General features: G+C 46.2%; 1 protein-coding gene across 3 annotated transcripts; it reads right to left on the bottom strand.

Annotated features, from left to right (window-relative positions):
* Positions 1–22,373: 22,373 nt before the first annotated feature.
* CD82 (CD82 molecule) lies at positions 22,374–63,709 on the bottom strand. 3 transcript variants are annotated; one of them, XM_055797006.1, is made up of 9 exons: positions 63,688–63,709; positions 43,241–43,322; positions 37,577–37,649; positions 34,074–34,198; positions 32,815–32,889; positions 27,843–27,950; positions 25,364–25,555; positions 24,987–25,070; positions 22,374–24,501 (listed from the first exon to the last, which is right to left on the bottom strand). In XM_055797006.1, the coding sequence occupies exons 2-9, from the start codon at positions 43,301–43,303 to the stop codon at positions 24,424–24,426; spliced, it is 798 nt and encodes a 265-aa protein (XP_055652981.1). In that variant the 5' UTR covers positions 43,304–43,322; positions 63,688–63,709; the 3' UTR covers positions 22,374–24,423. The 3 variants fall into 3 exon arrangements, with proteins under 3 accessions (XP_055652981.1, XP_055652967.1, XP_055652974.1); XM_055796992.1 differs by lacking the exon at positions 63,688–63,709 and adding an exon at positions 63,343–63,473; XM_055796999.1 differs by lacking the exon at positions 63,688–63,709 and adding an exon at positions 63,339–63,405.
* Between the last annotated feature and the right edge of the window lie 8,087 nt (positions 63,710–71,796).

Below are 71,796 nucleotides of genomic sequence, written 5' to 3'. Positions count from 1 at the left end.
AAACCGTGTTTTTGAAATGTGACCAGGAACAAAGGAACTAGATAAGAAAAGTAGTGGAGCAATTTACACCATATTATAGGACGGGCCATTGCTGATAGGTGGATATGTAGACCATATTAGAGTACAGCTATGTTTGAATCAGGAGCTGCTGTGCTACCCCCATGTCCAAATGAAGTTTGACTGAATGAACTAGACTGCTGAGCATTGGCTGAGTGTAGGTAATTTACAGGAGCAGGATGAATCTGAGCTGCTTTGATCCCAGATCATTAGACTTGAAGACAAAAGAGCCTGGTGTGATTGCCCTGTAGATGGGGATCAGAACATGGCATAGTAAAATTATTTTAATGATATGAGTTCTCTCTTAAGACGCGTGGAATACTGTCCCACAGACAGATGACCCCACTCTTAAGCAGTCCCAACAGCTACGAGGGAGATTATCAGAAAACAAGTTAGAATATAGCTATGTACCTACTGCAGGCATTGCACAAAGTTCAATGGGTGCCATCTTTTCAAGAGGAACAAAGAAAAAGCAAGGAAATCCTGAAGGCCTTTGATATGAGGCTTATATTACAAGGCCAGGACAAATTACAAGGCCAGGGCAAGGAGGCACCAAGTAGGGAACATACATGTTCATGCTCTGCTAACTAATGCTACTGCCCTGGGGAACAGCTGAGGTTCTGTAGCAGTGCAGATGTAGTAAGACAAGCAGGTTTGGTGAACTGGGAGGTATCTCAAGTGCCTGGATATCTTACTATGGCTCTGTTGACAATGTTGCACAAGTGCAATACTCACTACATAATGAATTTTCTTCTTCAGTGATGCACTTCTAACTGTTTCTTGAGTTGCTAGTCCTACAGCTTCTGTAGGGAATTTAAAACTTCTAAGTTCACGTTCTTGGTACTTAGGCCTACTTTGTAGACACAAGCATGGACCTTCTAATTGCAGTCACCTGGAACAATTCACCCAGCTTCTGCTGCATGAGGGGGGATGGGGCAAAGAGGCAGACAAAATGCTGTGTCTTTCCCCAAGCATTAGCAAGATTTATTAGGCTGTACCTTTGAAATCCCATCAGTACTTTTCCCCAGTCCTGTTTTAATCTAGAGGATAATCTCCCAATGACCAAAGGGGAATGGATGAAATAGCGTACAGAAACGGAAGACGCGGATGTCATACACAGCACATTACATCTATGCCTAAAAGCAACAGGCCACTCAAGGGACATTGTGCTAATTAAATATACAGGCTGATTGTTGTCTCATTTAGTTCCTGTCTGTTCTGCCTTGGAAGAGGACACAAAGAATGGATTGTGGAGACTTCAAGAAGCGTGGATGAGTTTTTCCCATAGTTTAGGATACTTACATGTTGGGAAGTCTGGGGTCCATCTGGTTGGTTGTACTCTGCCTTCCTTACTGTCTTCATCTTAGAAGTCAGGACCTGTTACTGTGAGCAAAGTCCATTCAGTCAGTGCGGTGGGAACTCTTTGCAGCCAAGAGAATCTCTAGGCAATGAGTCAGTCATCCCCAGCCAGCAAGCTGCTCCATTTGCTGATTGGAAAAGGACCCACAGACTGCCCCAGCAGTGCTAGCATCTGAATCTGGGCAATTGGGTGGAATGCAGAATGTGGCAAGGGCTTTAGAAGCAAGAAATAGAATCACAGCCAGAAAATCCTTCCTCACATAGCCTCCCTGTATCTCCTCCAGTGGTCTGTAAGATGTTTTTATTTCACCCTGTTTTCAGTCTCTTTGGTCAGAAAACAAAGGAGCAGCTGGAAAACACTCGCCTAAAGGCTATGGTAAAATAAGCTTAGCCCAGCACACATGGAATATGACCAGAGCAATTCCTATTGCTTGCTGGAATGTGGTAAAGGCTTCTCTCAGATGAACTGCAAGATCTCTGAAGTGCTGTCAGCACCTTTGATTAGACTGGAAACAAAAAATATAAAGATGTCCTATTTGAAAACTGTGTGTGGTGCAGAACCCCATGATACATGTCCAGGGCGGTGTGAGACACTGTACCTATTGTATAGTTTGGACCTGTATAAATGTAGTCTGTAGTTCATTAATCCGTTGAGGCTGGGACTGCTGTTAACTAACTTTCCATAAACCTAATATATTTCAAGATCCCACAAAAGGCACAGATGATGTTTCAAAATACATTAGCACACTGAACTATTTTGGAATAAATCATGTGCTACTAGTGCTAGCTAGTGGACTCTGAAGTTGTGATATTATGTATGTAAAGCCTATCTTGTCTTTAAAAGTTTCCTCTCATCTATTATGTAGGCTTTTCCTTCTCCTTCAACCTTGAACAGCTAAATTGATAGTACCAAAATATCTTGCCTTTATAGAAAGGAGGTGATTACTATTCCAAATCAAGCATTTAACGACTCTGATGCATTCCAAAAATGCTTTGTGGTATGTGATGTTGTAAAGGTTTTAGTAGTACAAGCCAGGGATGCCCTGCATATCTCACTTGTAGCTTTGCCAGATGCAGGGTGTCAGAGCAGCAAGGGAGGACTGCTCTGCAAGGGGATGAGGGTGACAGCAGGGCAGGCAGGGCAGTGCCCTCACCCACAAGACTGCAGGCCTACAGTACATGAGCAAGGAAGCGGAGCAGGTCCAGTGACTCTAACCAGGGTCAGCCTCAGTCCAGCAGTTACCAGACAAGTCCACAAAAGCAAGTTGGGTGTGAAGTCAAGCTGTCAGTTCAAGCCACTGGGCCAGGGACCATGGAGTATGGTCAGGCACAGCTGTATTGGTAGTGTAGCTCAAGTAAGGACGAGGAGCATGAGTTTAAAAGTGGCTCCCAAACACTCTTCCAGGTCTCTCCAGATGGGAGACCCCTGACAAGGCTCCGCACAGATCTCACACTGCTGGTTTCACAGCAGCCTAACCCCAGTTTACAGCTGCACATACCAGAGCTAGCCAGGGGCACAGGCAGCCAAAGCTCTTGCTGGGAAGGGGGGGAAGGTTGCAGACCCTGTTGGTGCACTCTGTCATAGGGGAGGCCCCTAGATCTAGTTTATGCCAATGACTTTTCTGTATCACCCCAAAACTATCATTTATGTTATTAGTACTGATACCACATTCTTTCTTCCTTTTCCAGCTCTTCCTAATCTCAAGAGGTGGTAAATCTCAAAACAGTGGATGCTACGCCTCCATCAAGCAGTGTCCAGTGATCCAGGATAAGCTATTTTATTGTGGTCTGGAAAACAATACATGGATTACTATTTACTGGCTCAGCAGAATAATGGAATGAAATGGCCAGAACAAACAAGGAAACAAAAAAAAATATCTGTAGAACATTATGGAGATACACTCTGAAGCAGAGACACTCACATCCATGCCCATTCACACAACACATCACATGTTATTACAGAATTATATTCGTTTCTGCAAAAGAGAAAGAAAAACTGTTTGAAATTTCCTTCTCACTGCATGTCTAGAACTTCTGATTAAATTTCTCCCCGCTCTCCATTTGGTTTAACTCAATGAAGTATACCTTTCTCCTATGTCAACCATTTAAATAGTGTAACAGTCTCTGCCGCTTTAACCCAGTCATCCATTGCACCTAATAGCTACTGAGAAGGCTCCTGTAGCATACCTGAAATCAGATAAGGCTGCCTTGGAAACCTCAGTGACAGCCTCCTGATACTGGACAGCACAAAATACAAGAGATACTGGATATACAGGTGTGTGCAGCAGGCCCTGGAAACTGAACTTGGGAAAAATTATAAATGAAACACAGGCTGTATGCTGAGGAGTATCTTCTTTGTTGCAGGAAGAAAATAAAACACAGCCCTTACAGAGTAAATCCAGTCAGCAACAAGCAAAACAAACAAACAAAAAAATCTGGCTGAATTTTTGTCATTGCTCAGCCAAAACTTCAGGAGCACGCATCATCACTGGTGTCCAGACCCAAACTATTTGTCACTCCTACTATGCCACGCAAGCAACATTACTCAGATGATGACAATCATAGACAGTCAGAAGATGATGAAGCTAACTGATGACACCAACAAATGGTGTGTTTTGTCACAGCCTGTTTAAAGACTCAGATTCAGATACCCAACAAACCCATAGTCAAGTGAGACTTGGAGATTATCATCTGCCTGTTTGTTATCTAGAAGCTATTGTTGACGTGTTTCACGTTCAAAACAATAAAAACTGAAACACTCAGCAGTCCAGCCAGGTAGCAGATTCTCACTCTAGACTGAAAAAAAAACACCTAAGCAAAAAGAACCCCTGGTCAGAAATGAGAAATGTTAGCAGTTTTGTCAATGGGAAAAGCCCACCTAATGCCTGCTGTAACAGGCATTTGGCTCTAGCTTGCTGCTTCTGCTTTAGAATTGTATTGAGATCATCCTGAAACAAAGCAAAAAAAAAAGGAAAAAAGGAAAAAAAGAAAAATAAAAAGAAAAGGCATCAAGAAATTGAAAGAAAGAGAAGTGGGAAGCAGAGCAGTGCTAAGAATGTAAGAATGTAATCTTTCAGTGAATAATAGCTCTGTGCAAACTCTAATTCCATGGCTGGTGAACTAACACATTATGGCAAGAGGAAAAGGGACTAGAAAAACAAGAGAAAGAAAACAAATAGTCCTATCTCACTCAACACCACCGGAGACTATAAAAGAAGGGAAGAGGGTTCCTCTGAGCTTGGTAGATCCCTCTACAGTGGGAAGGTCACAGGACAGCTTTTGAAAGTTACTGACCTGGAGACCTTCCTGCTCTTTCAGGGGCACTCTTTCCACATTGTCTTATTCCAGAAAAGAGATCATGCCTCATCGTTGACTTCAACCACCAAGTCAAGGTCAAGGTAGTAGGAAAGCAGTTAACATTTACTAGAAAAAAAATGCTTAGTATTTTCAGAAGCTTCCTTGACTTGGGAGGGGAAAGGTTAAAATAGTAGGTTCACTAATGAAGAACTACTACTGTCAAACATAGCCTAAAGGATTATTTTACTGTTAATCAGTGGATTTTATTGTAATCAGAATTAAAAACACACTGCTGGATTTCAAAGCACACAGGCTTTATTGCTGAGTGAGACTATCTGTAGTAGGGACCACAGGAACTGGAAGACAAGACTTTGAATGTAAAGCTAATTCTATTCAATTAATTCAGCTTACAGAAGGGAAGTTTTAGAGGTGACATAATTGCTGAATATAGAGATTTACACACAGAAGAGCGTTTAACAGGAGGGAGGAGGCAAGCAGGCAGGCGAAGCAGGCAGGCATTTCAGTCTTTCTGACAAAGACATAATGTGAGCAATAGTTGGAAGTTCAACAAGACAAATTCCATCCTATTTAAATAAGATGTAATTTCTGGGCAGCTAGAAGTACAACAGCATAATGGTGGAGGTCACCATCTTTTGGAGTCTTTATGATAAGACTGTATATCTTTTAAAAGCACACTTACCATCTAGATTCAGGGTATCTGTCTATCTATCTATCTATCTAGATTGCAGAGGGTATGTTCAAGCTGGCTACTTCCCTCATGAAGTCGAGATATCTCTGTGGTACATTCATCCTTCAGGACAGGCAGTGAAGTTTGAATGGGGCTGATCGCCTGGCAGCCTACAAGAACACCTTTGGTCTGAGTGTCAGAGAGTGGTCCAGGCAGTGTGTAAGCAGCTAGGGTCCACTGCCCCACAATTACCCTTGCACATGTGAGACAGCAGAGCAACAGCTTCATGCCACAAAGGTCTAGAAGGAAATTATGATCAGTCAAGAATAACTTGCCCACCACAGGGATAATACGTCTTCGTCTGAAGTATTTGGCAGTGGCTAGAGATCGCATACTGAAAGAGACAGCCTACTGGGCAGACAGTGTCTGGCAGTTGCTATACCATTGGCATGGGCCGATCAGCACACAGGGTGTCCTTGGAGATCTCCTATGCATGCATCGACCAGAGCTGACCCTACTTAATTTATGAGCACTTCTGAGATCACAGCCTCATGTATTATGGCTCCAGGCTCTATTGAAATGAACTTTATTAAAATAAATTCCAGCTGCTTGGAAGGAGTTAGAGAAATGACAAAAAGAAGGCAAACTCCTCCATTCCCTAACTCACTGAGACCAGAAAAAAGAAGTAGTTACAGGAGACCTAGCAAAATTCAGCTGGCTCAATTGAAGGAGCATAAGAAAAAGATTCAGTCAAAGAACAAGCAATTTGGATAAAATGGGATGGTGGTGGTTACAAACGCTAAGGCAGCACTCACAGCTGGGCAGCATACAGGGCAAACAGGCTCAAAGCACAGAGGCAGAGGGACAAAGGGTCAGGAGGGCACTTGATAAAGCTTCTGACTGAAGGTGGGATGCATTTTAATAAATCAGGTTCATTTGCAAGGGGTCTTGAGTGCTTGTCCCTTTCCTGTTTTGTCTGTTCCCCGGCCTTTGGTCTGCTGTATTTCCTTCCACAGGATGCCTGTGGGCTGTTAATGGGGAATATTAGGGAGCAGCACCAGGATGTACCTCATTCTGCATGTTGTTGCCAGAAGCCTACATGTTGATTATTGACTCTGGTAGATACTGGTTTTATCCTTGCTTGGCTCCTGGGGAATTTTGAAAGGATGAAATCTCTAATGAAGTCTGGCATTATTGTCCAGCCACAACTGATCAGAATTGTGGTCTGCTAATGATCTCAGAAGCAAAGCTTGACTCTTCTGCCCTTTCATGGGCCAGCAGCTAGGAAAAGAGATCTAGACCCTACCAGAGCAGCAGAATTGCTCACCTTTGTCCCAGGGTTGCTGGGAAAAGTGCAGTTTCCAGAAATCAGATGCTCAGAAAGCTACTGTAATGCACAGTGGGGAAGGAGCTGAACAAATGTGTTTAGTTGTTGATTTAGGTGGGAACTAACTATGTGTTTATGAAGTAATCATGAACTAGTTACATTTATAGAACGTACAGTAGCTGTAACATTCATCCCTCTTTCACCATCGCATGCTGACACTGTGCTCACCTTAGTGATGTGGAGAGCAGTGGCATGGCAGAGCCACCTACCACTCCCACCTTATGTATTATCACTGAAACTGCCTCTTGGATTTCTACTATGAGTGCCCAGGCTTTCAAGAGTCTGGAAACTGAGACATTAGTGGTGCTTATGTGAACTTGTTCCCACCCCTATCTTTCTGCTTCACAGCAATGAATTCTCATGGCTTTCTAACACACTTATCTGATTTTAACCAACATGGCCAACGGCCTGCTGTCAGCAAGGAATTCTGGAGTCTCCTCACAATTGTTACTTGATAGTGCTTGAAATAGCCTTGCCTGTCTGGTGTCACAGACAACATGATTGATATTTTACCTGAATTTCCTACATCCAAGCCAACCACAATGCAAAATAAAACAAAAAAAAAACCCTAGTAGTCTGGGATCTGCTGGTTTCAGTGAAGTGGAAACAGCACATCTCTAGTATAGTCAGCAAAGCAAAATCATTTGCCAGATAATCCTGTAAATAGGGAAGATCTGCAGATCTTCAACCCTTTCATGGCATGTGTTGCCACTGTGGGAAGGATGTGACACCTCAGTAAGAGCAGGTTCTACCGAATGAGATGAGAACATCCCAGTTCAGCCATCATTACACTGAATGTCAGCTCCATAGCAGGCATTTAATGTGAATACTGTAGCTGAAAGCCATTAGACTTTTCCCTCATGCTAGCATCAACCACTTTTGGCAAGGCCTGTTAAATGGAATAACTTGCAGAGTGAGCCAGAAATAGGGCCTGGGGAACAGATTCTTCAGCTCACAAATGTTAAACCATGGAGATGGATCAGTGACAAAGAGGGTGGAGTGGAGAGAGAAGTTTCCACATACCATTTTTTTCCCCCCATCCCCACCACAGATGTGGTCTACACCCCAACATGTGTTTGCAATAAGCATAGCCCAAGAGACATTCCAGATCTTACTCAAGAGTTGAAGCTTGAAAGAATCAGTTAACTTTGAGATTAATCAAAGGGCAGGGTAACTGTGCATGCTAAGTATAAAAGAGTTGCCCATGTTCGGGTTCCACAGGCAATGGATGGAGAGATATGAATAGCCCTGTAGTAGTGCCCCTAATCTATAACCTGAGCCTCTCTTCAGCAGCTACTGAAGGGCTCAGCTCTCAGTTTAGACCGGTTTTTCAGCTGTGACTAGGCTATTAATTTAGGCACCTAAGATACGTTCCTAAAGCTAGAGAGATGAAGTTTACTTTGGGGAACTCTTGGCTCTTGAAAGAAAGTTCTTAAATGGTTCTTTAAATTTTATGGCTCCTTCCCTTCTTGCCACTACCTCTGTCTCTCTCCCCACTACCACCAAAGTCAGACCTCAAGGGAGCCATTTTGGATACCAGTTTTCACAGAAGCTCCCTGACCATAAAAGAAAATGCATCCTTATTTAGCTAAATCCAAAGTATGCCAGGATAAACGGTTGCTGAAGAGTGAATACCACATTAGATCAGAAGTAAGGAAGCTAAATGTTATTAGCAAAAAAGTAATTAAATAAACCAAGCGGCTTACTGTGGGTCACAGATTGTTCATACCATATCTCTAAAAATTGAACTTATATTTATGTGTTTAACGAAGATATTTTGGAAAAATAATTTTGGAAGTTTGATAGACATAGAGACTTACAATTTCTTCAAAATTCCTGAAAGGCTATTACAGAAAAGCAGGAATACAAATACACGTACTAACACTAACACATGCAATATAAGTTAATTTAGGGAGCACGTATTAGGAGAATGAGATAGTTTATATAAATATGTTGGTTTATTTATCACAAGTGTTTGAGTACTAGATTTAAAAGACAGCTAAATATTTACTGGGTCCCAGGATATAGGCTGGGGATTTTTATAGAGCTGTAAATGATGAGGAAGCAGAAAGATAGGAGAAACACTTCAAATGGTGAGACGTGAACTAAATACAGAGCAACAGAATAATGCTCCCAAACAGCCACAGCTCTGTCACACAGGGATCTGGTAGGTAACAACTCTGATATCACTATGAAAATGTTAGTTGGGAAATGACCCACCAGTTTTTGGCTTAAATAGAATTTTTTCCCAATGGAGTAAGTGCAGTAACTAAACAAAAATTTTTGGAATGGGCTGAATGCTGCAGTCCGTATCTTATCAGAGTTTGTGCCTATGTTCAAATGATTAATTAGTTTTGGCAACTGAAAAGCCTTAGTACTGTGAATTTATTTATTTCTGGTTTTATTTTTCTTCAATGGAGGAAAGGCTAGCAGCCAGGAAGGCAGTCTATAAATCTTAACATTAGAGAGGGGAAAGGATAAGGCATTCTACATACACAGAGATGCTAGACAAGAAATCAGGTTTTTTGGAGATGAGGGGCAACATGTGACATACTACTTTTGATGATTTTCAGTTACTGAAAATTTAAAAAATCTGCAGTGCACACCCCCTTCATTCTTTTAATTCCAGATTTTATTAATTTTCACAAAAACATTGTAGACATTTCAATAAGAAACAAAAAAATTGTTTCTTTTAAACAAAAAAAGTGATTGCAGCTTATTGCAAGAAAGAAGAAATGACAAAAGAAAGCAAGTTTGTTTGTCTCTCTGAAAGATGATATAACCTTTGAATTTTTCTGGGATGATGAGAGTTTGGGAATCACATCACCTTTAGATGAGGTATCTGACCAAAACAACAGTTTGGCACTCTCCACTATGTGGGAAATCCACAGTCCCCATGGGAAAACAGCAAAGTAGAACAGTATGAGGCACAAGGCTGCTGAAGGGGTGATGGAAGCAGCACTTGTAAATGATAAAAAAGCCTGGCATCAGTTGAAAGTAGTCTGAAGAGCTTCAACCTGTGTGGGAAAGCACAAGAAGTGACAGAAGATATTTAACTGTTCTCATAAAACCTTCCATTGGCTATTTGCAGTGATTCCTCTTATCCCTGGGTGAGACAAACAAAATTGCCTAATTAAGTCCACATCTTTGGATATCCCAATTAGACCAGCTTCTCATCTTCTCTTGCTGAGAGGCACCCTGCATTCCCTGATTGAAGCGGGTGGCAGAATTTAATGTAGTATGCTGAGAGTTTATGACTAGAGTAAAGTTTGGAGCTCTGAGAATCCCTCCCATGCCTTTACGTTTGGGATGGAGCCGGTAAGCAGCAGGCTCTAGAAGGAACATGGACACTTTAGTGTGAAATGAGCCATTGAAAAAGTTCATAAACTCTCTGGTAATAGCAGGTGATGACAAGAAGCACCCAAGGGTAATAGAGGCTGGCCATAGCTTCAGAAGAGGCTTGCCTTTTACCTTGGCAAGTGCAAGGGAAACTCCCTCCTCCTCCTTCTCTTTCTCTTAAACTGAAACAACCCCCCTTGGAGCATTTTGGAAAGGAGTGTTAGTGCACTAAGACAACAAGGTTATCTGCCACATGGGTCTGAGGAACTGATTCCAAGAAAGAAATCCTCATACACACAGATCAGAGGAACTTGAGCCCCTTCCATATCAAAGCAACTTCCACAAAGGCCTTCAAAATTCGTTCTTCTTTCCAAGACCTAATGAAGTTGGAGAACTTTAGGGGATGAGAAAAGATAGATTCCTGCCAAAGCACCCCACTCCCTGGATTTTTAAGAGATCGGAACATTTGACGCTGGTAGTTCTGCAACTAAATATGGGATAAAATGGGATATTTTATCCCACATAAAAACACTGCCTTCACATTCATTTTTCTTCAGGTCCCTAGTTTGAGAAGGATTAGGGCTGGGAGAGGTGAGGAAGGCAAAAAAAAAAAAATCTGAAAGGGAAACAACTGCTAAAAGACAATGCAATGACATTTGAAAAAACGGAAAACTGATTTATCCCAAAATATCATTGTGTCTTTGGAATGACACAAGAACAAATACATTTATGAGTTATTACCTAGCATGATTCTGGATTTCCAAGGAGTAGAATCAGCACTTTAATACGTTGTATGACTCACGAAAGAACAGTTCCAGGTCCCAACTGCAGAACAATGGTGACAACAAGATCAGCAGCTGATGGCTCTGGCACTCCATCTAAGCTGTTCTGGTGCAAATTCCACACAAAGATCAGATCAGATCGGCCTGTGGCTGAGGGTAAACCTTAGATCATGACAAGCTCTTCTCTGTTGAGTATTTAATGGGAATCATGTAGGAACAAGTAGGAAGGGCTCTTTAGTGGCTAAAGAAATGCATGGGATTCTAGGATGAGATGTTAAGAGTGCAGTATTCAGTTGTGATCTTGGTCTATCTGGAGCTGAATACTATGAAGTTTATGGCAAGAGAATTTTCCAGTCATTCAGGCTCATGTTGGCACAAAGAATATACTGAAGGTCTCGTGAGGACTCTAGATTGCCTGCTGTCTCTTCTCTCAAGGGTAGCTACTGGTACAAGTCTTCATCTGAACACTGCATATCCTACAGAGCTCACTGTTAAGTCAATCCTTAATAATCATTCTTTCCTCATCTTAGTTTTAAACCTAGTCCAGCAACCACTTCCCACATTAAGTCTCATGCATTTGCCGAAACCTTCATCAGCCTTTCTCTTAATATTACAAACCCTGAATAGATCACCAAAACCCCTTTTAGGCCCCAGCTGTCCTGAATGCTGCCCAATGCTAGCCTCACCTCAAGTTGTCCTGACTGAAACATAAACATCCATTGGCCCTTCTTGGAACCAGCCCTTATTCTTGCCCTGTAGGCAAGGCAAAGCAGAACAATAAATCTTAATCCCAGCCCAAATCCTGTGCTTGGCTCTGGTGGCAAGACACCAAGCAGCTCTGTTTAGGGTCCCCTTGCCTGTGCCAAGCTTCAAAGCAGCCTTATGACTCTGCTCTCACTAAAAGGTAAGAATTAGGAATAAAATTACTCAACAAGATGCATTCACAGACACATCCCAAAGGGTATACAGTCACATCCTATGAACTACCACCATTTTGAGACCATCGGGCTTTAGCAGACCACAGTTTAGACTAGCATTAGGAGGTAGTAATAAACAGCTTCTACTGCAATTACCAGAAGGCTTGCAGACATAATGAGGCTGTTGTGGCAAAGACCCAGTGGCTCCTGCTGAGCTTGCAGGGAGGCCTATTTCAGTGTTAAGTGAACTCCAGGGTTCAGATTGGATTTATACTTCTTTTTCCAAAATATAAGCATCAAAGTTTCAGTCAGTCTCCTGCATGTAGGTTTCCAAAAGTCAGCTGTGACTGCATGCCAGAAGGCTCCTCCAAGCCGTGATTACTTTCAGGGACACAGTATCTCAGCAGCCTTCGATTAAAGCTAGGATTATAGATAGGAAGTAACTGGGAGATCCTTTTGATGATGAATCCCAGAAATTTGCACAAGTGGACAACAACTGTTGCAGCTAGGGCTCCTGGGCTTGTGCTTTATTTGCTGCTGAGCCTGCAACAGCAAACTATCTCGAACACTGGAGGTATAGCTTGGGTTAGGTTTTGCTTTTGGAAAAGTAGTATGGGCCATGACCAGTTCTTATTGTGCCCTCAAGGTCTGCCCAAGTAGACCAAGAAAACAGCAGCATTCAAGGGTGTTATTTAGAAAACACAGGGTCTCAGCAGTTATAATGTGGTGTCAGGGTTTGCAAGAAAAATGAGGAGAACGTGAGTTGCTCTAATATACGAAAAGACTTCCATGGGTAATATAAAGAACTACATTCAGCAGGATCCTACAGCTTGCTGTAACTTCACTGACACCATGCTATGACAGAGCCTAGGCCTAGGAAAGCATCGGACAACTTTTGTCTCCCCTGACCAAGTAACAAAGTACTGGCAGTAGGTTGACCATAGCTGCTGGTTGTTCTGTGCACAGTTCTGAAGCATTGCTGTACCAGGGTGCTGAGATCGCAGTCAAAGGTTTTTCTAGTACCTTGTACCCAGCTGGCACCAGAATGTTTTATATTTACTGTCTAAACTTAAGCCAATCAATAGCTTGGCCTTCTCAACCCATTTCACCCTAAATGAAAACATTGTTTCTTTTTCCGGTGTTACATTTTTCTTAGAATTCAGGGGTAAGAAGTGTCCTTAAATCTATCCCATCCCAAAGGTAACCTAAATTTAGCCATATATTAAGAATTTCCACTGGCAGTTTTCCTAAACTAGAACCTCCTTGCGCAGCTACTTACCCTTCATTCTTGTGTCTCATTTCATTCCCATGAACAAGATGATACTGAAGCTAATCCTGTCAACACCAGCCTTCATCCATTCCTGAGGACTGGGCAAACTTCAGCCTCAGCATTTCTTGCCCCAACCCTCACTGTACTTGTAAGTAACTCTACAACAACAACAAAAGGTAGTGCATCCACACTTTCCATTCATTACTGTATACTATGCTCTTCAAACACTTCCTGCCTAAATTCTGGATAACCCTAAAGCTGACGTAGCATGCTGGGCTGTTCCCCTCAGCTTGTCTCACAGCAGCACTGTTATCTTGGCAGGCTTAGAGTCAATGATACAAATAAAGGGGCTTATAAGAAGGATGGGGACAGACTTTTTAGTAGGGCCTGTTGCAATAAGACAGGTGGTAATGGTTTTAAAACCTCATAAAAAGAGGATAGATTTAGACTAGATATAAAGAAATTTTTGTGAGAGTAGTGAAACACTGGACCAGGTTGCCCAGAGTGGTGGTAGATGCCCCATCCCTGGAAACATTCAAGGCAAGGTTGTACGGGGCTCTGAGCAACCTCATCGCATTGAAGATGTTCCTGCTCATTGCAGGGGAGTTGGACTAGATGACTTTTAAGGGTTTCTTCCAAACTATTCTATGATGATTATATGAAATATACTCCCTCTTGCCATCTAACCAGACAATCAAGGCATTCTCTGCTTCTGCCACCAGTTAGTCCATTATAAACAGGTGATCTTTACAGTTTTAACAAGCTTTTATTTGTCCTTGCATCGATCCTGACCATAATCTTTTATTTCCAGTGAGGCAGGCTTTGCTTTACTGATGGAGTCTGATAACAGCAGCCATACGCACTGCAAGCCTTCCAGGATCCTGAAACATGCCATACTCTCCACCCTTCTGGTCCTGGGCTCTTATCCTTATGTGAAATATCTCTGCATATCAGAAACCAATTACATCCCCGACTGTAGTTCTGCCCCTGTAAGCAACTGTTAGTGTTAATGCTGAATTCTAGCACGACCACACACAGAAGAGGACGGGCAGGTAGAGACTAACACATTAAGGATAGAGTTAGGATTGTGTTTACATGGCACAGAAATGCTAGCAGTACTGTGAAGTTCTTACAAGGTCCTGACGTTACAAACAGGAGCATGTGACAGAAGTTCTCTTAGTTCAAGAGAATGAAGGGTTGAGTAGGAAACAGTTATCCTAGAGACTTCACTATTAAGGCAGGAGCTAGCAGAATACCCTTTCCTACCAAGCTCATTCCAGGGTAGAGATGGAGACTGCTTCCTCCCCTACTTCTGTGTTACCCTCCCTCTTTGCTATCGGAGCATAGAAGTCCTCAGCATGGCCTGCAATGAATTTAAAAGGAGAGAAGATCTCATTACCATTTTGCTGCCTGTTAAAAGAGTGAGATAATCTAGCCGTGGTGAAAAATAAATAGCTGTATGCAATTATAAGAATGGCCAGACATCTCATTTTATGTCAGGCAAGACTATTGCCTAATAGGAAGACAATGCAATCCTGCTGTTGCCTTGCTCAGATGAGAGACAGCCTTGAGCTAATTAGCTTCCATTATAGCTAGGCATGAAATTGCCAGCTTCAAGATAGCTGTCTGATCAGTGATGTGCTCTCTGCTTCTTCTCATCACATAAAAGCTAGTGTAACCAGCTTCTTCACTACTCAAACAAAGTGCAAGCTGCTCACTAATGACCACCAGCATACCAAGGGAAATCTAAGAGAAAACAAGAGAGGGCTCCCAAATCTCAGACACGCCTGTGCTCTGAAGCTTTGGTTCCTGTTAGGACATCTTCCTACTTCTGCTTACAGCTCACCGGTGTGAGAGGATTCTTTGAAACCAAGAGCCTGCAACCCACAGCATTCTGCAGCCAAACTTTCTCATCAGGCTCTGGTACTTTACTAGCCAAAGCAGGCATTGCTGGGGACTTCAGGAAGAGCCAGCAAGCGTGAGAAAGAACGTGCAACCCGGGGTGTTACAGGAGACAGAATGTTTTCATAACATCTGTGGTGAGATTGTATAAAGCAATAGACAAACTGCCAATACCTGGAAGCACTCAAAAGGCAACTCTGGCAACCTAGTTGATTGTTTTATAAACAATTGGTTTCAAACTGATCCTGAAATTAATGGGAATGGCAGCAGAGTCTCTTAAGGATAAAGGTGCTGTGGTTTCTGTATGAAACCTGCTGACTACTTGCACAACAGCAGCTGTACACCACAGTGCTCCTGCTCAGCCGTGGGAGTCAGGCCTGCTCCTCTCCCACCACCACCGAGAGCTGGAATACAGCTGCCTGCTGCCTTGCCTGTCTCATGGTCCCTGTTTCCTGAAAGCAACTCTTCCAGAAAAATCCACCTCCTATGTCCCCCTCCAAGGCTGGCTGCAGCTTGTCCCACTGCCCTTCACGGCCAGACCGCAGCTTGGATTTTCCTCAGCACGCCAACCTACCTGGCCACGACACCCAGCTCCTTGGGGCAGGGGCTGACTCCTGGTGCTGCCCTGTGGGGGTCCGTTCCTGAGGCTCCTCCGGGCACATATCCCTCACAGGTGGGACCTGCCCCTGCACCCTGCTCCCGCCACATCCACGGTGCCTTGCAGAACAGGCAAGCGGGGCCTTGGCACTGCCACGCTCGTTCTTCACTGCCTTGAGGAGGCAAGTGGCTCCCAAACACGCCGACTCCGTCGCCAGACAGCTCCTGCTTGCCTTACAGCTGATGATGGACCCAGGGTGGTGGTCTCGCCGTTACCTTACGCGCTGGCTAAACTAGGTTTCCAGTAAGAACACAAGTTACAGCTAAACCCCTTTCTAAACAGTTGTTCAGACTCACTGGGGCAAACGGCTGCAGCTAAACATCTGGGTGTGTATCCTTACCACCTTCCCACCCTGCTCATTGTGGGGCCTGCCCTCCATGCCAGCTCCCCCTTGTCAGGGCAAACCCCCTGCCACCTCCCTCTCCCTCGCCTCCAGGCCAGGGGCCACGGGTCCCTCTTCCTCCCCCAGCCACCCCCCACCTTCCGGAAGCTTCCACACTGCCCCAGCCCGGCTTCCGCACCACCTCGCTTCTACAGGCTCATACGGACCTGATGCTGGTGCATTTCCACTTAAAACCAAAACAAGACAAAAAAACCCAAAACCAAACACCTCAAACAAAAACCCCAAACCCCGTAAGTCTGTATCAATGAAATACTGTTGTTGGCATGTTCAGCCGTACAAGTTGCTGGGATGTCGCTTTTCAGAGTCACTGAAGTACAGTCGCACTATTGGCTTACAAGACAGTTGCGCCACTCATTAATTTCACACACGCTTGGAGAAGTAGGGCAATTAAAAATAAAACACCACCAAAAACCCAAACAGCATCAGGCCACAATTTTTGTGCATTTACATTTCTGCCATGATATTGAAGTATCTCCTCTTTTAGGCTTGATTTCACCATGGAGTTCACTTTCCTCTCCCCTTCCCCAGCTGAGCAAACATCCCATTAATCATTTGCAGCAGGAACAATGTGTGGTAGTCAGATAAACAGTGCCACAGGCAGCTGGGATTGCCTCAGGTGGGATTTCACATCAGGCTGGCGTTTTCCAGCTATTTTTTCCATGGTTTTAACATCTTAACACCTCATTCTTCCAAACTCCATGCATCAGCTACACAGTGTACAGTTTTAAATATAACTTCCCCAAGCAGAAGTTGCATCTGCCCTTGTTTATTTAATAGCCTTTGACAGACTTCTTTCCCCCCCATCATCTTACCTAAACCCTCTTTGAATATATATGTTAGCAGCAGCGGCAGCATTTCAGTGTCTCCACTGGTCTCTCCCTGGCCTCACAGGACACAAAGGGGAACATTAACTTTCCACTTGGCAGCAACGTGAAAGCAGTGACACACCTGCTTCAATGCAGGCTCTGAAGTCGAAGGTCCTTCGGAATTGTACTCTGTTCCCAGCTGACAAAGAGTGCATTAGTTTTGAGGAAAGGGCACCCACTGATTTCTGCTTATGCCTGGCTGAGTTCTGCAGCTCTGAGGAACTGCCCAGACATCTAAAGAAGCCACTCCAAAATATGAAGTGCTCAGGTGTTGGTCTCTTTTGTCAAGTGACAGGACAAGAGGAAACAGCCTCATGTTGCACTAGGGGAGGTTTAGATTGGATATTAGGGAAAATTTCTTCACTGAAAGGGTGGGCGAGCATTGGAACAGGCTGCCCAGGGAGGTGGTGGAATCATCATCCCTGGAGGTGTTTAAAAAGACACATAGATGTGGCACTTAGGGACAGAGCTCAGTGATGGATTTGGAAGTACTAGGTTTACAGTTGGACTCAATGAGCTTAAAGGACTTCTCTAACCTAAATAATTTTAAGATTCTAAGTGGTGCGCCAAAGTGGACCTGGTTTGCACATTTGTTACAGACACCTTTGCTTGAAAGGGAAGTAGCAGGGACCCCCTAATCTAATTTCACCCAGCCCAGGGGTAACAGTGTTATCTTGGACAGTTTATTATTTTTTATTTTCCCTTCAACCCCCAGATCTTAAGAAATGCAGAGATTCCCTCAGATACAGCCAACACTTTTGACTATTCACATGGAAAAATAAAAATAAAAATTTACCCATCTCTCCAGTCTATCCCACCTCAGAAAACCAATACACGTTGTTGTTAGATCGCATATTTAGAATATGGTTTTATAATCCTGTTTTGTCCAATTCCAGGTCTTTTACGTAATGTTTACAACCACTAAGAAAGCAGAAGAAACCACTCCATCAAAAGTTATCCAACTATTTTCAGTCCCATTTAAGCAGGAAGAAAAAAAGCCCATAAACAAAACACACTTTGTTTTATATGAACCTACACCCTCTAGGGAAAAATTGTTTTGTGAAAAGAATTCCCAACCAGTGCTAACCGGAGTTAGTTACAACATAGTATTCAAAGGACAACTTCTTTACAAATACTTAAGAACATCGTGAAACAACCTCTGCCAAAATTAAAGGTCTGCTCTCTGATGTGTTGCTGTTCCAGACTGTCTGCAGACATCACTGTATGAGTTACACTATTCTGACATCATTTTGCAAGTTCAGTGCCCACAGCACATGCCTGTACTATAACATGGTCTTGACAGGACCTCACATTTCCACCCTAGTAAATCCTAAATGGTTTCCAGAAGTGCTATGTAGAAAATACCCAGGAAGCATGCTGGGTAAGCAATTCAGATGATCACATGCTCTGGGATTCTTGCTGTCTCTGAAGAACTTCCATATGTCCAGTCTGTAACTCTAAGCAGAGCAAAAAGAAGAAAAATTTAGTCTGACACACTTTCCTCTGATCTCCAGCACTGTCACAACCATTGTTTCAGAGTTAGTTACCTGATGCCAGGGCAGCCAGATCCAGAAAGAACTGCAGACCAAGAACTTCCAAGGAAACTGCTTGGAAAAGAAGAGACAACATGTAGAAGGTTTAAGGTTATGAACAGCAAGTAATACTGGCAAGAGTCAGATGATAGACAAGGTCTGCCATGATGGTGACATACTGAGAATCTGGGATCCTGGGCGAAGTCTAGATCTGATACAGGTCTGGAGCAGCAGCATGATGGCCTCACATAGGTGTAAACCAATAGTTCCTAACCTGGTCAACACTCCCAGAACAAACAGCAGTATCAAGATAACTCCTGAGCTGCTGCTGTAGCTCAAAGCAACATAGCAAAGGAATGGGAGTTACCAACATCTGGAACCTACAGGAGGGAAGGGAAATGCCCTCTAGCTTCCTAGAGATGGGGCCTGTTGTGGTTACAGAAGTAGGTTTCTATATTTTCTGCTTAAGTCTGGATTGTGGCGGACAGACTGGCCACCTCATGATGCTATTTGTCAGTGAGAGAAGGACAGGAAAGAAGACACCAGAGAGAAATTTAATTCAAGTGTGTGCAAATACCATCCTTGGGGGCTAAAGCAGGATTTTCCCTCTCAGATTCCACATCTTAGAGCATCCACATACTTATTGGAGCCTTATCCTTCTTAAAGATATATATTTTATATATTTATTATTTTATCCATGATATATTCAATATATAATAAATATATAATATAATAATAAATAATATTATATTTATATAAAAATATAATCCAGGGATAATATTTTTGCCTGGAGAACTGAGAATATATTTTCTCCAGATACAGAGCATCCAATATTCTCTTAATCCCTCCCCACAAAAGCCAAACAGCACAAGTACACCCCAGCCAATTGTATTATTAAGAGCTTAGAAGACAGAAACCAGAAAGTTAATACCTGAGAAGAATGTATGGCTAGGGTTACACTGCCTACATAGAAAGTAACTCCCCATGTTTGGCAGAAGAAATTCTTGCCACAAGGCAAAAAATGGTGTGTGCTCTACCAACGCATGCCTGCTAGAAACTGTTTATAAATGGCTAAAGCATACTTAGTAGCTTTACTAGCAACGTTTTACTAATAGCTTTTGTTCACTAATAGCACCGTTTTTGCTAAGGACCTTTTGCCAGCTTACAAGTATCTGAAGACTTCCACGGCAGTAGATTTTATGCTGGCAAGTTTTCAGTATCAACCTGGTTTAAAATGTCATTCAGAAATCCTGGCTGCTAACCGAGGTTTATTCTTTGTAATAAAAGGCCAAGGCTAGAGCCAAGAGTCTCAGAGGCTAACGGGTTAGAGCCAGACCATGAATAATTGAGGGTATTTTCTCCATTTATGGCATTGAGTGGCAGCAACTGGCTGTGAAAAAGCATTTGTGGGAATCCCAGGGTCATCTGGCTTTTCACCAATGAGCCCCTGTGGCTGTTGTTCCTCACCTTCCCCAACCAAGTCACACAGTCTGATGACACCATTTGCAGCCTGCCTTGCAGACAGAAATCAGATGTTTTCTGAAGTCGACCAAATTCAGCCTCAATTCGTAAGCAAAGCCAGCAGGGACCAGCCACACCACCACATGTGGGAGAGTTACAGAGGAAAGAACAACTCTCACACATTACATTTGAGTATGCGCCATGCAGAAACCATCACAAGAAAACAAGATGCACTGCAACCTACAGGCTTGCCCCTACCCACTCTAATGCAATTCCTCTTACCTTTGCAGAAGGAAAAAACAGCTCGTGGAAAGGATCGTGGCAGCTTTGACTTCCCTGTGATCACACGGAATGAGGAACATCACCAGTTCATTACTAGGGGCCTTGCTTAAGGCCACAGGGAGGTCACAGCTATGTTCTTGCAATATTAATTATTGGCCTGGGACAGCTATGTAACAGCTTATTGGTTATGCACAAAATGCTTCCATGTGCTGAGCTACTGCAGAGGCTGGCGCCGTGGGTTATGCTAGACAAACACTGAAGCTCCCAAGATGTCTGAGTGCTATTCTGATTTCTAGTTCCAGCGGCAAACTTTTACTCTGGAGATGATCTGGGATCCTGGCCCAAGAAGCAGCAGCAGGTTCCTTGTTCTCAGAACATCCGAGTACTTTCTTCCTGGAATCCTTTCTAGATCAGGTTTATAAGCACCAAATGCCCCTTGCTTCCTCCCAAGCTGACCACACAAAGGAAAGGAGGATGGAGGAAAACAGGAAAAAGATGGGGATGAGGAAAGGAGCAGAAGGAGAGGCTCCTCATACTGTTTTGAACTTCCAGAGCTACTTAGGGCAGAAACCCAACAAACAGGCAAACCCCAGATACAGCGGTGGAAGACATGCAACAAAATAACAGTGCGCTGCTCCCAAGAAATGGAAGGGAAAATTATCCCTAAAAATGCCAAGCACGCAGCACAAATCATTTACGAGGAGAATACATTTGTAATTACAAGTTATTGTAGCTACCCTGCTGCCAGGAGTAACAAGGAACAGAAGGAAGCGATCAATGTCATCATCTCATTCCCCAGGGACTAGCCGATAATGCGGCACCCGGGCTGGGTTTTCTTGGAGGAACACCTCCCTCCAGTGGCCAAATGCAAGTGGTTTCCACGGAGCTCAGCCAGCTGGGGACAAGCAGCAGTCCTCACCTTTCCTCCTTTCTCCTTCCACCTCCACATCAGGCTGAAGGAGAACCAGCAGTGCCCGTCCCCACCCAGCAGCCATCTGGGTTTGGCAGCTTTGCCATGAAGTGCAGCGCTCTAAATCGTGAGGCCCTGGGAAAGCATCGCCACCCGATTAAAGCAGGTTTATCTGGGAAACCAGCCAGAGAGAGGGGAGAACCCGTATGACCAAGAACCAGGCTCTCCTCAAGCGCAGCCCAGGACAGCCTAAAGGCACACGTTGTACTCACCGATCAGGACCATCATTGCACGCTGCTGTGGGTCCAGTCCAGGATCCATTTAAGCACCTCTCGCTCTGCACTCAGCTGGTCAGGGTAACCGAAGTCTTGATTTCGGACTGGTTGCTACCAGTATCTGCTGGCAGCACCTTCTCTATCTCTTCAAGCATGTATGAGGACAGGTCATGCTTATTACTTCCTAAAGCAACAGCTCCTGACTCCATCAGCACACTAACGTAGGTCCTTCTAAGGACAGCCATTTTAAATGGCCAGGAACACCACCACGGAGCAGGATCTGAAGGGATTTTCAGATCCAGCTCCTATTTGCTTCTCAATTGCTTAGCTGAGGGAAGTAAGATGATTCATACAGTTGCTCTATGTGCTTCTCAGGAGCTTTTCAAACAGTCAAGCCTAGTGTGTGGCTGCATAGCCTACAAAAATGGCAGCTTTCTTCCTCCTCACAGTGACTGGGCAGGGGCTAAGATTTTTTTGGTTTTTTTTAAATAGCAGCCTGGAGACAGGTATATAATGAAGGTGAGTTGGAAGAGGAAAAAGTGATCCAGCTAAGCTAGCAAGAGCTGCATGTACTGTGGGCATCGCAGCAAGCTTCTGTTTTGTCAGTCAAGTCCCTGTGGTTTATGACTTCAGATAGTGCAGACTGTACAGATTTGAAGTGACATCTTCAAACACAGAGATCATTTAGCTTAGGAAACAGCAGGTAATTCAAAAGACCTCCCACTCAGTCAGCTCACCCTACGACAGGTATATTTCACAAAACGAGGCAAAGTTTACTCTAGAATATAGCCTAGTAAAATTGCCACCTCCATCTACTGGTCAGTATCTCCACAGTCCACACTGACCTCACACATGGGCCTCAGAACAGCTTTTGACAGGCCCTTCACTACCTTGAACAAACAAGGTGTCAGTGATTTGTATGTAAAGTAGAAGGGGGTGGAGAGGAAGCAAGGAGAAACCACTGCAATGCACAAGTAATAGGCATATATATCTTTTTTTAGCAAAGTCTTTATTACAGAAATATTCACCTTCTAGACTTTTATATCTGTACATGCATTTCTTCCAGTAGGAAGATGTTGCCAAAACCAGACAAAAAACAAAAAGGAAACCCAGCACTGGCTCCTTTTTACTTGCTGCTCAGCATTGGCGTCTGTAACTGAACAAGAATCTTACAAATAAGAACACGTTAGAGAATAGACTGTGCTACAAAAGCTAGCAAGCTTTACTGCTAAGAAGGGTGCCTTCCGCTATAGCAAAGGTCAGCTTGAAGGATCTGTGCAGGAGCGTGCAGGTGTCTCAGAACAGGAAAGCCTTATCAGACCTCCATAAAAACCAGTTGCCCAGTCACATCTACTCTCCCTAATCACTGCTGTGTCCACAGATCAGGACAGAACAGGGATCCACTGCTGGAGCCCTGGTCCCCTATGCAAGCCTTTGTTCCCAGAAGGAAAACTGAGCAGGTAGTGAAGCCATCCCTTGGAACTGCTACTAGGATTATTTCTACAACTCCACCCCTGACAACAGACAGTCCTGGGACCACCTCTGTAAGGCAAAGGCTCTCTCACCAAGTACCTCGTATCAGGTCTCAGGCAAGGACCATCCACTTTGCTCTCATACAACTTCCTGCTGTCACGGTGATTCTGCAGGAAATCTGTTGTGCCCAAGCCACCTCTAAGACTGAGGATTTGCACAGAGATCCCTTATCCAAGAAGATGGGGCAGTTTTTCACATAAGTTTCCTACTTCTGCCCTACACCACCCCTTGCTGCTGGCTGAATAGAGCAAACAGCCCAGCCATTAAGTACAGAAACCACTCACCTGCACGACTGCAGAACCAGCTACTTATCTGCTGCAGCACTTGTACTTGAGACAGAGCTCAGGATGCAGTCAGGGCTCCAGTCCACAGTGGAGTCAGAAGCAGCTTATCTTTGCATCCAAACTACAGAACCTAACCTGGGCACTGGTAGCAGTGCTATCTCCAATATACAGCTACAGCAATCCAGTCAGATCCCTCCATATTCATAATTAAAACCCACAGCTAACAAATTTTACATTTGTAAAAGGGGCAGCGGAAGAATCAAGTGAATTGTAACCTCTATAAAAGTTGGCAACCCAAGAATGCAACCAGCAGAGACAGCCTGGGGCTGGGTCCACACTATGCAGCAGTCTCTGAAGTGCTTCCAAGCTGACAGGAGTCAGCGTAGCAGTGCTAGGGGGGAAGAGGAAAAGGTAAAGAGGCAAGTGGGAGAAACATGTAAGTGTTAAATCCAGAACCCAAGGGACCCATTCCAGAAGCAGCTGAGCACTACCACCACAATCTCCCATGCCACACTAAGAACACGTAGGCTTGGCTCCCTCCTGGCAGCTTCTCACCACACTTAAAGGGAAGAACTCTGCTGAAGACAATGTGTAGCTGACTCCAGAAGCAGGAGAAACAAGTATGAGGGTAGCACTCCATAGTTCAGATGACAGCCTAGGCTAGAAAATGCATAGTGGGAGCAGAATCAGGTTAACTGCAGCAAGGTAAGAGAAGGCCTATAAAGCATAACTAGTTACTGCCACAAGTCAGTGAAGTAGACAAAGCAACCAAAGCACTGGCGTCTCAACAGCCATCCTGGCTCATGGGACACAGATGGGACTTCTGGGGATAGGGGGAAAGATATGTGGGAGGAGAACGAGGTGGGAAAGGAGTTATTGTATGTTAGGCGCAGTGGGTTGTAGAATGGAGATACGGATAGTATTAACATGGAGCAGGCAGCAAAAGTATTGTCCCCTTGGGTTAAACAGTGTCTCATGTGATACGAGATAGTCAAGTTCTGCTCTTGAAGTAGAAACAATCCAGAGGCAGGATGCAAGTGGCTCAAGGGCCCTATTGCCAGAAAATCAGGCTGTATTGCAGCTCTAATAGTTCTTAGCAGAGTTGTGTCAGAAATGGGATGTCACAGGAATAATGGTCAATGGTTGGACAGTCTGGGTATGAGACAGGGATGTTCTGTTTGCTCCTTTCTCTGTGGTGCCGTAGCTCTGGAGTCAGCCAACTCAAGACTTGGGCACTTTGGTGTAGTCTTCGCTGTGTATGTTCTTGCAAAGTGAAATGGACAGTATCATCCCCAGCAGCTGGAATAAATAATGAGGAATGGGAACAAAAATCAGCAATCAGACAGATAAGGCAGGGAGAAAGGATGATGAAGCCATACAGCTGAACACAGTCAGTCCCCAATGCAAGGAAAACGCAATAATCAGGATGACAAAAATATTTTGCTGCAAAAACATGTGCCTTCACCTGGAATCTATGTTACAAGGCTTTTCAAGGCAACAAGTGGGATCTCACTAGTGGGGCATTGCTTGTCTCATTCTTCCTGGTTACGCACACAGTAAATTGCCAAGCATCAGATGCAACAGCAGGAATTGCAAGTAGACAGGGCTTTGTTAAACATTTAATCCAACCAATGAAAGCAGCAGTTCAAAGCTCCAGGCAGAGAGAACCAAGGGCTAGATCTGCACTGCCATTAAACCAGGTGTCTATTACTTGAAAAAATAGCTTTGCCTTTTAAAGAGTCTCCACGGTAAGACAGTATGGTTCACATCAGGGTGTGACTTACCTCTATAACAGCAACACCAGTGCAGACTCCAAGAATGACACCAAGGTTGTCCTTCAACCATTTCTCTACACCATCCATGCATCCCTGTGGAGAAAACAAGGTCACAAGAGAAAGAAGCACAAATCTAAGTATCTCAAGACTGGAAAATACGTAACACATCTCCATGTGCATGCAGGGATTATCCCCGTTACATGCCACACCAAGTTTCACAGACGCTTTAGCAGAAAAGGACAGGATCCCTTGTCCTCCCCCGTCCAAATTTCCACAGGTACTTTAAGCAATACTGATGTGAAGAAAGTCCTCTAAATAATTCCCAAAGGAACAAAGAGATGGTGACTTCAGTAGAAGCTTCACAGGGTCCAGACATACCCACTCACCTGCTCATGAACAGGCCACTCAGCAGACGTTGCAGTGCCATTGACAGAGCCGTCCAGATTACAAAAACCGCTATCTACCTGGAAGTCCTTGGAGCTATTGGAGCAGGAGCAGGGATACGCAGTCATGCTTTGGTTGATAAGAATCACATTATTTTCCCAGTCCTTTGCTCCAGTCCAGCCACAACAGGCGATCTAATAAGCAGAGAGAGATCATCACGGTCTTAAATTTTGCACTGGTAACATACCACATGTGAAAACTAACAGGCAGTGGAGGCAGAAAGTACAGGAGCTCTCCATGTAACAAAACCCATCAGGCCATAAAGTTTGCATGAATTAGTTATGTTAGATCATCACCCTGGTTACCAGATGATAACTTATGCACAGGGCTGTCCAGAAGATGGGGCATTACTTCCTAGCAAAGGATCACTCTGCCAACAAAACAAGAATTTAAGGACCACTTCTAGAAGACTTAGAAGAATAGTAGACTATAATATACACAGGTCATCCCTAAAGTTCTAGCACACCAGTTATGTCAGAATAAGACTCCTCCACCAGGCTGACTGCATGAGGCCTAGATACTCAGACTTCAGCAGGCCATACAGCTTGACATCGATTTTAGAGTAATTTTCATTAATCTTTGCAGATTAAATACTAGCAAAGCTCATCTCATCTCCAAGTAACAATGCTAGACAGAGGTAAAAGTGCAAAACAGATGTCACTAGTGGGTCAGCTGGAGGAGGGCGGTTGTCCTGTATGACACATTTGAGAGGATTATTTCAGTCCCTCCAGTTCATCATCAGCAGATTGATTTGGTGAGGGAGAAGCAAGGCAGGCAAGAAATTAATGTGTTGACAACATATGTATTCACAGACATCTCAAAAGGATTCCTACCTAATCTTCTAGTCTTCCTCTAGCAATGCCACTCACATAGGTTTAAACGTTGAGACTTTCTTTTTCTTTCAGTAGCACACATTTTTTGACCAGCCACAAAGCAGGAGCTTTCCGTTATCTAGTTCCCAACTGCAAGGTACTGCTGATTTGAGCTGTGGCCCCCGGGGGACAGCAGCAGCCACCACATGATGGCGTTGACATGCCGCCGAGCCCCAGCCAGTCCGGCTGCATTCCCACCCGCCCGACTGCAGTTGGGACTGGCTGGAAGATGGGATGAGAAAAATTTTCCATCTGAAGAAACATTTACATTCCTATACAGCCACGTGATAAAACTGCAATTGCTGGAGGGGAAAGCACATCGGGAAGTCCAGCAAAGACTAAGATCTTAAGAATGGATCCGTGTTTGCATTGTGGTACAGAGCAGAAAGGCTATCAAACCTGAGGTGGAAGTTTAGGGAAAGTCCCCCTCTGCTCAGAAAAGTAATGTTTCAGTCTGACGTAACAGACATGAGAAGTACAAACAGCTGAACACCCACGCCAGGATAAGCATTTGGTTTCCAAAGAAGTGTCGAAGACCCAGCCTCCAGAACAAACTACCTCTGCCTCCCAGAGGTTTGGACTTTTTACTCCAAGACTGGTCTACAGAGGACCCACCCCTTTTCAAATGCCAACTCTAGTGCATAAGGGGAATTACAGTCCTAACACTTGACTTCTTCACCTCTACAAAGATGCCTTCTTCTGTTTCCACATTAAAGAAAAGCTCAAGCAGGATCCTCTCTCCACAATAGACTGAGGCTTCTCTTCAGTCCACTACCAAGGAGATGCAACTACAGTGAAAAAACATAAATAAACCATTCTGTCTCCAAGGAGCAGCAATACTGCAGGTCAGTGTTTTGCAGACTGAAGAACAGATAGAAGAAAAATGCTATTACTTGTGCTTACTACGCATCAGTCCCATGCTGGGCATGTACTTAACCACAACAGCCAGCTAGCTCTCAAGCTTGTGGTTTGGCAGTAAACAGCTATCATGACTCCAGTGTGCCTGAACACTGACCTAGTTGCTCAAGCGCTGACCCTGAAGCTAAAACAGAAACCATGGGCAGCTGGATGGCTCCCAAGAACACTGACACTTGCAGAAGAGCCATCACAATAAGCAAGCAACATGCACCAAGTAGTAAGGCAGGCAGTGCTGCTGGCTTGCCTGGCAATAAGCTAGGGACCTTACTTGCTGCAAAAATAGTATGCACTGTGGCTTTCACACAGGCTAGTGTTCCGGAGGCCCTGCAGACAAGAAGTGCTGGAGAGGCATTTGATAGGCTACACATATTAGGCTATGCAGCCAATAGTAGCTAGTCCTAACAGCCAGTATGCAGGAATGGTTCAGGATCTTACCTAGTAATAGCAAGCAACACGGTTTTCTAGTCTGCAGGCACCCAGCCTCACAGACAACTTCGCAGATCAGCCAGATCAATGTGCTATAGTACTGCCTCTTGCAACACCCATTCCCCTGTCCTCAGCCTAGTTTTAAAGGCCATTGACTGCACTGACAAATAGCATCATCTGCCTCTTGCTGCACCCCATGACTCACCTGTGTTTGCACATAGTCCCATGCATCTTGTAAGTTCCTCTCATCCTCATTCAAAGGGTCATACTTTTCAATCAGACTTCCAACTATGTGGGACAGCTCTTCTTTCAGCTGGCAATGAAGAAAGGCAAGACAGATTAGTCAATTCCTTGTAGCCTTTTCTTTAGGGCTTAGGGTACATATACGCAGCTTCAGTCACTCAAAAAAAGCTAACTGCAAAAAGTAACAGGTACAGATAAGTTGATACATACAGACTCAGTCTTAAAGGGAAGGCAAGACTGCAGCTTTGCTATGCGCTATGCACTGCAACAGCCAAAGCATCGGTACTTCCAAGCAAGTCCTTGCCCAGGCACAGAGAAGAGCTACAAACCTGATAAGCAATAAGGAAACAGAACTGGGTATGGTTACCTTGGTAAGACAGAGGCTGAACAACTGCTGCTTGCCCCAGATGAGACAGAAGTGAAAAATAAGCGCAAGCTGAAAGACAACATTGCCTGAAGTACTCACAGGTAATATATTTCTAACTCTGCACTGTAAGCGAGACTCTGGTCCAGAATCTCAGTCACTGCAGTTCATCTTCACCACTCAGGGAAAGTATGAGTCACTCTGCTCCTCTATACAGCTAGGTTTTCTGACATACAGCAGTCTATATTAAGACAGGAAGTACTACAACTATCTAAACTGCTCATTAACAGTTATCACCAAGCTCAGGTGTATCAAATCATCCCTTCACCCCCATTCCTAATCCAGTGATACTTACACCTTTCAGTTTGATGAGAGGTGCAAGCTACCACCCAGACTCCTTCACCATCTTCCTCCCACCTCCTCCTGAAGCTCTTCTCAGCTAGCCCGTACATGACGACAGCTGTTACTGCTAAGGACAGACCCAGACCACAAGAAGTTGGAGAGAAGTGTCATTAGACTACTTGAGGGATGGGATAGAGTTACATCAGCCTGAGCACTAGGATGCACCCATCCCACGTCTTTTTTGTCTGTGATGCTACAGCATCTTTCCGATCAGTGGAAACTGTTTTATCCCTTTCTTTCTACCGTTAAGCATTGCAAGTGACCATGGCAAACCCAGGGACACACAGCAAGAGGAAGCAGTGTCTACTGTGTGTAACAGAGAAGCTTCTCTACATCAGCAACTCTTCTTCCTAGGAAAACTGCAGCTCAGCTCACTGGGACCAGCTGTATCAGTCCAGACAGATGGAAGCTGCACGATGTTTCTTCCACAATGTCTAGCTCTTCCCCTTTTAATTACCTTGCTTCCCCTTTTCCTTCCCTTCAAATCAAGGCAACCTGACCTGGTTCTCACTAATGAGATTGGCCTTGGCTGCTGTCATAAGCCTTATCAGTTACTGAACCTCCAAAGTTCCCACCCTCATCCCTTCCACATATTGCTGCTCCACAAGCAGAGGGAGGCAAAGAGAGCTGGGTTTGCTGTCCTACCCTGGGCCCATCTAGCCCCTTAGCTGTTAGTCCAGATGCAGCCTAATGTTACTTCTGCAAGAATCCCAGGCAATGCCTCTGATTTCCAGCCCAGGACCTCACCACAAGCAGAGACAGGGCCTGAACTAAATGTCCTCAATCACAACTGCACAGGGAAGCTCTATGCTTGCTCTTCTACTCTTACACAAGAACAGGCAAGTCTTAAAAACACCTCTGGTTTCAAGAAGTGAGGCATTTCAACTAAAGAAAAACTCAGGCATTCTTACGTGTTTCAGAAAGTAATTGGAGAAGGGGAGACTATTAAGCAAACAATAGCACAGCTCCGGAGAGCACACACACGGGCAGCTTGTTCACAGGTTTAACCGGCAGAGCAGCCCGAGGGGAAACACATGCACCTGCAGCTGATCACCTTTCTGAACTTGGCAGAAGAAAACTGGAAGAGCAACAAGCTAGAAAGGCATATTGAACACTTAGGCAGGCTTTCAACATCTTCACTCATTTAAGGCCTGTCAGAACTCAGTGCTGCGTGGAGGATGATTGCTCCAAGAAACGGCTACCCTTGCCTTCTGGGCTCCTGCTGCTTCCCAGCTCTAGCTAGCCTGGTGCCAGAAGTTGTGGTTGCCCCACCAACCCACAGCCATGGCATTCAAAGCCTAGGCACCAAAGCCACGGACCATTGCCAGAAAGCAGCAGGCTGTCAGTCCCCCCTTCACACAGGCTTACCGAACAGGGAGCTGGGGAAAGCAGAACACTAAAGGCAAGAGCACAGGTCTTTGATTCCAGCCTTGATCACAGAATGAATCATGTAGGCTTCTTCCACTGTTAGACACCATCGGTCATCTACCCTGCCCCTCTGTCTGAGGCTAAAGCTAGATTCTTCCCCCAGCATTTACTGGCATTTAGCCTGCACACGACAAAAATGCTCAAAACACCAGGAGGAAGCTCTCACCCCTTCCAGTCACTTCAGATTCTGAAACTAATGCATAGTCCATAACCCCAGACAAGTCACTGCATGCAATCACACAGGCCTGTTTTCTGCAAACAATAGCTAGCAAGCAGGGCAATTCCCAAGAGACCATAGCTCTCCTTTGCTCAAGACACTTAGAGCCAAGCTGCAGAGAACTGTATGAACTAGGCCAAGAGAGACCCTGCCCAGGTTCTCACACACTTAGGGGCTGGTGATCCACTAGATGTGGGCAAGTAATAAGATTCAACTCACAAAGCAGAATGCCATTTGCAACATTTGTGATGTTACTGTTCTGTCATCCCTAAAAATAACCCACCCCACAGTTTCAGTCATCAACAGATGCAGGGAAATGGATCCTCCCAGTAGTACTGGGCAACTCCAGTCTTAAGGGGCATTCCTCTAGCAATGCGCATGGCGGAGGCAAAGCAGCAGCCTTCCTGTCAGACTCAGCCTTTTACAGTTACACGAACTCTATTGCAGCATACCTCACATGTCAGGGGTGGGGAAGGATTTTGACACTGAAAAGGAACAGATATTCCAACAAAAAATAGTGAATCTGTTCTACTAATAAGAGAAGGGCAGGTAGAGAAGAATACAACAATAATCCTGTCATCCTGTCTACTCTCCTGCAGTGCAGAAATAAATACTTCAGTTACAAGAAGCAGAGGAATGAGTATCACCTTGCAACGTTCTGGATCCAAGATCCATTCCTCCACTCTTGTTATTCCTTGGTTTATATCTAACCAAGTTTCTGAAGTCAGAAAGAATGAACACAATAGGTATCTAGGGCCAGGATCTTGAACAGTTTTCAGTTTGCTTCACTGTGCTCTGAGCTGCCCTGGGATGATGTACATCAAGTGAAGCAGAGCGACATGCATAGCATCACTGAAGCGCAGCCACAAAGCCGGGGGCGGGGGGGGGGGGCTGGCCAAGACCTTCCTGTTTTTCTTAGTGCTCTAGGCAGATACTTCAGAGCATCCCTGAAATAGATGAGCTCTGGAAGAGCTTTTCCATCAGCTGGGGTGGGGTTTTTTTCTGCTGAGGACTCAACAGGAGCACCTGTTCAAAGCCCAGCTTCCCCTACGATTCTGCTGGATCTGTGTAAGTGATGACCTCAGCCATGCCAGCTCCGAGGGCTGTGCAGAATAACCTCCAGAACTTTATTTTCTCCCTGGTCTAACTGAGGTTCAAATGAACCTCAAAATGAAACTCAAAAGCTGGAGCTCTCTAGAGCAGAGTGACAGCGGGAGGAGAAATACCAAAGGCAGTATGAAATTTCATGGCCAAACAAGTCACACTTCCCCTTTGCAGGGAAATGCCCATCCCCACACCTCCTCCTCTGCATTATTCAGAGCTGTTTGTTGAGAATCAGCAGCTTGTTTAAAGCTGTAACTTTACACACCAGCTAGCCAACATTTCAGTTTCTCCTTCAGCTCCAGCCAGCCCAGACAGCAAGCTACATTCACACCACGTTTGGCAAGGAACCCAGTCAACAGCTGCTCATAGTCCCACAGACACTTGTACAAAGCTCGTATCAGCTATGCTGGGGTCAGGCACCTTTCCCCTGCCCTCAAACTTCACCACCAGGCCCCATCCATAACTTCTTCAACCACCTGCTTTCTGTAACCACCTAGCAGGAGGGTTGGTTTAGGGAAGCAAGCACAGCTGTGCAGCAGTACAGATATACAGTTAGTTATGTGGCAAGGGGCAGGGTTACCCACAACTGGTGCCAGGAACCTGCATATCAGGACAGAAACCAGCAACAATCCCACAGTTATAATTTGCTCCCAATGTGTGAATCTGGCTCCCAGTTTAGCTGTCAAATAGCTGGAGGCCTGACCGGGCACTGCCCTGGCCAGAGAACCTATAGCCAGGATGGGCTGTTGCAATGCACTTAAGTAGCTCAAATGTTACTCCCTTTACACTACCAAGCCTACTCGAAGCTCTAGAAGCACACACTGTGAAACTGCATTCCTGACAAAAAGATCCACTTCAAAATGTTAAACCACTTGGCTTTAAACTCAATCTGTAGTACAGAAACTGTCAGGCACTTGGGTTTGCTCTTGGTGAAAGGGGACAGCTCTTTCAAGGAGAGTTTTACATACAGATGCAAAAGGACTGAAAGGACGGAACATGATGACACAAGGAGGAGGCCAGTCAGAAAAGCAATCACTCAGGCTGGTAACCCCTCAAGGCACTAGTGAAAGCAACATGGTAGTAATCACTGCTACTACATGCCCAAATAGTAGTCTGTAGCAGGATCAAGAGGAGGTGTGGTGAAAAGCCTTTCAGGAATTTCTTTTTACTGTTCCCACTACCCAAAAATAAAGCCTGCATACCAAACACAGCTTCATAGTCCTTGAGAAGGTAGCACTACTGAGGCTGGCAGATACAGAAGCAACGAACTACAGCAAAACTGCTGAGCTGGGGTAGAGGAAAGAAGAATCCAGTTATGTCTGCTAACATTATAGCCTATTTTGGAAGAAAGAATTTCTATGTGTCTCCTGTTCCCCAAAACCAAGACCAAGGAAAATATGCATGGTAAGAAACACTTACTGTTTCTTTCTGGAAGTAGATGACCAGTCCAGCAGCAACCTGAGTTATGAGGATTACCATCAGGCAGGTGAAGTACTGGAAACAAAAGAGAACAGATGACCACTATCAGCCTTCAGAAAGGTCTGTACATAATAGCACAAAGTAGTAGTAAGATTTTATATGCAAGAGAAGTCACAACATTGAGACAACGCCTTTGCCTGCAGCCAAGCTCTGCTGTCGATGATGCTCTCCCCAGTAGAAAGCTTAAGTACAAGAATCTACATCAGGCCAGTGCACTTCAGTGCTTCTCCCATCACGCCAACAGGAAGACTTCAGGAGGGTGAGGGTTTACAAGCACCCTCTGCGTATGTTATTCCAACTGGGACTCCCTCTCAGACTCCCAACTCCATTCCTAGTCCACTCTGACCTCCATCTGCTGGACTCTGCCTACCCCAAGCCTCCATAGCAAGAATTACAAACCCAACTTTTTAAAAAAAATATTTTTAAAGTAAATTGCTTTTTTAAAAAAATGCTATTTGTTTGAGGATCTAAATTTAAGGTTCACCAGAAAACTGCTTTTAAGAGAAGTTTGACATCTGAGGTTACTTTTAAACAGTGGCAGCTACTACCATTACATTAATGTTCCTAGTATCAGGACACACAATGCGGCCATAATTTGTTACCTATACATATGTGCTCTGAATACAAAGTAGCAGGCTGAGGTGTAACAAGCTAGTGTCATCTCATCCATAACAGAAAATTTTCAATAGATTAACTATTTGACAGGAGGTGCTGACATAAAGGACATTCCTAGCAATCTCTCTCTCAACTCTTGCACTTTCCAGAGGCTGAACTTTGCAGCACAGCAGGACACTGTCACTCTTCCTCTTCTCTCTCACTGCCCTTGATACTTGCCTTTGCACCACTGAGAGCATGATGCCAATTGGGAAGTCAGGGTTAGAGGTGGGGGCAAGGTACCGGGTCACCTGCAGCAATCTCTCCTCAGTTGGCAGTCCTCAACCCACTGTCTGCAGAAAGTATCAGTGACATCCTCTCTCATTTTGCAGAGTTATTAGTTCACCATCAGTAATGTCTGAGGAACTGCTGCTGTGACCTGTTAACTGCTGGAGAATTTGATGTGTGCAAATTAAGAATTGGATTTAAGTTAACCTAGCAGAAATACCATCCCCAGGAGACCTGAGCCCCAGCTACAATTCAACAGATATTTTGCAGGAAAAGTATTAAAGGTTGGATCTAAAACATAGCATGAATTCTCTCACCAGACCCAAGAGACATCGAATTTCATTGACTGCTCCAAGACAGCCCAGGAACCCCATCAGCATGGTGAGAGCCCCAACACCAATGAGGATGTATGCACCAGTCTTCAGGGAGGGAGATGACATTTCTGTAGGGACCAGGAGAGGGAACAAAATCAGCTACTGACAGAAACTACATCTGCTCTCACCATTTAGAGAACTGCCTCCACATATAACAGTTTGTTGTCTTCTACAAAGGGACTGCACAGAGGTGTGCTGAACGTAGAGACAGAAGGCTGCTTCCGGGTGTCTTCTGATGAAGGAAGACTTTCAAAGCCAGTGGCAGGCCTCCATTACCTCAGAGCCTGGAAGACTCAAGGTTACTCCAAACAGATGAACCTTCTTTGGGGAAAGTTAGCTGCTTACTGGATTTTTAACTCTCATAAATGCACTCTGAGTGAGAGTAAGATAAAGTATGTTCTACTCCACAACTACTGCCTATTTACTTCAATTCCCTTCACTATCCTCAGGGAAGTTTTTTTCCAAGTCTTAAAAACCCTTTTTGTTCCAGCTTTTCACTTTAATGCACTATTCCTTGTTCCAGCCATTCTGTTTTTACTTAGCCACTTGCAGTCAACAGTGGGACACAAACTATGTGGAGTGAAACATGAAGCAAGAGCTACAGCTAGCATTAAGCAGAGATGATGTGACAGGTTACCTGACAAGGCAGTGTTGAATGGCTTGTAGCCAGGCACTCACTGCCGGCTGCTTCAGCACCTGTGTATGATGCCCTGCAAACAGATGCTATTCCAGGATCAAAACAGATATGCTCAAGTGAGCTACTTTTACATATCCTCCAAGTTATCTCCTGCTATTGTATCTGGTATGCTCTTGAACATTTAACAGTTTTTCAACCAAGTTTAGGAAGCATTCTCTCAGACAGACTTGCTGGTGCTGTCAGTCCTTTCCACTCAACATTTAGTACCGAGAGCCACAACAAGAACAAGCTCTTACATTCAGTTTGGTCACAGGACTATTTCTTGCAGAACAGGATTGGAGGGAGCAAACATTATAGCATAAAAGTCAAAGAGATACTCTGTCTAGAAATAGTAACCAGAAGCCTCATTTATCATCAAGAGACATTCCTAAGCCTGTGAGCTGCACAGCGTAGGGGAATTCTGAATGTCCAGCGGTTAATATAAATAATGTTCCTAGAGCTCAGCATTTAGTTTCCTGGACAGAAGTCCCAGGAGGCAAGCCTCCACCGAAGTCCTCCTGAAATAGGTTGAGAGAGTAACCAAATCCAGACTAATGCTCTCCCCCTTAACGTATACCTCCCCCCAGTTCTGATACTTGGTGCAGGTCACCAGCTTCTAAACTTTTCCCTACAACATGCCAAACAGAGGAAAAAGATCACTTATCAAAACATGAACCACAGCTGTTTGCCACACTGGTCACTTCAGACACTTCAGCCTTGATTAGCTTCCAGGCCAGACTCATGCTATGGAAAACAGGATCCTGCTGCTCCTTCCTCACCAGTCCCGACTCCTGCTGTGCAGGTTAGGTGCTCATACTGCAAAGCATTTACTGAAGTAGCAGACTTACAGGAGTGGCCTTCACAAGACTACACTATTCTCTCCTGCAGAATCTGCTCTGCCACCATGCAAGCATCCAAGTGCCCGGGTTGCAGCACCTCCACAGTACTAGAACGCATTTGCTTAGCTTCTCATTAGAAAGTAAAAGGTATTTCCAACTCAAAGGCCCTTTGGAGAAGCAACAGTGGCAGGGGGACAGAAGCCGTGCTAGCACTTCTCATCCGCAATATGTCTTGTCTTGCAAGAGAAGGCTCTGCTGGCAAGATGACTCCTGCTCTGTTTGCTGTTCCGTGTTTTCCCCTGCACTGGGCAGGCAGCCAAGCAAATACAACAGGCTCCTTTGGCAGTGGCTGGAGTGCCCTGCTGTGCCGAGCTCCCTCCCTGATGCCTGGGTTACTAAAGCAGAGGGAAAGAGGGGCAAGGCATGGGAAAGGAAGCAGGGGGCAGGGAGAAAGAGCTGATGCTGGAAATCTCCAGGAAGGAAGCTAAATACTTCAGTGCTCTGCTAGCAGAGATTCTGGGTAAAATGGGAAGCAGCAGAGCCAAGCTTAGGGACTTGGTACCTCCACCACTAGCAGTATCATCCATCTGCCGGGGGAACAGCTGCTGGCCCACTGGTACTTAACACACCTCAGACTGTAACGGGTGCTGCAAATAACCAGGCCCTGATAAACTCCATTTTGGCTTCGTGTATTAAAAGTGCATTTCTGCTCATGCCCTGACTTTACTAACCAGCACCCCTTGCTGTGCTTCTTGTCCTTCTAGTACTACAGTAGCAAGCCAGATGCCACAGCACAACAGAGCAGGCAGCAGTATCTGTCTGTACAGCATTAGTGCAGGTGTCACCTCCACTCAGCACCTTTCAAAGCCAGGCTGAAGTGTTCAGCAGGACCTCAGAGAGAAAGCCCTTTGCAGAATCAGTGTGGCTGGGAACACAGCTATGAATGCTACTACTGTTCATTCCCTGGAGCTGCAAGCAGAGTCAGAGTCAAGAATTCTGGAGGTAGTGGCAATGGGTAACCAGACCCACTGAAGCATAAAAATTGTTTAAACCCCCCCTCTAGAAAAAAGCACAAAGGAAGAAAAGCTTGTGAAAGATGGAGCTGAGCTACTCATTTGGTGAGAGTCCACTTACAGCCTTAAGAAGCCCAGGCTCTGCTAAGCCAGCTCAGTTTTTTGATTGTTGCAGAAAACAGAGCCTCTGTTAAGATTCAAGGCGATGTTCTTGGCTGACTTAAAGGGGAAGGAAGCTAGCCCCTCACACACGCAGTGACACAAAACATGTCTGATGGCCAGGCTAAATTTCATGAAATGTGTATAATCAAGTATGTTTTAGAAGTCAGAGCACTAAAGACTGTATGGATCCACACCTTCTGTCCCCCTCTCAGATCTGCATCCCCTACTGCTTAGCGACAAACATACTGGCTACTTTCAATGTACATAAAGCATCAATAAAACCAGGTACTTCCTTTGGCATTTAAAACAGTCAAACTGAAGTAGATCATTACAGAAAGCAGTGAGAGCACAGGGGACCCGAATAACAAAACTACACTAAGACATTGGGGGCCTTTGGGCACAATGACAGCAAGTAAGCTGCTGTGGAAACACAGAGCGTGCAGCGAAAATAGCATGAAATATTAGTCCCTATGTTTAAGATGAAGTATTCGGATTGTTGGGTGAAGAGGCAATGGTCTCACTCAGTCTGACCCTAGTGTTGCAATCCACAAGACTAGGAGAAATGCTGTGTCTCCAGGGTTGCTCCCTTTTACCCTGTCCCTGATAAGAGTTCCATCTTGCTATATACCATGTTACTGCTCTGGTCACAGACCATGCATAGAAGTACTGCCATCCACAGACTACACCATAGTCAAGCACTGCCCCAGGCTAGAGTCAATTCAGAAAGCAAAATAAGATGAAGAAACATGGTCTTACGTAGAACCGCAATGAAACTGGTTTTGTCGGCCAGAATCCATATTCCAAACCCCAGGATCACAGCACCCAGGATCTGAAAGAGTAAGAACAAGACACATATAGCTGGCTTATCAGTTTAGGCAAATAAGAAGAGGCAGTCACTGTTCTCCGTACTTCCAGAGTAAAAACAAATATTCTTTTGCTGTTCCCACCCATCTCCCCCATGGTACTCCTCCCAGAGTAAACAAGATTAGCATGACGCCAGGAAGAATGCCTCGGCCAACTGCACAGAAGCCCTAGGTTCTGCTTGGCAGTCCTTCACACAGTATTTTAGTAGTACATGAGGTTGTATGGGAGAACCACTGAACACAGTTTGAGGAAGAGACACCCTGCTGTTAGAATCTTGCTGTCAGAAGAGCAAAAGATAAGTACGCTGCTTCTGTGAAGAACCAACACATCTAGCATGTGATTTTAAAGATATTTTAATTATATTTTTTTTTAATAGAGAAATCCCTGACCCTATGGGACCAGGCTGGGAGCCAGCTGCCAAAGGATTAGATATCTGGCAGCAGGAACCTTCCCAGGAAGGAAATCTTCAGCTTGTCAGGCTCTGTTGTAATGTTACAGCTTCAACCCACAAATGCAAGAGACCAGCAGCATTCACTCTGCATGCAGGTTCTCCTAAGGGAAGTGCTTTTGTCCCTTCCAAAGCCAAGTTTAGGCATTTTGACTCGACCACTACTTTATTCCAGAACACCCCAGCCACTCAAACCAACACATCTTGCCACCAAGAGAGTCAAGCATTATGAAACACCAGCCACAGTCTCTGCCTTGATCACCACACAGTCAGATTTATCTAGGGCAAGGATTAGTAGAGCAATACACATACCCCTGTGAGGACTCAGCTGAATCCAGACATCGAATCAAGACGGTAAGACATACAGTTTCCCATCTCATTTTGAAAGAGGGGGGAAGAGCATGCTCTTTTTCAGCTTCCAGGTATCACCATGTTTTATACTACACTGTGAGGTGTTTGCATGTAAATGACCCCAGCTCCCAAATTAGGATGAGAACACCATTATACCCATAATAAAGTAGCTATGCGGAGAAGCCTACAAGTCTGCAGGTTTGATAAGAAGCTGAAATATGCTTCAGCCAGCCAGAAGTGGCAAAGGCTGGAAACCACTTGTGCAAAGATCTAAAACAGACTTTGGAGAAACAAGTGGAGGACAAGAAGCACAAAGTGAGATGCTTCCAGAGGACATGAACCGCAAGCAGTTCTTACACCAGCAGGATTTTGAGACAGGATGAAGTGAAATAGTAAATAAACCAATAGGGCTGAAAAAAAATCACAATTCTGTGCTTCATTAGAGAATGTTCTGACATTTGGGAGGCAAGGGAAATGACAAACCACCACCTGAAGCAAGCTGGCAGAGATGGTTGTATGGACAGGCATTGGCTCCACATTTTGAAAGTTTACACTATGCTTCAGCTCTTCATACAAAGAAGCTTTTCTGAGCAAAGATAAAGCAACAGTCTGAAATAAGCTGCTCGCAAGCTTCTCTGGCTTGGCAAAGGGCACAACATGCAGTTAGCTCTGGGGACAGGATTAGAAAGTCACCAAGCAAGTTCCCATCTACAAAGATAGATGAAGATGACTGACTCAGCTGCAGAAAGTATGTAGCTGTTCCATCACAGTAAAAAAGACAAAAGAAAGATTAAAAGAAAGACACAATGGCAGTAACAAAAGTTCCCCTTGCCTTATGTCCTAACATGCTGTACCGCAGCATTCAATCTGCTGATCAAACTAGAAAGGCCCCTTGAACATGCACCAGCCGCAGCGCCTAAAAAATTCCTCTCAAACTTGGTATTGCCAAGAACTGCTGAATTTACAGCTTAAGGCAGTCTCACATTTAAACTATAGTCTTAATAAAATATTTGTCTTAAAGATGCAAACTGGGCTGTATATGACATCTCTCTTGGCTCACTGACCCTGAAATGTCACCTAAGTTTCGCTGTTGCTGACAAAACACAGAACGGCTGCTGAGCTGAGTTTCTGGGAAGTTATTTGTTATGAGGTGCTCAGGCTATCCAAGGTCTGTTTTCACTCTGACCTTTGCTCTAGTCCACAACTCATGCATTTGCCAGGAGTTGCTGTGGAAAACACTAAAAGGGGACGGCAGGGAGAAAACACTGTATATATATATACAGTATATATACAACAGTATATTTACTTTTTACTTATTACTTATATATCCTAGCAGGATAGTATCTCTGCTCAGCATCCTCAGGAGTTTGCACAGCATAGCAAGGCTGCTTCTGCCACTGGCTTGGCTTCAGATCGTCCATAGAAGAAATCACATCTGCCTTCCATAGAACTTAATTCCTCTGCTCTGCTGCTTTAAACTCCTGAATTGGGGGACAGATGTCTCCCCTTCACCCTGAGGGTGGAGATTTCGCTCCCAATTTCAGCAAGATCCCCTTCTGCACCCAAGCCAGAAGGATGCAGCTCCCTCAAGGCAGGGCCAGCAGCTTCCCACAGCAGAGCCCAGTGAAGAGGGGCACAGAAGAACTAAGCTGCAACGCAGCTGACCGACCTTTCTGGAAAGAGCAGCTAGGGGTCCCAGCTGTCCTCCCCCAGCACTGCCTTCCTTCACACTCAGACCGCATGAGGGCAACTTAAGCCTGGCACAACAGAACGGCTCAAACTCCAGACTTTGTTTTAGGTAGTCATCTTCTGCTTCATTTACAGAAGGGTCAGAAGTAGGACAGACAGTTATATATTCTAAACAAATAGTTTCTAAAGACTGTTGAACTTGTCTCACAGAACTGTTTTCCCTTTAAGGAGAAGCATCTGTTGTTGCCTGTGTCCACTACCCAAGAAAGTAGGGATGTAAGAGCTTAGTTTCTCTAATCAAAACTTAACACTCCAAGCTTATGGGTTTGGTATCTTTTGTAGCAAGTAGGCAAGCAGTCCAAATAACCTTATTCCCTTTAATCAAAGCAGGTCAAACCCCTCCCTAAAGTAAGGCTCCAAGACTGCAAAATACCAAGTCCCTGAACTACTTCAGCTACAGCAAGGGACCTTCTCACAGACCTCGACCTGTAGAGCAGTACTATTTCAATAACTAACTTCTAAAAGAGTCACTAGCATCTCTCTAAAGGCTTAATTCATCAGCTACAAGCAAGGCTGGAGATCATACTTCAGACAGCAAGGGCTGGCCTGCACAGGCTGCAATCACAGAAGCTCAGCTCAAGGTCCAGAGCAGACACAGAGCTCCACCATCAGCATTAACATTCACATTTATGCAAGCACTCTATTCAAAACTCAGCAGCTCTGGGAAACGAGGTATGCAAAACCTGCCCGTGCTGGGAACTCACAGCAACTCAACAGAAGCAGTTTCTCTGCTAGATTAATACTGATCTACCACATTCTATAAGCTCAAGAATTCCCAACACACACTCTCATTCAGACCTTGAACAACGATAACGGAAAAAGCTTCTCATATCAACTAATTCCTATGGAAGCAAGCGAGTAATGGATACCACCTTCCCCAACATCTGGCACATGCAAAACCCTGTCATCAGCTGAGACAGAAACACACTCAAAATCTTCAATCTGGAGAAGTATCAAGCTCCCCACCAGAGCACTGTGGCTTCAGCGACCTCACCTCCATGGAGCAGCCTGAGGGGAAGACAGCACCCGTGCTGCATCTGCATGGTGGGTTTCGCAAAGAGCTCATTAAAGCAGCTTCTCCCTTTTGATCAGCATAGACCTCCTCACAGCCCACCTTAAAACCCGTACTCTCCAGGCCCAGCTTCGTGCATCAGATCAGCCTTCCCCGAGAGGGGAAGATCTGCTGTACCAGAGGAGCTGGTTTGGCGCAGGGTGTGCACGGGACAAAGAACAGCTGCTTTCCGTCACTTGCAACCCAGACAGGAGTGTTCAAGCCTCCCCAATACCTGCAGAGGGATTCAGTGCCTGCCATCCTCCCAGCCTTGTGAAATAAAGGAAGATGCTTTTCAGCACAGAGGTGGGTCAGTCCAACAAACAGCGCAGCAATCCCCACAGGCTGCCTGCCACTCATGCCTGGCTCAGCAGAGAGGGGAGAGGAGGGCAGCGTGGAATATAGATGCCACAATGACCACTGATAGCATCCAGCAAAACCAGCAAGTGTTGTAAGGCAGGCTGTTGTCTTTCCCCTTTCCTCCCATGCTAGGCTGGCTTTCTTGAACTTTTTTTGTACAGAGATTAACTAATGAACTTGGACCTAGGCCTGGGGATAAAGGAAGACTAGACAGTGCCCAGGTACTGGGCTCCAGCAAGACTGTTAATGTTGTTAAGACATTAAGTCTTCAATTTGTTAAGACAAGTTAACACTGCCTTAACAAATGCAGCTCTGCTTGCCAGGGTAGGCCAGTTACTTTTTAAGCAGCATGTAACTTAGCACCTCTTCAAGAGAGAAGATAGCCTATATGCTAATGTCTTCAGAGGAGTCCTGCGTTGGCAGGAGTCAGACCTGGACTCATCTGGATTTTTCCTATCCTTAAAGTGGACCGCATCATACTCTGAAAGATCCAGGGCACTTGAAAAAACTCTCCTCTTCCCTCCGTCCCAAAAATCTTCCCCATGGATGCTTTGAGCACCCCTGACTTTCAACTCATAGACCAGAACTAACTGCTCTTAGGATGGAAGCAAAAAGCAGAGAGGAAAGAGCCAGCAGAGTAAGCCAAGGGAAACCAGATCCAGATGTGCCTCAAGTTCAAGCCCATGTGCCAGCAGCACAGCCCAGTCATGCAGGAAGCAAGAGTGGAGCTGTGTGCAGGGACTGAGACTAGAAAGCGGTGTTCACCTTATGCTCCATTTCCCTCCCTGCCCTCCCAGCCTGCCCTTTTCTTCACCTTACACACCACACAAAGGGTAACAATATCAGACAGACTACCTTCTCGCTCATTTGTGGAAAGCTGAAAACTTACGCTTCCCTACTACACCATCCCATTGCAGGAGGGCAGCACCAACAGTACCATCACGGTCCACATGACACACAATACCTAAGCTTCACAAAAGGATGTGTGCAATAATGTATGCAGCCCTCCCAGACCCACTCTGATCCAAAAGGAGCTCACCTTTTGCTGAGCCTCACACGAACATAACTGCATCCAGTGGGCTGCCTCATTTCCCCACACAAGCCTGCCCCACTCTCCCCCACCTCCCAACTCCATTTCAATAGGGGAACTGGACTAATTCATCCTGTTAAAAATCAAAACCAGCCGTTGGGACTTGAACAAAATTTGAGTTACTCTTTGAAGCCTGCCCAGCCTATTTAGGAGGGCACTGCCATTACTTGGCAGGTTTTGTAGCTTTGCTACTCCAGATGTGGCAGAGAAAGCAGTTACTACTCTCCTTCCAGAAAGGACCCATAACTCCTGATTTCCTTTCCAACTGCAGGAAAGGAGCTGCGTGCATTGGAAACATCACGTGGGTACTGGGAGCAGAGCTGCTCAACATACCTGGGAGCCACAGAGCAGCTCTGACATCCCTCAGCTTCAGGGATTCTCTCCCTTCTCCCATAACTCTGGCAATTTTATTTAATGTACAAACTGGCCAACATCCAGAAAAAAACCTTTCCAGCTAATTTTAGTCCAGGCCTTCCTTTCTACTCTGCAGGTGCCCTCGATACTTACAAGGAACAGGAGATTGAAGAGGAAGAGGAAGTACTTGGTGACTTTTAGGCAGCCAGACCCCATCTTCTTTCACTTATGGGACCTAAGGGGAAAGCAGACAACCAGCTGTTAGTGATAGGTCCTCCAGGCAGTTTCAGAGCAACACCCTTCCCCTGTGCAGAGCTCTGGATCTCACAGCAGACGCACAGAAAGCACGTGATCCACAGACTACCCGCGTTGCCTATTCAGGGCAGCAAAACAGGACATCATCATCACTACACACAGCCACTGCTACCAAAACGTCCTTGAGAATGACAGAGGGCTATCAGCAATTACAGAAGGGGTTTAATCACAAATACACTACTAATTCCATCACTATTTATACAGACTTTGCATTAATAGTATCAACCAAAACACCAACTCTAGCTACCACTCCCAGCAGCAAAGAGGGATGCACTTATCTGAAGGAGCTCACAAGGCCAGTTCCCTCCCCCACAAAATCTCATTTCCTCATGACCCCTAAGCAGCTGAAGGAACACTGAAGACCAAGGCCAAGGGGTCAATATAAAAGGCAGCATCAAATCAAGCTTCCTGTGCACAACTCAGCACCCGATGCTTTGATATGCATGATGATCAGTGAGTCTGCTCCACGGTTATGAGCTACCAATTCAGCTGCAAGATCAAGACAAGCAAGATTTCAACCAGTCCCAGTTTCCAAAGCTGTAGGAGCACTGATAAAACAGGATGCCATTTTTTGTTGGTACCACCCACACAGACTACACACATCCATGGGGCGACTAGCAAGCAATACAGAGAGGGCAAGCAGCAAACTCCAGGGCAGGTCTTCACCACAGAGAAAAGGTACTTTACTGTATCTGAAGTTAACTCTGCTCAATTACCATGGCTGAAGCCTATGTAAAGCATGAGAAGAGATGACAAGGTTGCTCTTAACGCTGCAAATTAGGCAGTTTATCAGCAATGGATCCTCATTAGGTCTTTGTGCTGCAGGACCCGGGGAGTAAATAGATTTGTATTACTGTAGGCAACTTCAGTTCTCACTTGTCTGACAGCAAAGAGCTCAGAAGCTAGAAAGAAGTCCCACAGACCAACCCCACTACTGGGAGTAAGTGTCCCCCTGCAGAAGCAGCACAGCTGGGTAACACATGAGGACTGGTGGGGGACAGCTCAGAAGTCAGCTTTCCTGCTTCTTCTTCCTCCCCCATGCTCAGTTACGTTTCCTGCAAGAAAGGACTTTTAAGTTCCTTAAAATTTGCTCTAGCAACCTCCTTGCTCAAAATAGACCATGCTGCTTTAAGAAGCAACAGCCAGAGGAAGAGAAATACTAGGCTGGGGTCACCAGTCCAGCCTGGGAAGAGCCAGCCCCAGACAGCAAGGTCAGCAGGGTTCCCTGCTGCCAGCCTGGGTATACTGAGTGTCACTGGAGCCCAGTATGTTCTTTTGTTTCAATCAAAGGCTTTTGCTTAATCCTATTAAATAATTAGGTTAACTCTGGAGCTAAACTGGTATGTGGGCCTTATTATAACTGGTTAGTCTTCCCACCAAGCAATGATCACCCTCCAACTACCAAGAGAGAGCACGAATATGAGTTCTGTGGTTGAAGACAGCACTGCTGTTTTACCTTCAAGAGATGCCATAGCTAGAGGCTGTGCTAAACCCACCACCACACAGTGCCTAAGCAAGACACTACTGAGATCGGAAAGCAGTACAGAAATACAATCTCAGCCAGCTGTGCTACAGGTCGATCTTAAAAATCCCATCTATATAGCAGTTATTGCACCTAAGGAGCTCTTACTGCAGAACCAGGTTAGCACCACCGCACACTCATTTTCTTCAGTTCATTCCTCAGGTCAGAGTCCATAAAGTCAGCAGTACCCAGAAGCAGGTCCTTCAAATTAGCTGTGAAAAGCTCCGGTAATAGTCCTAGTCCGTACTTACACCAAATATCAAAGAGGCAGCATTCCCATTTCCAGTTCCCCCAGGCGCAGCCATCAGCTATGAGCTGGTTCTGTTCCAGCACAGATGCACTATACAACAGCTGCATCACTACCAACCTATGAAAAGCGAGTGAAGGCTCTCTGTTAGTAGATTCGTACCCTTGGTTAATGACAGCAAGTTTATTCAGTAAGCCTTGCTCATGTCAAAGCAACTCTCCTACTACAAATCATATGCCAGCTTGCTGTCACAGAACAGCTGTAACCCAAAGACTACTGCGCCCTGTAACAGTATCTCAGAAAAGGGGCGAGTATTTGAGCAGGGAGAGCACAAACATAGCTTCCTTCAAACTGTACACTTTCCTCTGCAGGAGGAACATTCTCTCGGGCAGTTGATCCTGGCAAGCACCATCACCTAAGACTGCACTTGGAGAGGATAACTAAGACGTAAGTTTTCCCATCCAGCTGGCTTGCTTACTGGCTTCACCACGAACACATCTCCCCTTAATAGCATCACAAACTGGAGCCTGGCAGTCTAACTAGAACATTGAGACAGCCAGGTCCCTAGGCGATGATGAACGTCTGTTGTGGGGGATACAAGTGTTTTTCTGCTCTGCAACCTTGCCAAGAACTAAGCTAGATAATAACCTCCTGCACAAGGCACTGGACTTCTTACCTTAAGATGTCTGGTCCCAGGTGCAATCCTCCTTATTTTCAAGCTGGAGGGGTAACTCCCAGTACTTGCTGATCTGCTTCCTAGCACTAAGTAGTCCTGTGCTGCTTATTTCCAGTTCTGTCCACACCACTTTCATTTGCCAGGAAAACAGATATTTGCAGAGCTGTTAGGATCTTTACAATAGTTATCTAAGGTAATTAAGTAGTTAAACAAGTTGACAAGAGCTGGTGCGGAAGAGACATGCCTGAGGTGACAAGACTAAAAGATTGCTTTCAGGGCTCTTCTAGCTATGTCATAAAGGCATACCAACTTCAGTGTTTATTAAAAAAACACACAAACAAACAAACCAAAACCCAGCTGTGAATTACAGCATTATGCACTGTTCTCTTGCCACTGGGAGATAATACCTCTTTCCTAGCTCCTAGCCCTAAAGTAATTCAAAGTACTGTTTTCAAGCCAAAAAAGAACCAGGTTTTTAGGGTTCTGTTTGAGCTTTTAAGATACTTTAGGGCTCCACATGCTGAAACATCACAGATTTTCTAATTCTTCTGCTATCCTTAAGAAATTATAAGCTTCTGTTCACTACATTAATGAAACTCCTCAAAACCCTACCTTCTGGAATCACACAGTCACAAAACTAGCAGTACTGCCATACAGTTGAAGCAGCAACTCAACGAAAGTTGAGATGGGTCAGCTTTGGAAGCAGACAAGCTTGGAGTTACCACAACCAGGCATATTCATGGGTCATTCGGCAGCAAAGGGCTGGCTTAAGTACCAAGTCTTGCCAGTCAATGCTGCCTGTGAACAGTGGCAGTCAGAGCTGACCATCTGCCTTTTGAACTTGGTCAACACCTGAGACTTAACATCCTGCAGCAATGCACGTAAATTTTAATACATGAAGTTTGCAACTTTCAAATTCCACTAATTGTCCACAATTAATTGTGTTCTCCTTTTCCACTCCACCCCAACTGCTTCGTTCATTTGAAGCTTCCTCCCCAAGCAGCCACACACACCTTTCAGCAGTCCTGCCCCTACGCCTCCAAATTTTCCCTGTCATTCTCCAGACTCATGTCAGCTCTACAGTGGATTTCATGAGACCCTAGCGTCAACTTGAAGAGTGGCATTACTCGCAGCCTTTCACTTTCCATCCTGTACAGATACGCAGGATTATTTATACACATCACTCCATTTGCTGCTTTGAGGCACTACTACCATAAAAACTTGGTTGCCAGCATGGCCTGGTCAGCGTCTGTGTAGTTGATCCCCGGTCTTTCTTAGCCTGGCTTCAGCCCCAGGACCTGACGGAAGAACTAACTGCAGGAAGGCATCAGTTGATCCAGGGCCCCAGCGTGGACGAACAGGACAAGTCCATGCAGGCTAAACAGGCATCATGGGGTGGCTTGCTGCCCCCTCCACCACCTCCAACTCTCAGGCCTGTCATTCTCCCAGTAACAGCAATGACTGAGAAACCAGTATGTGGAGCACAAAATCCAGGACAACTCAGTTTGAGAAGAGGCAGACAGAGGCCTGCTTTGTTAGTGACAGCAGGGGAGTCCCATCATGGTTCGGAGATTAACTTAGTTTTGTCGCAGGAGCCTGCAATGCTCTCAGCCCTCTTCTCACAAAAGATGACTGCAGTGATTGACAGGCAATACAGGGAGAGCAGAACACCTCTGCCTGCTGGCCCTGCCACGGGCTGGCGAGGTGGGGGGGAGAACACTTACGCACAGGTATTGCAACCACACCAGTCAAGGGGCAGAAAGGCTAAGTTAATTTTTAATTGCAATCCTGCTCTCTCAAATCATATCCTGTACTGCCTCTACCTAGCAAGCTGCATGTTTAGTGCTCACTGAAGTTTATGAAGCCTTGGCTCAGGCTAGCGTTGTACATGCCTGTGCCACGCAGCTTTGCCGGTAAGAGTAAGCCTTTCTCGGGAGCACCACCCTTGCTTTTGCAGTGCAAGTTTCTTCCAGACGAGCTCTAGGAGCTGAAGCACCTCAGCTGCCAAGTTACTGCACAGCACAAATAAGGGCTCATTTACAAGCATGGTGAAAGAGGAGGAGACAAGCAGGAACAACCTCAACACAAATCAGAGTAGATCAGTTGTGGAAATCACCATCTCAGTACATTATTAAAGTGCAAAGATCCCGCAAACCCTTGAGGACAGCACACACGCTACTGAGAGCGACAAGCTCTGAAGGTCAGCCCCAATACTTCAAGTAGAAGAGAGTTCACATTTCAGTGCATCTACACAGCCTGGAAGATGCTGTCCCTTCTCCCACAAACCCCTCCTTAAGGGAAGTAAATGATCAGTCACAAAGCAGCTGCAGGTTGTTCCTATGTACTTTGGCCAGTTGCTCCTCGCTACCACCCCTCAGACTCTAACCCCAGGGGATGTAAAACAAAAGCAGACTCTATAGGATGTGCTGCTGCTAGCTTTTACTAGCTAGGCTAGGAAGAGGTCAAACCAACACCAGAACCGGTTTTCCCGTTGTGAGAGCAAGGGGAAGAGCAAACACTGTGGATGCCCTGTACTGCTGACATTCCAGCTCATTTCTGCTGTCCCTCCTGCCTGCCAAAGGAGAAACTTCCAACTTGACAGATGCAGAGATGCAGCAGTCAGCACTGCAAACCAAGGTTCTGCAGCATACCCTGAGGTTCCTGATCTTTCACATCTTGCATCTGATGTGGCAGGTGGGATCTTTGGATGAAAATTCAGCTAGTCCACTGAAGCAACCTCCAAAGCAGCCTCAACGGATCTGCTTCCTGACACAGCAGGCAAGCACCACCTTCCCCACGCCTACCCAAGCCTTACACATTGCAACAGGTTATTTCCCTCAAGATACTTATTACCAGGCTGGACTTTGAAAGTCTGTAAAGCTTTGCCTCATCTGGTTTCACCTCCCTTCTTTTCAGTGACCAAAGTTAGCTGAGCTCATTCGTAGACAGACTGACCATGAAGCTCAGGAGAAGGAGCTCCTGCTGATGTACTCAAGTTGCAGAACTGGCTCCCTGTCACCAAAGCAAATAGGACCTGCCCTAGGAGGGAATCAGCAAGCCCCTGCTTCCATAAAGATGTTTCTCTGCGTGCTAATTTGCATGAGGTTTTGAAGGCTAGTGTACCAACCCAGAAACCAGAACCTGATCAGCCATACGCCAGGCTAGAGACCCGCAGAGACCAACTGGGGATCAGAACTCACTAAATGGGCACTTCCCGTCCCAGCTCCAAGCCAGACGCCCACACAAAGGGGAACGGGCAGCCCAGGAGGTCCCGATCTTTAATGGCAGGAGAGAAAACATCATCTTTCACAGGATTTTGAGCCCTTGTGCCACAAAGCCCACCTGCCAGGAATGCTTCCCTATCCACACACATGAAGAACAAGCACTTGGTAATCAGCAGGTGCCCTGATCACGAGTGATGAGACAGAACAGCTTCACACAACAGTGCCAGTTAATGAAACATGACAGAGTTACTAAGTCCCCTGCTAACCAGGTACAGCGCTGCCCTCAGGGCAGCAACTGCAAGTTAAAGCCATGTTAACGTAAAAAGAGTATCTTAAGGAGTTTGTGTTGTTGACGTTAATATTCAAAGGCCTTGGACTTCTAGTACAGCTGGGAAGTACATCTTGTCTCTGGCAAGCACATAACTGCAGAGTCAATGGAAAGACTCAGGTCTGAATTCACTGAACTTTTCTTTCAGCTTCACTGAGATAATACCAGCCGTGTAACGACCTTGAAAACATAAACAAGACCATGTTGGTCATAGAGATTTTCCAAACAGCATCTCTTCAAAAGTTACAATGGAGGGATTGAGGAAGAAGCTGGATCCTAAAAATTAAGGCTGCTAATTAGGGTTACCCTCTCAAATAGGCAACACTTGTGGATGCAGAGATTATTTATAGATACATATGTGTGTGTGTGTACATGTTACCAATTCAGCTACAGTACCTTTCTGGAGGGAAGTGTCAGGGCAAGGTAGAAATCTTTATTTTTGCATAATACAAACTTCAGAAACAGAAGAGAAGAAAAGAAGGTACTTTGAACAGACACTCTTATCCCATCTACTCCAGAGACAATTGCTGCTCACCTGAAGTAGAAGCAATTGCCTTCAAGCTAGAGGAGATGGTTTGAGGGCTAAGCACAAAGTCAGAAAACAGCAGCATAGCTACATCAGCCTGCAAATTGCAGCACAATACTTGTCAACAAACGTTGATCTACCACTTAGGAGTACAGAGATGTACAGTGACACCCTAACATGAGCCTCTGCAAGACATTTGCAAGCTAGAGGCTCAAGCAGACACGCAGCTCCTGCACATTGGCTGTCCCTGGAGTAAGGGGAGCAGACTAAAGCAAGGCAACAGTTGGCTGCAAGTACTGCAGAAATACCACTGGAAAGACTAGATTTCTCAGGAAACTAGATGCGTTTGAGGAGACTCATCAACCCACACTGCAAAGGTAGATTTGTTCCTGGGGCACCCAGTAAGACATTAAGCTTTTCCATTTGACTCTATAGTCGTGTACTGTGGTGTGAATAATAAGGAGCAGTGTCATGCAGCAAGACTCAAGATTAGAAAGCTCCCATAGGACTGTCTACAATGACAGAAGTTTTTCAGGATGTTTTACCACAGCAAGCACATGTTGCATGTTTTGTAAAAAGGAAACATGTATTTTAGAAACGTACTGATGCTCAAGAGGAAGTGATTAGATATTTATAAACCACTATCATACTGTTAAAAAGAAAACAACTCACAGTTAAGCATCAAAACAGCAGCACAAGTTTTAGAAGCATGTCTTGTCTCTCTATATTTGCAAGGGGTTCTTAAAATCTGATTGCACATCTGGACTTCACACTCGAAAGCTTGAAACCTTTTAAGTCTTCAGTCCCTACAACTGGCAAATCGAGAAAGTTCGTTGCTATTTTCAGTCCTCACACTTGCACAGCATGACAGTATTTGCAGGAGAGTAATTCTCCAATTTGAGCAAATCTTTCCATTCAGCAAGAGCAGAGATACAACTCTGCCAAAAAAACTGGAAAAAAACCCCAACCCAAAAACCCCACAATCTGTCCCAGAAGTCATTTGGTTCTTCTCTCCCCCGACAAAAAAAAAACCAACAACAACTTACCAGAAATAGCAGACAGAAGAAAAAGCCAAAAGTACAGTTTAGACTCTTTGATTACCACGTATTAGAATGTTACTTGTGCAACAAACGCTGCAGGTAGGGTCCAGAGAGAAATCTCCATGCTGACTAAAACCAGTACACAGTGCAGTAAAAACGCATAGTTTTCACTAAACTGGTTGGGCAGCTCTGTCACTTGACTACATTGGCTCTTTAACGGCTCCAAAAATGAGACCAGCTCAGCTTTGTTTTCTGCACTTGAAGCTGTTAAGCTGCAAATTTAACCTCTGAAATGGATGCCCTCACCAGCTCCCCTGCCCGCAAGCGGCCCCTGTGTGTGTCAAAGGCAGTCCCCCACACTGGCTTGCCCCACACCTCCCCACAGAGAAGCAAAGCCCATGAGCAGGACCTGCACCCCAAAATGCAGCAGGGTAGCCAGCACAGACCAGCGGCACCCAGCTCACACTCGGGTAAGCTTCTCCCCAGCATGGCTCTGCAGTGGGCAGAGGATCCTACCAAGCATTTGCCATTGCCATCAGACTTAGCAGCCTGGAAATCCCCTGGCTCCTGAGCCTCCCTTCTCATGCAAGCACTGCCTCAGAGGTCAACAAATCACCTCTGAGGAGTTGCACAATATTGCTCCCAACGTCACTTGGCTTAGAGATTCCTTCCTGAGGCCCAGCAACCTTCCCACCCTGCCAAAGCACCCAAAAGCTACCACAGTCCAAGCAGGAAGAGAGCCTTAACACAGGCTTTTTTTTTTTTTTTCTGTCTTAGATGGCACCAGAGATTGCCAGACTGAGGTAGGAATCAGGTAGTATAGCTGAATTTTTATCTTTTCTGCCTCCTCCTCCCATAAGATACTAGAGGTCAAGGTTAAGGACTTTCCTACTGTAAATTCCCTTTCAAAACAAACTGGGGTTTAGTTGCTTCCATTTTCTCAGATGCTAGGAAAGATAACTAGTCGGTGCTTAGATTCAGCACGCTCATAACGAACATGTTTCTGGGAAGTTACAGCATCTCCCTGAACTGGGAAAATAGTTTTTGTATTCTTTCTGGCTCTTTCCAGGAATTATCAAGGATATAGTAAAGGTACATCTGGAGTAGTTTTACCAAGGGCAGGAAGTTTTCCCCAGCTTAGTAGCTTAATAGCAATTAAACAAATACCCTCTCTCTCCACCTCCCTTCTGCCTGTTGAGCCTTGGGACTGCACCTCTTTTCTCCACAGACAGGTGGATGGGGCTGGGCAGAGCCTGGGCACCGGCACCCAGTGTGGGAAAGAAGCCAACTAGGCTTACCCAGCCATTCCCAGCAATAGCAGGCTCTCCAGTAGTTCACTCCGCAACTGAAGCCAAATGCTGCTAGAAGCCAAGTGCTAGAGATAGCCTACCCAAAAGAGCATAGGAGGACAAGCACCACCTCATGCTTCTCAGGCTAAGCCTCTGGAGAAGCTCAGACACCTTGCCAAGCTATCTGGGTGCCCACCAGAGCACTGAAGTCCCCTGCCACAGTGGGACCAGCCCACTGGAGAATAGAAATGTCTACCCAAGACCTCTCCCCTTGGGTCCATCCACATGATCTTACCTGGCAGAAAAGAAGTAAAACAACAACCACCAACCAACTAAAAAACCCACCAAACACCAAACCGAGACCTCCAGTTTGCCATTCCAAATTATTGTGAAGCTTTAGAATTAAGTGAGCTTTCTTGAACAACAGAAAGGACAGGCTATTAGTCTACTTTAACCATATCACATGCTTTGTATCAGATCCTTTGCCACTGGCAAGGCACTGATCTCAAGCAGCAAAGGTTTTAACCCCTTACCCCCACAGATCAAGCAGGGCTGGAAGACTACTGCAGACCCAGCATGACAGAGAAGTCACAGAATTTCTACTAGATCAGAAAAGTGCCTCAGCCCACAAAGGGATGCATCTTTTCGCCTGTTCACAGAAACAGTCCCTTTATTTGTGATCTCAGGAATCTTGTTTTTTGCCAAATACACTATTTGGCAATTGCAGCACCCTCACCATTCACTAGTTGACTGTATGCCTGTGGCTACTGAACCACTCCTGTTCCCCTGCTACTACATTGGCACTGTTAGATGTGATTCTAAAGCAGAAGACCACAGATCAGCAGCTGTAATAATCATCCCTCTTCAACAAGATCTGACCTACCATAACCACGGGCCCCCTACTCTACAATCTGAAGGACCCCATTGCAGGGCTGGCCATACCCAGAGTCAGAAATACAAGATTCCTGCAAGATTCTCACACAAAGTATCACGTGGTCTCTCCCAGACACACATACGGGGAGGACAGCAAGGAAAGCAACTCAGCAAACCCATTTGCTACAAGTAGACGGGAACAGCTAAGCCAGGGATCTCCAAACTCAACAGTTCAGAGCCATTTGTGCAACAGCGGTGCCGCAGCCACAAAAGGTTACTGCTGGACCCAGTGTCTGCACTCACTGCCCTCTGCCCTAGGAGAAGCTTTACCTCCCATCAGACCATCCCAGGGTCACACAAGATCCCACACCCCACCAGAACCTGATCTGCCTGCCAGCAAAATGAGCATGCTTCACAGACAGTCTCAGGACTTACATTTCACAACATCCTGAGTTTCACGCCATGGTTACCACTACCAGAGGGCATGAATGAAAAGAAAAAAAGCCAGAACTATAAAAAGCTTTGGAGGAAGGGACTATCTCAAACAGCCCTTCCTTCCAAAATGATGACTTAGAGAGGGCAGGGGGTCAAGAAAAGCCCTTAAGTACAAGGGAATGACTGAAAACATGTGTGCTCATTCCCTTTACTCAAAAATATCCACCTGCAACCACATTTTCCCCCTCCAGTATCAATGTAACACAGACAGTTTCACATTTTTAACTGGCAGCACCTGGCCACAACAGCCAACCCCCTCACTGGTCTGATCACTCTGAGGACACAGCTCAGAAGCAGTTTCATGCTTTACCCTGGAGAGCTGGTGCCACCAGGGGCTGCTGTACAGTCTGACTACAGCAGCATCGTCTAGCACCTTTTCCTTCCACCTTTGCAGAGCAGTCTCCTCACTCCAAGCTCTTCCTACAGGAGAAAGAAAGTGGAAACGAAAGCTGCATTACACAGCAGTAAAGGGCAGCACTGTGAGGAGCAATAATAACACAGCACAAGCTGTTACAGAAGCTGCAGTGAAGCCACTTTGTTCCCAGCCTAAGCATTCCAGGAAGTGAAATGCCACAATAAGAAATCTCAGCAAAGCTGGAAAATAAAGGGGAACTCTGGAAAACACTTAGCCAACTGGAAGACATGCTCAAAATCTTTTGGTTTCCCTTCTATGAAGATGGTCCTGGAGGCCAAGGCAGACCACAATTCACACAGGTGTTTTGCTAGCCACATTACTAGTCAGGTAATCCCAGCATACTTAATTGAAGCAATGAGAGAACATTACTCAATTACAGACCTGCCACCTGCAGTTAAGAACAACTCTCCACCAAACACCACCCAAAAAAGGAAAATAATTAATCCATCCTTCCAAGCACTACATGCGTAGGTTATGGACAGGGCTGCTTCAAGCCAAGTGGAACAGACATATGGGATAAGTTCCCCAAGAGTTTGGCAGTTAAAATAGACAGCAAGACTTTGAAAAGCTAGGTCTGTTTTGGGAAAAGGAGGAGCCTCCTTGGAGTCTGCAAGCCTACACAGTGGTTTCTAGAGTGGTCTGGAAAATGGGTTCAGCTGAACCTGAACCAAGAGACACTGGGTGGCCTTTCTACTTTCTTGAAAAGGTCTCCTTTTCTAAATTTAGAGCACAAATTTTCAGGAGACTATTTGACTATTTGATGGAGCAATGCTAGAAGAATCAGATTGGGGAAAAAAAAAGTAATTCAGAGGTATTTACTTTAAAAATAATGAAATTTTATTCAGAATAACTGATTTACAAATATCAGAAAACCCTTAATGCAGAGACAAATGCTCCCGTTTTGGGGGGGTGAGGAAAGTGAGGCTGTTTCATCCTTAATCAGTAAATCATAACTGAGGCTATGATTACTTTTTAATAGGGTTGCAGACACTTATTTTTTCTTACTTGCCTCTGTCCCACCATGTTGTGCTCTTTCCCCCACAGCCTGCTTCCCAGGGACCGTTTCTACTTAACATCAGTTCCACAATTTTCAATCAAGCCAAACTTGCTAATGACATCAAATTACAGCAAGGGGTCTCATGCATGCTACCTGGGCAGGTTACAGCTGTGACACGAGGATCCCTCTGCCCCCAAGATACACACGCATCCCTTGATAGCGCAGCAGCTTGAAATCCAGCCCAGCAGAGCCCCATTACCTGCTCTTCCTCTGACAGGAGGGTGCCAGCAGGAAAACCACCCACCACAGGGTGCTGGGACTCTCCACTGAGACCCTGGGCACAGGAGTAACCATGAGACAGCACCGCAGTAACACGGCCACTGACCTGGCCTCAGCTCACAGGCCACTGCACAGGCTCTTCCTCCTGACAGCAAACACCCTGCAGCAAAGGCTGTCTCTATTCCATGCAAACAGGGACCAACTGTTTAGGTTCCCATGGGACAACACCGGGTGCGTGGCCGTTTATTTGTATACATGCTGGTAGGTCTTGCTCATAGCTGACAGCTGTGCTAGGAAGAGGTTTCCCATCTGCCTGAAGCTACGCAAAGCAGGAACTTACTGATTTAACACAGGATCAAGTCTAAACTACTGCCATGACAGCCTGTGAAGCTGCAATATGATGGATTGGGAATGAATGCAGAAACAACCAGGCTTTGTAACCACCAGCAGGACTGCAGCATCACATCAAAGGAGCTGTTGAGGTCTTGGACTCTGGCATTAAAGCAGTTTGGTGTTCCTTGAAATAGCCCTCCCTTGAAAAAGCCTCTTCTGCTGAGGCAGCAACCAGTTTGATGCTGAAGCTGTATTATCAAAAGCTGCAACAGCATTTTGGTCACCTCAGTTTCGTTCAGGAAGCTGCCAGTCACACCACCTCCCCCAGGGAGCAGGGGCGAGAGGAAACTCTGACCTGTTGGGTCCCATCACATCAGGCAAGAGAGACGACCACGGGCATCACCTCCCACCCCTCAGGAGCAAACACAACTGCCCCACTTCAGCTGCACTCAGACAAGGTGCTACCACTCTCAGAGGATCGGGTGGGAGGGATCTGCCGAGCTCTGTACACAGGGAGCAGCCAACTCTTGCAGAAAGTCCCACAGAGGGGCTGGAACTCACTTGCAAGGCTGACCTGCCCCACAGGGCTTCACTCCCCCTCACCACCAGCCACCAGGGACCTCTGTTGTACCCACAGCCTTCCCACTGCTGCTCCTGCACAGCATCCCCAGGGACGTGCAGCAGACTCCTTCGGAGCAGGAAAAGGGCTGTCCCTTCACCCTACTTCACATGGCTCACCAGGGCTTCACCACACAGCTGTGGTCAAGCACTGTCCTGCACAGCAGCTGCCAAGCAGAAGTCTTCTCTAATTAAAAGAGCTTCCTTCAGGAAGAGGCAGATTTACTGCACAACTCAGAGGGCTCTTTAGTTATTCCATGTGCAGTGTCTCTGCAAACCTGCATAAGAAAGGGACCTGAATGCAAAGAGCAGCCCAGAAGCTTCTTAGACTGTTGGGAAAGTACATCCAGGCAGGTTCACCCCCTCCCCGCCCCACAAGAGACTTCAGAGATGAGCATAATTAGAACTGCTGCCTGCGTTTTAAGGCCCAGTTTCTTCAAGCATCCAGCATAAATGCTGGAAAATAGTTCCTGTCACTGCTTGGTCAGTGCAAAATTCAAGGCAACAGCAGCGGGGAAACAGCCATGCTAACCTAAGGTCAGCAGCCTCCTCAGCCCGAGTCCAGCACAGTATTCTGGATCCATCTTCTGTATGAGCAGGGAGCCTAGCTCCACGTTTACAAGACATGGAAAAACCGGAGCAAGGGGACAGGAGACAGAGTTAACTTAGTAAAGCACACTGGGAAGTTGAGGACTTTCCAGCAGCCACTCCAGACTGACTCAGCAGCAGCAGCAGCTCCAGTCCTCACTGACACACACAGCAGACACATGACCAGATCCACAGCTGTAAAGAGGGTGCTTTGATTGCGCCACACCACCAGCATGAAACAATGTAGAATTATAACTGCAATACTAGAGATGGTGTCCTAGCCACACCAGACAGAATAGAATCCTTTTACATGAAGAGAACTCTACAAATCATTTGATTACAAGCAGAAAGGAGAGAAGCTGTCTGCATGGTGCCTTCCAAAAGCAGGCATGTTAGCTCTGGGGACCAAAGTCCAAAAAAATCCCACTTGATACTGACACCTCTCTTCAGAATTCAGATACAGAACCTCTCTTCAATTTCTGTCCACATGTATTACAAGTAATTTTCAGTAAGCCATTTGCAGGATCAAGGAGAAATCTGAAAGAAACCAAGTAGGGAGGGAGTAAGACATTCTCCACACAGATACTTTTGCCTCTAAGACTAGAGCACCTAGTCACTGAAATGCCATGAAAAGGTACAGACACTTCCCTGAAAAGGTCTAACTAGAGCACAAGCCATTTTGTGCAATAATAGAGCTCCTCTATTTAATTTAGACTTCACAATTGGTTCCCAACAAAACTGCTAATCATCTATCACAGGAGACATGCCAGCTCCAGGTGTTTAGGATTTGCATATTCTTACATTATGGGATGATGGCAGCAGCCCTTGCAGTCCTACTCAGTGCCAAGATATTACTTCCACACCTGCCTCGTGTGCTGCTCCTGAAGCCCCGCACAGGCTGTAATTCCACAGCACCTGGATACAGAAAACATCTAGAGGCAACTCACTCAAACCTGTATCAGCCCAGTACACCAACCCAAGCAAAATCAGGGTCCTGCAGTGGGCTGCTTTTAAAACTAAATGGACAGTTTGCTGCATGAAGCCTCTCCTGTAGAAGCAGGAGCTGAGGGCACTGAGGTCTCATGTTGTCCCTCAGCCCCATCCTATCGAGGGCACTGAAATCTCACAGATCAGAGAGGCAGTGGCCAAAGGAAGGTGCTGGTGGAGGACACTGCCACATCCAGTCACAATAAACCATTCTCTACGGCAGCTCTGGGAAACAGCCTCCTCTACCTTACAGCAAGTTTGGCCCCTCTGCACAAATCCCTGCAAGCTAGTTCGTCTCCTTCCCCTTTCCCAAACTGCCTCCACGGCAATGGATGCAGAGCACCAGCAGAAGGGACCAAAGGCAGTCCAGAGTCCAGCTGTGAGAAGGTCAGCTCATCTCAAGGTGCATGGCTGCAGTTCTGACAGCTCAGCCCTTCCTTTGCTTGTGTACAAGACCTCTCTCTAACTGAAGCAGATTTATTTTTGCCTACAAGGGGGATTCTCCATTATATAACTTCAAATCTCTGGGCTACTAGATATCTGAACATACATTGCTCATCCCAGGTCAGCATTTCTCCAGTACACATGGCCACAGGATTATCATCATACCGGAAGAGATCAGTGATCTGCTTACAGCTCAGCAACAATACTGCAGTAAAGGGTAAAGCACCTTCACGATACATCTGTTTGCTCAAGGCTGTGCTGCAGAGAAACTAAAGCAGCAGCCCAGCAGCATCCTTAACAAATGCCACCAGCCCTTTGCCCACGTGCAAGGCTCCTGGTGGCACAGGAGAGCTGCCCTTCCCAGCTCCTTAAAGACAGACGGGCCACTTACCTCAGCAGCAAGTTTCAGCAATTAGGTATATGCACCGCACTTTGTTTTGACTTGCTTTTAAATGGTGATGTCCCAGTTCTGAAGCTCCATCAAGGACATAAAAGAACTAGAGCAGTCAGCCCATGCACGTGCCTCTTCCCACAGGAGAAAACCTGCCTTCCGCTTAGTCTCCCTCCCTTTCTCCCTTGTATTTACTCTGGATGAGCCCCGAACCACCCAGCTTCCCTGGCCCTGCTGTGTCTAAGGGGACACACACTTGGGTACTGAGCCAGCAGACCCCAATTCCTCTCCCCATGCTAACAGGCTACTGTTTTATTCCCTTTTTCTGCTGCCATCTACCAGGCAGTCCCTTTCGCAGGGCTGCCCACAGTAACACCTCATCTTTCTTCCAGAAAATTAGCTCGCTCTGAATCTGTCAGCACATGCAGGCAATGATATAGGCAATCTCCAGCATGCAGTTCCTCCTGCTTCACTTATCACCCCATCTAGCTTCAAGTCAGCCATTAACTGCTTCAGTGTTTCCAAGCCCTGATAGCCCAGGCAGCTTTCAGCAAACAGGCTCTGCCACAGCTGACCAACCATCAAGAAACTGCTAGCACTGGCTGTGGCTCCCGTATTATTCCTTTTACCACGCCAAGAAAGTCTGTAATGTTTAGCCTTTCCTCCACTTCATTCCCTCTTTAAGAACACAGACAAGCCAGGAAGAGACGGAGGTGGTTAGGTAACGATTGCAGCTCATTACGTGGCTCCTAAAAGGAAGGTGGCTCACACGGCCATCCCTTCACACATGTGTCATTAATTATTTGCCTGTAGAAAGCTCTGATTACACATTCCTGCAACAGAAGCATCAGTACAAGAGCACAGTTTATTTCTTAGCCCTTCAAAGCTGACAGCTGTGGGGTGGGGGGCAAGGCTACTGGGCCCAGCTCATCCTTTGCTGTACAGAAGGACTCCAGATCCCAGGATGTCATGATCCATTCCACAAACGATGGCAGGGAAGAAAGGAATGCAGGCGTGGTGCTCCTGTCTTAGAGGTGAAGCTATGACACTCCATAGTGAGGGCCTGAGTTCCTAGCAATAAGAAGTTAGTTTTGATGCACATGAGGCTTTTTTAGAGAGGAAACTGAGGAATAAGCACAAGAACTGGGAGTGTGTCCAGAGAAGGGCAACGAAGCTGGTGAAGGGTCTAGAGAACAAGTCTGATGAGTAGCAGCTGAGGGAACTGGGGTCATTTAGTGTAGAGGAGACTCAGATGGGTCCTTTTTGCTCTCTACAGCTCCCTGACAGGAGGCTGTAGGCAGCGCGGGTAGGTCTTTTCTCCCAAGTGACAACCAACAGGACAAGAACAAACAGCCTCAAGTTGTGCCAAGGGAAGTTCAGATTGGATATTAGGAAAAGTTTCTTCACTGAAAGGGTGGTCAAGCATTGGAACAGGCTGCCCAGGGAGGTGGCAGAATCACTGTCCCTGGAGGTATTAAAAAAACCCATGTAGGTGCTTAGGGACAGGGTTTAGTGATGGACTTGGCAATCCTGGGTTAACGGTTGGACTTGATGATCTTGAAGGTCTTGTCCAACCTAAATGACTCTATGATAACTGAAGCGCTGATCACCCCTTGTTGCACAGACCCACTGGAAATATTGTCACCTCCTCCAGCATTTTAAGCCACTCAACTGTAGCCTGAGCCCTGCTAGACCCACAGCAGCACCTCCCACTCACCAGCGAGCAGAAACAGAAAGGAGACCAGGAAGAAAGTGGCTGCCACGCCACAGGCACCATGGAAGTAGAGCGATAACTACCACTTTGGATAGCACAGGGCATGGTCCCCCTCCCAGCATCACCCTGGCTTTCCAGCAACAGATCCTATGCAACCAGTGCCCAAGGTCCTTGTGGCAGCACCTTTTGCCTTGGCTGTACACTTCCAACTGTAACAGTGCCAGCGGCCATCAAGAACCACAGCCATGGTTTGAGCTGGAAAGTTTCGCAGGGCCTGTGATTACCAGAGGTCTGCAAAACTCCCACCTGCACCTCTCAAATTTAAACATCTACTGGATGAATGCCTGCAGTCCTGGATGGTCCCCTGCTGCCTCACAGCTGTGACGCAAGGACCCAGAGGTACAGAAGAGGGAAAAATCCCTTCCTCAGCTACAGTCTGATGAGGAATTTCATACAACCCACAGCCTTCACTTCATGGAGTTTGAAACAGAGTGGCTTGCGTAGCAGGGGCAGGAAACTTCCACAGAGCTATGGGAAGGCCTTGTTAGAGCATCTCCTGCACCCACTTACAGTTGTAGGTCACACTACACCTGCCTGACGCCAAGAACTAAAATAGAGACAGTAGCAAGAACGAAGAGAGTCCAGATGAGCCACATCATTAAAGCCATTCAATCCTCTTAAGGGAGGAGCTTCCACACAGCAGGACAGAGATTGCCCACAGGGACAGCTTTCTCCAGGCACCGAGCTTGAGTCTTGCTCTATTTCTGCTGCACGCAGGTAAGAAACTGAGTGAATGCTGCAAGACTTCACCCAGCCACTGCTGCTACTCAGCACAGGGACAAGGATGCCATCCCAGCAGTCCCCAGAGCCCCTGGCAAAGGCAGAGAAGCTAAGGCCAAGAGGCGTTCAGGCCCTGAGAGGCTCCACCAAGAGAAGCTATTTTAGAAGCAAGACCCTTCTATGAAAGGGGTGTTAAATGAAAGGATGTTAGGAGTAAGGGGAGGCTATTCACCTCCCTGAGCCACTCCAGATCCATACACAGGCTTGCAGTGCAGCTGGCAAAGGTCCTTTTCACCCATGTGGCAGCCCAACGTGAGCAAGCACCCACGGACATTTTTTTTTTAAATAAGCACAACTGTAAGTGTGGGAGTTTTTGCTCCAGCCAAAGGACCAGAAACAAACATAAGTGTTAAAAACCACCCCACTTTGGCAGCCACAAAGAGGTCCTATGATGGGACACTGGCAGGACTGCTGCCAACCAGTGCAGTGACACCGCAGAACAGGTCAGCAACCACACCACCAGTGCCCTTCTCCCCACTTAGTGCTCATGAAGTATTTAGTAAGATCTGAGTAATTTGTCATTTTTACAGCTCATCACACACTTATCTTGACACCAGCATACAGCAGCACACTGTGGAGACTGCTCCTCTCATTAGACACCTCCCTCCAGATTTTCTGAGCAGTGTTTCTACACTTTGAACCTTGTGGTCCACCAAAAGGATCCTAGCCACACACTTCTGCTCAATGGTTCTCATGCAGCAAGCAAGCTTCACAGCAGCAGGCTCACACCTTGGGCTTTGATGAAATTCTTCTCAAGCCCAAGGTGCCTGAGAAAGTTAAAAAAAAAAAAAAAAGCACCTTATGTGGAGAGGAAGTATCACTGATGGCAGATTTCCAGACAGCACTCTCCAGCTGTACGCCCTTGCTTGCACAGAGGCACACGGGTGTTTTCAGAAGCTACACATCAAGAAGCCTCACTAGTGCTGGGGTGCATCCTATCCCCGCAAATCCCTACTGGCAGCAGCAGCACAAACATCACCAAGAGCTGCTCTTCTCCCCAGCCGCCAGCTCCAAGAGTACTGCAGCAGGACACTGTCCCTCCCTTGCACAGCCAGTAAAGTTTCAAGCTCTCATCTCATGCACGAGATGGAAATGCTAGAGCTGCTCCAAGACACAGGAGCACTTCATCCTGAACTAGCTTTACAGTTTACTGAAGCCAGCGTTTGGATTCCAGAACCGTTGTGTTTCTCCCGTCATGTGTTTGGGGTTTTTTGTTGTTGTTGTTTTTGTTTGGGGGTATTTTTGTACCGAGTGCTCCATTTTACGGTAAAGCATAGACAGCAGCCCTTGAACGCTCTGGGGTAGAAACGGCATGCCTGGGTTGTAACAAGCCACTATCCCCGTATGGACAGACACATCAACAGTCACACTGCAAGGCAATTCGCAGCCAACACCTCCCCAGCTGTTGCAACGCAAGCGCTACCTAACTCCTCACTGAGATTTTACAGGGCAGGGTGGGGGGAGGCACAGCAGGCTGGGCCAGTACCAGATTTCCATAATGCTATTAGGGGTAAGATTGCTACGGAGGCATCTAATCTGCGTCTCAGAAACCCATCACGACAGAGTCCCACTGGGGAGCGCCGCAAGGCCCAGCCCCACGGGCGGCAGCCGAGGCAGGCTCAGGCTGCCGACACCGCTGCACCGCGGCCACCCGCCGCCAGCTCCGCCGCACCTGGCGATGCCCACCCCGGCCCCGCACCAGCCACGCAGGAGGCTCAGACCCACCCGGCCGCTTCAGCCTGCGCGGACACACACGCGTGAGCCGCGGGCAACCGGGCCCGGCCCCCGAGGGGCTCCCCGCGGCCCTCGCACAACCACCCGCCGGCAGCGGCGCGGGGGCTCCCCGGGCAGCCGGAGCGCTGCCTGCCCGGCCCCCCCGGCACGGCACGGCACGGCGCTCCTCGCGGCGGGGGCTCCCGCCCCGCCGGGCCCGAGCAAGGTGCTCCCCGGCGGCCAGCGCCCCGCAGAAACCCCCGGGAAGTTCCCGCCGGGCCCGGCCCCCCGCCTCGCACGGCCGCGACCCCCGGGCCGACGGGCCCGAGGCCGCCGGGCCCAGCAGAGGGATCCGCGTCCCTCGCCCCCACGGCGAGGGCGGCCGCGGCACACCTACCTACCTGCGGGGCTCAGCCCGGCGCCGCGCTCCCTGCCCGCGCCGATATGGCCCTGGCTCTGCTCCCGGCCCCGCGGGGCGGAGCCGGCGGCTGCGCTGAGCCGGCCCCGGGGCGGGCCGCTGCCCCCCGCCCCAGCCCGGCCCCCGCGGGGGAGGCGGCGGCGCCTCGCTCGGCCGGGCCCGGGCCCGGCTGCCTGCCTGTGGGGCGGCGCGGGGCCCCGCACGGCGCCTGGCGGCTGCCCGCTGCCCTGCTGCCAGCCCCTCGCTCGGCCCGACGTCCCGTTTATGCTCGTTTCTCGAACCAAGTAACACGTTCCGCCAGAGCTCGGCGCCCGTCGGCCCCTCTCACCTGTCAGGCCTCGGCCGCTGCCTCATGCCGTCCAGCCGCGGCGGCTTCGCCTTCCTCGGCTCTCGCGGTCCCGGGCGCTGCCCCGCGGGCGGTAGCCCCGGCTTGCTGTGCTGTGCCCCCACCCGCCTGCGCCAGGCTGTCCCTCACGGCCCGGCGCTGCCCACCCGCACGTCTAAGGCCGCTCGCGGCTTGCCTGCTCCTGCAAGATGTGCGCCGTGGCTCTCCGCCAAGCGACAGCCAGCCTGATAACCCGCTCAAAGATTTTTTTCCCAACACGCAGTTTTGCTGCCCTAGTGAACATCGGCGCGGCTGCTGCATTGTTCCCCACCCAAACCCCGTTAAGCTCTTGTTTGCCCCAGTGACCGCAGCGACGTGACGGCAGCGAGGTGCTCGAAGGCTGCGGCTGCCGTTCACTCTGCTGACGGGGGTCATTGCATTGTTCCCGTGGGCTTCCCCGCTCTGTTCAGCGTACCCGCTTGCGCGCTGCCAGTGCCGGCGCTTTATTCTTGGCATGTGGCACAACCAGCCCGGTGGGATCCTGCCTCTTCTCTCCTGGCAGGACAGAAATAAAAATGACAGCCATAAGGCAATCTAATAGTAACAATAATGCGATCCTCTTCAAATCCTCAAATCAAAGCCACTAAAACCAAACCAGACAGGGCAATTCTAGAATGAGTGAAGCTCAGGAGGTCCCTCACCCTTCTGAGGGGCAGCATTCCTCCCTCTCACGGTTTCTGCTGTCCTGGCAGGAGGAGGAACAGCAAGCTTTGCAGCTCAAGGCCCCAGTCCTTGGTCCTGGGGGCAGCAAAACCCAGTTTGGCCTTTGTACTGAGACAGGTGCGCAACGGCCACCTTACTCTGTCTTTGTAAGATGCCTCTCCATCATCTTTCTGTGCCTGCGGGGTGATTCCTCACTATGCACCAGACTTTGAATAAAAGAATTTTAAAGGTCCTCTTCTGTGCTATGCTTTATTCATTGCATTCACCTGAGTTTAATTCTTGCATTTAGAACCTCATCCACTCTGAACCTCTCCCTGCAGCTCCCATTCTCTTCCTCTGGTACCAGGACGAAATACACCCCTCTCCCTTCAGCAGCCTTCCCACTAGCCTGTATACCATCCTGCAGACATCTTACATTGGTGGCAGGATGAGCATACGATCATGTAATAGGCAAACACGGGCCAGCCACCTAACAGGTCCTCCTTCATGCATCTTGGATAGTGTGGGACAGGAGGGGGCTGGCTGCCCAAGGAGAGCAAGTGCCACTCACTGAGCACCACAGCCATTGCGTGCAGCACCCTGGGCTGCCTGTCCTCCTCCATGCCACCAGCACGGAAATGCAGGCTCCTCAGCTGCAGCTGGTGTGTGGGCTGGGCCAGGGAGAGGAGGGTGAAGTGCAGGTGCTGAAGCGGAGCTGGGACGGTAAGGTGGAAGTGAGATGAGTCACTGCACAGGGGCTTTTGTAGGTGTGGTCTTGCCACCCCTATTTCTGCAGCTGACCACAGCAATAGCAGGTTATCTATAGCCTGCAGACTGTCTAATAAACCTAACTTTGCTCAGGCTCTGCTCTCTTACCAGAAGAGTTGGAAGACCAGTAGTCAGTGTCTAAGACGAGGACAAATTTTGCATCAGAATTATTTGGGTCAGTATCTGAAAACTTATTTACAACTGGCCTTGGGGACTACATGTCTCTCTGGAAATCAGTAGCACTCCAGCGTTTCTTTTCAAGCAGAATTAGTCTTCAGTAAAAACACCCGTATTCTCAAACAGAAAATTGAAAGTATTTTTTCTTTCCCCTTTCTCTGTAATAGGCTTTGACCTTTATTTAAACATCTGCTTAGGCTTATGGCTGTACCCTGTAAGCCAGAACGCTTACCTGTAAAGATGCAAGGTAGATGTAAAGAATGTAAAGATGTAAAGAAGCTGTGAGGCAGGTGAAGTAGTGTCTGCCTCTTCTGTTCTGTCTTCCTCATCTGTGCACCGACAGAGCATCCAAGCCTACAGGTCCTGAACAAGTAGCTTGTTTCTGGTTCTTACAAAAAGCATCCTACTTTGAGGAAGGAAGCCTGGGCTCAAAAAATATTCCCCCTGAGGATTAGTGCAAAGGCTCTTTCTTAAAGAAAATGGGTTTAAAATAAAAAGTGATTACAAGGTGCAGTGCAAATGGATTGTGAATGTGCCAGCAGCTCTGGTGCCTGAATGAATTTGTGTCAATGGCTTGGAGAATGGGATACACGTTAGCAAGGGCAGTGTGGAGGTATATATGCATCAGTGATTGGGCGTATAACTGGTTATGCTTCAGTGCTACTCAGATACGAATCAGTGAGTCTGTAGAAAAGCATTAAGTCTATACCATTGCATTTGCTGAGAACAGGGGACAGGTTTTAAAAGAGAACTTCCAAAGAACCTGAATTTTATTAGAAAGTCTGAAGTAAATCGGGCTCTTCTGAGGGCTTGCAACAGGGACTTGGCAACGGTAGAGAAACAGATCTGCAGAGATGTTGCAGCTAAGCTGTGCACAGATGGTAAACTAAAAGCCCAAGTATAAACAGCATCTTTTACAACGTACACAGTAGGCTGGATTCTCAGCTAGCGATTAGACAAAAGTGCTTGTAAGAAAACAAGCAGGCTGGAGAAACCCACCATTATGTGGTGTGTAAGGCTGAAGACCAAATCCCATTTCAGGGGCAGCCAGAGACCAGCCCATAGGTCATTTGGCCAAGCAATCTGCTTTTGCCTTGAGCTATCTTCATTTCAAACGCAACAATTCCCTGTCAAATGAATACTTTCTTTTCAGAAAGAATGCTGGCTACTAATTATGGGTGGCTACTAATGAGGGAGGAAACTACAGGCCCTTCATTCTCTGTTAGTAAAACCACACCTGGCCAGGCAGGAGCCATCCTGGAACATCAGGATGCAGGCAAGCAAGTTCCCACCATTTTATGTACAGGCAGCACCTTGTGCCTTTCTGTGAAGCAGAGGTGGAAGGTCTCAGGGCTGTTCTGCAGCAAGCTGCAGAGTGAAAAGGGCAGAACTGCTTTTCTCTGCTTTCAGCAGATGTCTGAGAAGAGAGGGTCTGAGGTTCAGTTGACACAGGTTGCTGCCCAGCGTTACATATATCAGAAGCAGGAAATTTAGTCCTTGGCATCAGGGAGAGCAGAGAAGGAGGAAGACACAAGTGGATTTATAATGTTTGCATATTTTTTTCCCTTAAAAAATCTTTGAATTTGCCACATGTTACTGTGACTCTAGGAGGGGAAGGCTTTCTGTGCTGACAGAGCCAAAACACTGAGCAGTTCAGGTGATAGTGATGAGTGTTAAAATTATTAATACAAACTGCCTAATTCTGAGAAAACTATTCTTTCAAAATTGCTTTGATAAGGAGGAAAGACTTCAAAAATAGAGCAAAAAACTGCTGTATTTTTTTTTCTGTTTAAATTCCAAGTTAAAAAAAAAATCAAACATCTTACAGTTCAGTTAGTGTCTGTTTACTAACACAGTATAAAATAGAATGCAAAGCACAATTTAAAATTACAGATTTTGTCAAGTCTAATTTGACAGAAGTTCTTTCATGGCACTGTAGGTGGAATCCTCTTTTATTTGCCAGAAGCTGTGATTTACTAGCAGATTAATCATATACAAAGAATAATGGTTAGAACGAACAGCAATAAAAGTGTGGTACTTACTGGGGCTTGTGGGGCAAGGGAAGACTATTTTAACTTACCTTAGGGAAAAAAACGTTTATCAAAAGGTATATGTTTAAATCAGTCTGTTTTTTTCAGGACTAATTATTTTTACTAATTCTGCATTTTATGACTTCGAAGTGAACGAGTCAGTTTCAGTTAACTGAATTAATTTTCCTGAAGACCGGTTGCCCTCCCCTGGTTGAAATGAGAAATGCAGGCAATTGAAATTTCCCGTCAGAAGTTAGACTTGGACAAGCCAAAGGGAGACTTCCGCCAAAGCTACCACATAACGGGGAAGCAAATCCCTCTTAGCTTGGTTATTTTGGACCCAGTAGGGATCCCTCGCAGCTGACCATTACAGAGGCGACTGCACACCCCAACTTGGTATTTTGCAAGAAAAGATTGCTCCCCGCCTCAATAGGCACCAGAACGAGCAGGGATATGTCTTCCTAGGCACTAGCTTTTGGACTTCTGGACTCAAAGCTGTTGTAATCCATTGAGCTTTATCAAGTATGGGAGCATGTACCCCCATGAGCTGGATGTCTATCTGACCCTTGGGACAGGAAATTTCCTGGAACAAATCATCGAGATATACCATCCTGTGCTTTCTAGAATGTCTCCCTTTTTAAAAAAAAATCTCACAGAAACAGATCTCAAAAGGTCTTCCACAGAGTGTGAGGAGGTCACAGGCATCTCTGGGTTAGGAAGAGACCATGACTGCTGTCCTGAGCTTGCCAGTTTGAGGCAGATAAGACAGAAAATGCCAGATGAGTTCAAAAAAGCATCCCAGTCACTAAGGAGCTCTTGCTTGTCCAGCTGAGCTCTGATCAGAACCTGGGCATGCCTGGACTAACAACATTCATAAGTGTGACACTGTGGAACTTGGTGGAGCTAGGATTTCACCCAGTTTTAGGATTATCTTTGGGCCTTTTGCAGTCATCTTTGGCAACCAGAAGCTAATTTCAAAGAAGCAGCATTCAAGCTCGGTCCTTCTAAACGTGTAGTTACGGATGAACACCTGAAGAACTTGACCTTACTCCTGAGGTTTCCATTCTGGACACCAAAATCTTTCCTCCTTTCTCACACCAAAGCATTCTGCTTCTTCCAGTGTGCTCTCTCTCCTTGGAGAGACAAAGTGTCTTGTTTGTGCCTTTTGCAGGAGAGTCCTTGCCTTGAATCACAACCTCCTGTTTAGAGGGCAACAAGAAACAAATAGGGTCTTGTTTCTAAAGGCAGGCTGCTGCAACACAGTAGGTTACCCTTACAACCTTGTTCTGATCTAATACTTGCAGATTGAGGTGATACTCTGGATTTTATGTCCAGCTTTGCACTAGGAGGTTATGAAATGCCAAAGCACCATGAGATCCCTCCCCTCCCACAAGATTTGAGCTATTTTGCTTAATATCTTTCCGTAACAGTGTTTCTGAGTTAGGATGCCTGGATGAATATAAGCATTTTTCTGCATAGTAGGAAGAAGGAGCCAGAGTGCTGAAAATAAGACTACTTTCCACCTAAGATCGTAACTTGAGTGCAAAGTTGCATGGATCTGCCCTTGTCTTTCAAAAAGGAAGAACAGAATTGGCACCAGCGAAACATGGGCTGATCTCATATGTGATTCACACCTGGCACCTATGTTGACCTGGACCAGTTCTGTCTCTGATACCAGGATGAATAAGTGTTTTTAAATACCCACCTGTTCCCTGACAGCTCTTTTAACTGCCTGTTAGTTGGATTGGGAGGAATGAACATAATCCAGAAATGGGGAAAGCTTCCTTGTTGATCTGGATTTGGGTTGTTCTGGGACAGATGCTGTCACTTAGGCAGTATTTACTCCAAACTCCACAGCCCTACAGTCTAGTGAGAAGTCATCCCTTTCAGTCCAGTTAACATAAACACTTTAGAAAATGCAAGGAAGGAGAACCCAGTTCAAGGTCTGCCAAAGTAAATGAAAACACGCAGGAGCTGGCACTGGCAAGCTAGATATTTTCTCAGGGAAATGTGTGCAACACGGGCACAATTTACGTGAAGGAGCGAGTGGAACAAACAATCCTATGACACTAATACTTCTTACATAAGCTCAGATCCACAACAGCATTTAGCTGCTTAATTCCCTTCAATTTCATTTATGAAGGCATCTAAGTACCTCTTTGCAATGTAGAGCCAATTTTAAATCTTGCATTAAAAGAAGTCTCCTTTCCACCCTTGCCTCCCTGCTCTTTCTCACCGAGATGCATGTTTCAATGCCCAAATGCTCCCCTGCATTACCTGTTTATGCACGTAAAGCTGCAGTGAACCACACACGGGAATTAAATCCTTGAAGTCCGCTCATGACTTGCAACAGGTCATGTGCCATTCTTCCACTTGGTGTCTCTCTTTAGTCTCAAATCTGGGGCTGCATCTCCAGTAGTGCTCTTCTGGGGACGATTATTTGTTATCTGCATCATAGAAGTATCTCAAAGTTTCAGTAGGGCACCCCAACTCCATAGTGATCAGCAACACAGAGGCCTCACAAAATGTAAGACTCCCTTTCCCTCTCCTCCCAGCTGTATAGCTTGGCTGTATGCACCCGATCAGATTTAAATGAGTTTAGGAAATTCAAATATTTTTTGTTCCTGGGTGTTATGTTTGTTTGTTTGTTTGTTTGTTTGTTTTCTTGTGAAAGTAACATATTCGTTGTCCAGCTGGATCTAATTCTTGTTACAGAGAGATAGGGCTGGTTTGACTCACCCTCTAAAAACTGCTAGAGAAGTTTACAGGCATGCAAGTGAAATACAAAATGTTACTTTACTGAATTCACGTTTTTTAAAGGGATGATTTCAAAATAACATCAATTAAAAGCATAGTATTTGCCTCTGTGCAAAAACAGAGAAGACAAGGGACAATTTAAAAACCTTTTAATAATACTTCTAATCCTTCTTCATATTGTGGAGGAAAAATTTGGCAGGGTAAGGGGGAGATGTGATTTAAGCCTTTTTGCATCAGAACCCAACTTCTTTACGGTGCATAAGACTGACTTGATAAGGAAATCCATAAACTTGGCTTCCTTTTCAATTTCTGTGTAGCACAAGCCAGTTTTTCAATGACAAACACTACACTGGAACTCTCTGCTTTGAAAGACTTCAGATATTTCCTGCTGCAGATGGAAAACACTGCAGCTTATAGCATAAATGTCTTAATGTGCTTGATTCACTCCTGTTTCTGGGCCTTTTCTGTTTTGCCAGTTCCTCTGAGATTAAATCTCTGAGAGAAAGTGGTCCAAATCTAGTGTTTGGCAGTCCCCTCAAATAAAAGCTCCTTTCTCCAAAGACCTCTTGGTGTCTTGCTTAATTCTGATCTGGAGACCTAGAGACTAGACTCCCAGCTAGTATAAACGAGGGAAGTATACCACATGACAGCAGCTGAGGATCTGGGAAATAGTATCTACCAATAACTTCTTACTTCATGTGGGTTCTACCCAAATAATTCACTAGCCCTCCTGTGGGAGAACAAAGCACTGTATATTTCCTTTTACGAGCTGTTTTGCACATAAATGCTCTTTGCAGTCCTAGTACATGTCCACTGAAACCAGTGAGAGCAAGTTTGCAAAATCTGTGTGCAGCTTGTTTTTAAATCCTTTCAAAATCACAGAGGAATGTTCATCAGATTGCAGATCCCCAACGCAAAATAACTGCAAAGTGTACCAGCATTTTCTTAAAGCAGATGTTGAGATAACATTTCATCCTTTTGCTGTGTCTGCACGGGATGAGCGGGACATCCTGGACTTCAATGGCTGTGAGATACCAAGCTGGATGAGAATGGATGTGTCACCAGGCAGCTGCTCATCCTGATTACTTGAACAATTTTATCCCAAATTCTTAACAGGATCCTCATTTCTCTCTGGAAAGTAGAAAACTAAGCACTGTAGAGTCTTGTCTGAAAATCTTAAGTTGTCCATCTTTTCTATACAGCAACATGCTGAAATGTCTCTAGATGAGGCTCTGTCTGGTCAGCAGGATTTGCCACAACCAGTGTTTCTAATAGTCGATCAGTTGCATGTTTGTCCAGTGTCACTTGCACTGACCCAAGGAAAGGGGCTTCTGCTGCTTGCTGTGCATGAACGTTTCCCTCTCCAGAAGCTTTTCACTCTCCCACTTGCAAGACTTCCCCCCCATGCCCCATTTCACTCCAACCCTTTTGAGCTGCCTCAGCAGCTCCTCTCAGTCCCTGGTGTAGGGGTGCCGCAGGGGTGGCTGCACTGCAGAGGAGGCTCCAAAGCAGCTATAAACAACCCTTTAATTCTCCTCCTCATGCCAAAAACTGACTAAGGCTGCTATGAAAGGGATGTTAGATGTGGGAAAGCAATTTGCAGCCCTCAGGATCCTGCTTGCCACCAGCAGAGTTTCCCCAGCGAGAAGAAGACAGAGAGGCATACTCCACACTGTCT

This window comes from Falco peregrinus, chromosome 1 (assembly GCF_023634155.1).
Source record: "Falco peregrinus isolate bFalPer1 chromosome 1, bFalPer1.pri, whole genome shotgun sequence".
NCBI lineage: Eukaryota > Metazoa > Chordata > Aves > Falconiformes > Falconidae > Falco > Falco peregrinus.
Note: the sequence above shows the minus strand (reverse complement) of the source record. Positions and strands in the feature narration are given on the sequence as shown.

Bases quoted from the DNA above. Each gene is read 5' to 3' on its own strand.
- CD82 (XM_055797006.1), bottom strand. From the start codon at position 43,303: ATGGGGTCTGGCTGCCTAAAAGTCACCAAGTACTTCCTCTTCCTCTTC. The intron at 37,650-43,240 runs GTAAGTATCGAG...TTACTCTTTCAG, and splicing joins TCTTCAATCTCCTGTTCCTT to ATCCTGGGTGCTGTGATCCT. The intron at 34,199-37,576 runs GTAAGACCATGT...TGGTCCCTACAG, and splicing joins CAGTTTCATTGCGGTTCTAC to AAATGTCATCTCCCTCCCTG.